Source organism: Drosophila serrata, unplaced genomic scaffold (genome assembly GCF_035046125.1).
Source record: "Drosophila serrata isolate PLE 108 unplaced genomic scaffold, ASM3504612v1 contig_306, whole genome shotgun sequence".
Taxonomy (NCBI): Eukaryota; Metazoa; Arthropoda; class Insecta; order Diptera; family Drosophilidae; genus Drosophila; species Drosophila serrata.
Window position 1 is genome coordinate 30,928 of NW_028257204.1, and position 68,350 is coordinate 99,277.

At 39.4% G+C, this 68,350-nt stretch overlaps 2 protein-coding genes and 1 long non-coding RNA gene across 4 annotated transcripts; 2 read left to right on the top strand and 1 right to left on the bottom strand.

Moving 5' to 3' along the window:
- Window positions 1–35,438: 35,438 nt before the first annotated feature.
- LOC110187959 (uncharacterized) lies at window positions 35,439–36,784 on the top strand. The gene has a single exon (XM_020957477.2). It carries the CDS (start codon window positions 35,534–35,536, stop codon window positions 35,792–35,794), a length of 261 nt encoding a protein of 86 aa, XP_020813136.2. The 5' UTR covers window positions 35,439–35,533; the 3' UTR covers window positions 35,795–36,784.
- Window positions 36,785–39,149: 2,365 nt separating this feature from the next.
- On the top strand, window positions 39,150–46,130 carry LOC147642998 (uncharacterized). Its single transcript, XR_015272691.1, has 2 exons — window positions 39,150–39,361; window positions 45,098–46,130. It is a non-coding gene; the product is annotated as an uncharacterized LOC147642998 (long non-coding RNA).
- A 19,193-nt stretch (window positions 46,131–65,323) lies between these two features.
- SdhCL (Succinate dehydrogenase, subunit C-like) lies at window positions 65,324–66,414 on the bottom strand. 2 transcript variants are annotated; one of them, XM_020957410.2, is made up of 2 exons: window positions 66,287–66,414; window positions 65,324–66,233 (listed from the first exon to the last, which is right to left on the bottom strand). In XM_020957410.2, the coding sequence occupies exons 1-2, from the start codon at window positions 66,295–66,297 to the stop codon at window positions 65,435–65,437; spliced, it is 810 nt and encodes a 269-aa protein (XP_020813069.2). In that variant the 5' UTR covers window positions 66,298–66,414; the 3' UTR covers window positions 65,324–65,434. The 2 variants fall into 2 exon arrangements, with proteins under 2 accessions (XP_020813069.2, XP_086693533.1); XM_086837407.1 differs by having other exon boundaries at window positions 66,296–66,413.
- Window positions 66,415–68,350: the final 1,936 nt, after the last annotated feature.

Sequence of the window (68,350 nt, forward strand, 5' to 3'; positions counted from 1 at the left end):
ACAAACACCGTTCGATGGCAACCAGGTCAGCTTATCCTGGCCAAAGGATAGGGTAGGCAGCTCGGAGAGCCGGGAGTGCCGGGGGCAGGATGAGATTTGTTGGACGCCCATTCATCAGAATCGGGACGCATAATGCAGGCATATTTATAACATTTGACAGAGCATCCACAAAGCAAACGAAACGCATAGAGGCGACCCTTAATCCCACTCACAGGCCCGCACTCCCGAGCACTATTTATAATTATTGCACTCGAGGATTGCGGCCCGGGGCACATGTGAACGGCATATCGGCAATGCGAGTGCAGGCAAAACAATCTCATTACCATTACTTTTTAGATCCTTCAAACTTTCAATCAATTTCCCTAGCAATATCCGTCGGGGAAGTCGGCACAACTTGGGGACCTACAGAAAGTCTCAAGCACCAGCTCCTTCGCTTCAAACTCGAAGCCATTGTTGCAGCCTCTATGCACCCATTAAATTGTGAATTGAAAGTTGTATTCACTATGGATATGGTATGATATATATGATAAATATTTGTATCAGTAAGTTTAACAAGTCTCATACCTACATTTTGAATTCAATTTAATTATATATGTATATATCCATGAAAATAATTAATCCGAAACTAAAGGGTCCCACCTTAACATTTACAATTCATAGAACTAACATTAGTTGCCTCTCTTGAGATACAATAATTGCATTGTAATATTTAAATATGTTATTGCTGTTCAAGATCAGGCTTTCAAGGATATTAAATCAATATTTGAAATTTTAAATAATTGATATGGAATATCATTAAGATTTCTATATATTTACGGGGAATCTGTTAGTCTCAACATTGGGCTACAGTGCTCCCTTTGCTGCGATGGAAGCGAGTTGACAGCATTGTTTTGCGCCATGACGCAGCTGATGCTACAGGAATTGCTTGCTTTGAAGTAAACAAGCAATTTTGCAAAAGAAAGCAACCCCCGGCTGCTGCACCACTCCATCCCCTTGGCCTCGGCGCTTTCTTGTCGCTGCAGCCTCCCCCCGATGCCGAAACGTATGCATAACTTGGAGCTTGCTCAGCCTCTTTGCTGTCAGCTGTCAATGCACTCGACGCGTCTGCTCCCCATTTCCCAGACCCATTTCCCATCACCATTTCCCCGTCATTTTGCTCCCATTCTCAGCCCCTGCGTTGCAACCCAATGCTGTATTTTTTATGCTGCAGTGCACTTTGACTTGGCGGAGCTTTGTTTGCTCGTTCGATACTCGTAGACAGCCTTATCACGGACGAGTGTTATGTTTTTCGCCTCCCCCCCGCCAAGAACATTGTCATCAACATTATCACCAGCGAGTGGAGTTTTGGCATCCTCCCCAGGCCCCATAATATTAAAATGTCTTTGAAGTCAGCGGAGTTTGTTGTTCCCTCGGTAGATGGTATAATTAACAAATATTTCACATACAGAAGAGAACAACACCGAAATCTCTTGCAGCTCGTATGACAAATGTTGGCCAATAAATTATGGCTGCGCCTGCAATAAATATTCAAATAGCTTGGACCCAGAGAGGCATCCCCAAAAATGGTCACAGCAGCACAACTGCTAACTAATGATCTATTAGCCAAGGACTTGTGTCCTGCTCGCAGGACATTCCTCTGTGGCATCTCGTGAGCGAGTGCGAGTGCGTTCGGGTTTCTCATATCCGTTGCTCGTCTTATTAGTTCACAAAAGCGACCACGTTTGACTTTTATTACACTCGCTGTATGTCAGTCCCTGCAGAAGCAGAAGCAGTTTTCCGACACAGAAAACATTTATCTTGCTTTGCCCGGTTTTCTGGTTTCCACCGGATGTTGGCCAACTTACAAATGAGCTGGGTATTCAATTTGTCTAAACTGATGCAAATATGATTGAACACATTTGTTTGCGCCAGAAATGGAAAAGAATCCCCTAGCGGATGGCAACCAATTTTCGGAAGGGTGGATAAGGGTCAGCAAAGAGCTGTGTGCTTATTATAGCAAAAAAAAAACGGGGAAATCCTAATCCCTAAAAATAGCTTGCTATAGAAGATTATTTATTTTTAGCGAGCGTACTAGTTTAGCATACGCAGTAAATATTTTATTTAATATCGATTAGTTATAAAGTCAAATTTTCTTTTTGAAATTATTTGTATTAATCTTGTGTGTGATTATTACATTCTTAAAGATATGAGTGAAATAAAGCAAAAGGTAAGTGAGTGCAATTCAAATCTCTCTAGTTCTTCTTTTTTTAATTAAATCAGAACATTCTTTAATACAAAATTCTTTAGATAAAATATTGCATTTCTTATACCCCGATTTGCAATAGAATCCTGGCACAGCTTTATAGACTAAGGCCCCCTAAACTTTCAAGTGAATCAATTGTGCTTCCCTCATCATCAAAATCTTTCAAACAGCAATTGCTTTTGCAGCAGAGCGAGTTTGCCACCTTAGTCAAACTTCGCAAACCCGAAAACTTTAACAGCCATCTGGCTGCCATTTATCGCAGTGGCATTGGCGATGCCGGGAAAAGTGTCTAATGCGCGCTTTGGCGACACTCTTCTGTATTTTTTCCATTTCTTCTTTTTTTTTTTTCGTTTTTTTATTGTTCAGTTGGACAATGGCAATAGGAAGCGGCGACCAGGGCGAAACAAAACTGCAAATCCCACTAAAAACTCGGCGGCAGCACAAAAGTATTTGCCGAAAAAGAGTTTTGCCTTGCAGACGAAGCTGAAACAAAAGTTTTGCGAGCGCAAAACATTTTATTGCACTCTTAAGGAGCTGCACAACACATTACGTATACGCCATGCAGTGCGACGGGGAGAGCCCGTAACTCCCCAAGCCCGAGTAAAATATGAAATATATTTCAACTTTTGCACACACCGAAATATGTGCGGCATTGTGGGGCGGGCTTTGGGCGTTGGGCGTTGGGCGTAGGGTTTTGGGCTTTGGGAGTTCAGGGGCTGAGTTTTGGTGGGTGCAGCTGCAAATATGCGGCCAAGTCGCTGCCTGGAACAAGCCTTAAGCATCTGGGGCATGCTACAAACGAGAGAAAAGAATGCCAAGCAAAAAAAAAAGGAAAATTGGGAAAATTTTGCTCTGCAGCTTGGAAAATATTCCATGACACAAATACGCGCCGCATGACCCAACGAGGTGGAAAAGTTTGCGACGAAACCCGGCGGCTGGTTGGGCGGAACTGGAATCCAAAATCCAAGTCCGAGCCCAGGTGAAAACTATGCGGTGGAGTGAGAGGAGGTGCAAGTACCGAGGTGCGATTGCATTTCAAGGCCATTCCGGCCAAATGGAAAATTATTTGCTCCCCTGTCATTATTTCTCCTCAGCTCAGCTTGGCTTAGTCTGAGTGCATTCCGTGCCGATGCCAGGAAACTGTTGAAGGTTCCACGAATTACGATTATTTATTTAACTCGACACATTTTCCCAGTATTCTTTTATGCATTGCTACTTTGTGCTGGCCAGGAGTTTTCCAAAGTATATTCTAAATAACATTTGTTGCATTGAAACGAATACCTAATCTATAAACTAACAAGAATGGAGACTAACAACGGGAAGACGAAGAGTCTATACAGAAATCAGAAATCCTTCCTTACTGAGTATAAATTTTTCGTATTCTTTTAAACGATATTTATAGTTATTTTTATATGAAAATTTATTCTCTTTTATAACTAAAATACCCTGCAAAGGTGCTAAAATCTTTAAATTTTGATTCAGTGATGTTCCGTAAACATTTTTAATACAAATTTATAATATGTTTAAAATTATTTATGATAAGTGCTGATAGTTTGCAAGCACCATTTACTTAAATTAAAGAAAACAAAGAAAAAATTGCCGAAATCAAAGTATCAATAACACAATTTTGCACTTTGCAAAGAAACTTATTTTGCTTTTAACTCATACACAATTTTGTCGTTGAGACCAATCAGTAGATTATTACCCGCACTTTGGTCATCTTGTTCGGAATTCATGTTTAACATTTATGAGCTGTCACGCCTCCTTTTGTGGAGAGCTTGCATATATGTTCATACATATACTGGTATTATTCGAGAGTATGTTATGTGCTGGCAACAGTGCGTATGCGTGAAGGAGCGCGGCATGGGATCGGGCAGAAAATGCACTATTAGCCGCAGGTCTCGCCGTTTTGCGCAATGTTTAATTAATTATCAATTAATGTGTTACAAACCGCAATGGCATTAATTTCATACGCCGCCCTGCACATCCGCAATAAAGCAGACCGGACCTTTGGATTGGGGCATCGCCATCATCATCGCCGCCGTCATAATCGTCGGAGCACCGCATGTAAAGCTGTCATGGCATTGATTACTATCGATTTCTTATTAAGCTTAACGGGTCTGCGAGGAAGGTAGTAGTTCCTGTTGGTTGGTGGTCGACCTGCACATATTATTATTGCGTCTGTGTGCGGGCTGCACTTAGGCCATCAGCAAATAGGCAAATTGGTGGGTTCGCGCATAAATATTTGGGTCAAGCTATAGCTCTAGTGGCCCAAAGCAAACATGGCCAGCAATCTAAGGCACATTAGCGGGGTAAACAATGGGGTTAATTCCGTTGTTATCTGGTTAGAAGCTTGTGTTCTGACGCAGATTAGGATATGTATGCTTAATATTAGCACAGGCACTGGAAGCACATAATAAGAAATTGTCAATCGTTTAAAGATCAATAAATAATTAACTTATTTTGAATTGCAAGGAGAAAGATATTTTCCATGGTTATATATTCAGCAATTTAAATATTACGTATACGCCTCATTGCCACTCTGTGACCTATCTCAACATAAAACACTTTGAACACGACCCAGCAGATAGGCATCGCAGCCAAGTCGATTCTCCGTCTCTATTTACTATGTTAGATCTAGATATATTTATGAATGGCCCAAATGTCCAGAGCTGTGTTTCCAGCTCGACTCGAAGGGACTGCTCCTTCGCCTTGGTCCTTGCCACTGCCGATGCTCCCTCGGTGTTGTTGCTGCTGCTGTTCTCACTCAAAGTCAACTCATTTTTTCTCATCTAATGCACGCTGGGGATCAATTTGCCATGTAAACAATTTATTGACTGTTTTGTTTAGTGCGCTTTTGGGATACTTTCGCAAAGTTTCGCTTCTGCGCAAGCTGGAAAAGTAAACAGAAAAGCTACAATGAGGAGGAGCGGCAGCGGTAATTTCCTTTAAGTCCGGTTGCTCTTTTGCTCTGGGCCTCCGGAGTTTTAAAGCGTGAAAATTCATTAGCAAATTTCGAGCAAAAGGCGTGTTAATTAAGGTGCTCTGCTTAGACTGGTTCAGCCTGACCACTGCCAAAGCCTCCAATTAATTTTAATTACAGTTTGGCAGCAGGGTGCCGGGCAAAAAGGAGCAAAGAGGAAGAAGAAGGCCAAGATGCAGAAAACAGCAACAAACTGTTTGTGTTTTCACACCTTTTGGCCAGCAAATGCGCTGTGAAGCAGCAGCGCTGGGAGACATCATCCTGACCTGGCCGCAACTTTGTGCGCAGTTTGCGATTTTCTCCAATTTTTCTTATACCTTTCACACCGCGTAATTGAGGGGTATTTTGTTTGGGTTAAAAGGGAATATATATACAAAAAAAAATCAGAATATTTATGGTACAGAAAACTAAAATAGCTAAAGAGGACCTTTTGATTTTACCTATAATAAGGCATTGATATATTCCACATATTTTAACAAGCACTTATATTGCATATACATTAATTACGAATAGGGATTGTTTATATTGTTCATATCAGGTATCCAATAGCCTCAATTATTTACTTAGACAATCACATTTTATACCACTTTCTTTTGCCTTTTTGCTTTGTTCTTTGGGTTTTTCTTGTTAACTTGCCTATTTCCCCTTGGCCTCTGTCTAAGATTTCTTTTCTCCATTTGCTTACACTAATTATGACCCCAGGTGAGTTGGCGTACGGCTCAGAAGGCTATACCGGCTGACATTGCATGTAATTAGTGGTTAAATTGCCGCCCAGAGGTCAGCGGTGGTTGGGTAGTGCAGGCGCGCCCTCGGCGTCAAGGTGTCATGCTCATTATCAAGTGGTTTACATTCGCTAGGGGCAGCTCAAAGTGCTTCGACACGAGGCCATGTCAGAAGAACCTTCCTCGCCTTGGGTGGATTAATTCACCTTTGAGATGTCAAAAAAGTTACGAATATATATCGTATTCATACATAAATATCGAAAGTTTAAATTGAATAGATAATTGTGATTAAAATTAATTCATATTCAAATTTATTATTTAAAATCTGTACAGAGAGCATCAGAACTTAATCATTTTTAATTTTAATTTAAAATTCTATATTTGAATTGCTCGTCACTAAAAAGCTACATATATTTTCAACTCGATATCTAGGCTGATATTTCATAGCTAGTATTCTATGAGTTCATCCCTAGTTCACCTCCTTTTGTGCTAATTAAAATGCGAATTCGTATCGCTTGCCAATGGCTAAATCCAGTGAAATAAGATCAGGCACAATTATCTGCTGGATTATATACACAGAGAACGCTCTGGTAGACAAATAGAACAGATTGCGCGCAAAACAAAGAGACTTTTGCGGGGGAAACAAAATCAGCATCATGAGGCATTTTAATTCATAAGCTGACATTTGTCTCGCTGGCCAACGTTGACTGGCTGACTGCCTGACTGGCTGGCTGGCTGACTGAAAATGGAAAAGATATTTCATGCTCATTTACATGAAATTTTCATTATGCGCCGCACGCTGAAACGCTGGAACTTATGCAATGCCAGCGCGTGGAGCAGAGCGGAGCGGAGCAGACGGATTTGGCCAGAAACGAGGGGAACCTCCGGCTCCTTCCCGGGCAGGACTCACTGACTGCAAAGACAGAAAGCCGGCAACAAAATCACGTTCGTTTATCATCGCCGGCGAGGCGACATCGTCCCGACTATGATGTTGATGCTGATGTTGATGAGCGCACAGACAGCCAAGGACATGGAAAGGAACGCGAACGGAAAGTGGGATTGGTTGGATGATGATGCCAAGGAGCGGACGACAAAGCGTGTGACAGCATTTTGCATACGCTGATGAATCCATCATCTTTACTCAACGTCACATCATCAAATCCGCAGCGCTTAGTTATACTTTGTGAGCAGTGGCAGCGGTGACTGCACTCCTGCATCCTGAATCCTGAATCCAGAGTCCCGTGTATCCCTCCATCCTGCGCATTCCATCCCCTCCCCGCCCAGCATCCGAGCATCCTTTGGCACCCTGCACCTGCAGATCCCACGTATGCAAATATATGCGGGCCGGGGCAATGGGAACTGGAAGTACGACACATCAAACACTTATCATCAGACAATGCATTCGCATCGGCTGTCCGCTGCTGTTACCTATGCACCTTTGATTTAACTACACTGGGGAAAAAGAGCTATGTCTATATAAGTATACCGTTCTAAAATCAATATATTGACAAATTTTTAATTGGTTTTTATTCCATTTTAAATAGTAGTAGCACCAACTGTCCTCTGTATTTTAACTTCTTTAGAAAGCACAACATTTATTACTGTGCTCTAATAACGGATATGATAGATTTATGTTTGCTTGGATTTGTTTTAATTTTAATTACATAGTTTAGTTTGCACCAGAGTTAGTATTTGTATAATTTTTCTTTAGGTGCACCTCAGTGTACCCTAGCAATTGGAGTGCTTTGTTTACGCGGCGTATACGTAATGACCCTTTTTTCAAGTGCATTCCTTTAATTGTTTAACGCAAAGATCCCAGACTCAGTCTGTGTTGACAAAGTGGCCCCAATGCAGCAGCACCTCGCATCCCCTCCCATAGAATATAAACACCATCCAATGCACGTACACTCGTTGGCACTTAAGGGGATTTGTTTAATTGAAATGAATGCAGGGCCAAAAGCGAGGGCGGCAAGCAAAACAGAAAGAACCAACCGAAACGAACTGAAAGAAAGACGCTGGTAAAATGAAAAGCGTAAGACAAACTGATGTTGGCCAAAAACGCGTTGGATAGGGAAGGCTGGTAGCAAGGGTTTGAGTTAAGATGTGACGGCAGCTTAGTCTAACAAAAAAACAAAAATGCACTTGGCTTTCGGTGGGTGGAAGGCGACTGTCCAATGCCAAATGCTGGCACTGAGGCGAGGCAGAACAGCTGTAACAATAAATGCCCATTTGGCTAATTAGAAAACACTTTCGTCATCAGCTGGCCAAGGTCAAGTGGTGGGGACTGATCTCGTTCTTAGAAAAGAAAGTCCCATCTCGGCTATTTTACCCACTCGAAGGGCAATTGGCCACGTCAAAAGGTCACAAAGCTTAGCTGTGCTGAAAATAAGCCCACAAATAATTTCCAAAGGGACAGCATAAGCCAGACAACACTGAGAAAAATGCTATTTTATAAATATAAATAAAATATTCTTATATTAATTATACAACTGATTTGTATATGTAGAACATTGACAATATATGTCATTAGCAATAAGACCCACCTAACCACCAAGTTAAATAAAATCACATCCCTAATAAATCCCCATTTCTCAGTGACCTTTCCAGGGGCTGATCTTTCATTTCATTGGGCCTAATTCAATGTAAATTAAAATGTCAACGAAACCATCTCCGAGCCGGGGCACTTATTGCCAATTGGAGAATATCACAGAACTGTCGAAGGGGCTATAGAAATACGGACGAAATAAACAGTCCACTTGATGACTGAAAATTGAAATTGAAACTGAGACTTGGGGGGAAAAAGTGGAAGGAATCGGGCAAATGGCCAGTTTAGTCACTTGGTCAGCGGTAAGGAGAATTTCGAGTGAGCCCAAAGCCTTAAGAAGAGGCAAGGGGCATGACAAAGGGAACGGTCTTTAATTAAATTAGGACCAGTCAAAAGCAACTTTGATCCCTTTTAGCATTTTTTCTCTCTCTATCTCTTTCTTTACTACTATCTATCTCTTTTTGTTGCAGATTCCTCTCCCTGTCTGTCAGTTCCCCTGCTGACTCGCTATTGCCCTATTGAAAAACTTGACTTGTGTTTGTAATTGCGTTTCTTTTCAGTTGCCAACCAAGCTGATTTCCCAGTTTTGACCTGTCCTATAAACACTTCAAAAAAGGATTTACTCTTTTGATTTCTCAATCCTTTCCGGAGATGCTTATAACATTTGATATAAACTGATCTGCCTTAAAATATTTTATATTTATGAATTCATTTTCTGTTCGACATGGCAACTATATGATCTCTTATTCGAAGAAAAATAAATTTGCGAAATAATAATCAAACTCTTTCGTACTTAGAGTATTTAGGGTTAAATGATTAAAATAATATTGTAGCTTAGTTCCGTGTTTATTCATGAGTATCCAAAAAACTGCAAGAGTATCTCAAACTTTGTTGTTTCAAGCGGCTTCGGCTTATATTTTTTCTTGGGTTTCGTTTACTTGGGATGCCTTTTCATTACTTTTGCGTTCGTCAGTTTGTTGTTGCTTCTGGTGCTCTTGTTTTTCTTGCTGCTAAATTTTTTTTTTGCCTTATTTTTGTTTTAACTTTGGCCCACGAAGCATTCGTTTATGACAAACAAAACTTTTGCGGGCCGAGCCTGACGTGTGCAGCCTTCAAGAAAAGTGGCAGGACGAAGTCAAATTTTCTCCTGTCCCCGGAAAAGGGAAAGTCAAACGGCATAAGTAAACACAGAGGCATAGAGGAGAAGAGGAGGAGGAGGATTGCTCAAATGGAAAGTGTCGCTTGGCCGGAGCCAATTAAACTTGCAATGCTAATTAATAACCTGCAATCGTGTGCAAGCCACCTAAAACAAGAAGACGACTGACAGCAGTCATTTGCATAATTTTTCGTCTCGTTTTGCTATTTTTGGAAAAATATTCCCTTGGCGCTTGTGCATATAATTAAAATATTTTTTCACAGCAATTAAACAGAGCATAAATACAAAGGCGGAAAAGTTTCGTGTTGTGGGGGGGGGCAAGGAGATGAAAATTTACTGAGGAAAGCGCTCACCTCCTGACGAAGTAAAAGCAAAAGTAAAACGATTAAAAAGCTTTCAATTTAATTGTGGCAATTCTTGTCGCTCTCAGTCTGCCCCTCCGTTCCATCCTAAGGTTTTAATTGGCCCCAAAAAAACTTTGAGCAATTTCACATTAATGCAACGCAGGAGAGCGTTAATTGCTCAAGTTTGGCACATGCGAGCAATCCCCCATCAATGATATACGATAGATTGAGCCCGTTCGATATGGCAAAAGTTATTTTTACGACGTCCGCCTTTGACGTGGTCATGAATATGCCGAGTCGCAGTGCCCCGGAGGCATATGGCCATGCCACTGCAGCAGGCGGTGCCACAGGGCGTATGATTAACATAAAGCCAAGCACAGACAGTGCAAAGTAGCGGCGGGCTCAAAAAGCAAAGCTGATTGCAGCATTAAATGGGATTGGGGCAGCTGCTGCAATACACTGACCATGCCACTCGTACATATATATATGTGGCGTACACCAGACCGTAGGCCGGCAGAAGGCCAGATTTTCCGGATAACAGGCAGACATGGACAGCAAAAGAAGTGCAAATCGAAGTGCAGATGGCCGGGCAGCAAAAAGGATGCCAAATGGACATTAACCACATGCACAACTCATTGAACTTTCCTCTGTATTGGCCGGGTCCTTATCATCTCGAAGCCGTTACCCTCTCTTTCCCCCTACCAATTTCGGTTCGATTTCTTTCCCAGAAACTCTCGTTATTGCATTCCTCTCTCAACTTGGCATAGATAGCCCAATAAACAACTTTTTACATTCTTAAACAGCTTCTTGCCTCGCATGAGCACAAGAGTATAAGCTGTTACCATGAAAATTACATGCTAGAGTCCTTTGATAAAGGTTTCACTCTATTTTAGACATGTTAACAATTAGTTCACTCAATCATTTAATTAAATAAAATTACAAAATAATATTTTCAAATACTAGTAGAGCAGGTTCTGATTCGGCAAGGATATGTTTTTCCTGCCGGACATGTTTTAATTTGTCAATTTTTTCAATTGCAGCTCACTGCTTATTGTCCTGTCTGCCGGCTGTCTCCCATCCCATCCTTTAAGGTAAGCACTTAAAGTTAAGAAGGGGAGGTGGACAGGAGAAATGCCTGCGGTAACAGGACAGGCAGGGAAATTTAAATAAAGCAGGAGCGGAAAAAGAGAGAGGACACTGCACACATATACAAACACACACAAAAGGCACATAAATCGAAATCTGTCACAAAGAACATGCGCAGCCAATAAATTTCCTTATCTCAATAGCAGCGACAAGTGGCAAGGATCTGGAGAGGGCGGTACAGTGGGGCCTCGAATGGCTCGAAGGCGTGTCTGTTGCAAGGCATTCGAACAAGTTGCATATGCAATGCGGACACTACGCTTTTTTCCCCGACTCCCGACTGCCGCTTATGTTTGCCTTTTCGTGTGAGAGTGTCTGTGTGCCGAGGGTCCTTTCGCCTTTCATCTACCGCGCTGTTTGTTGGCTCTTGTTGTTGGCGCCTGTCACATTGCAACGCAAATTGAAATTATTGCCGCAGCATCAGCATCCTCAGAAACATTGTGATTAATATTTCCCTTTTTTACACATTTAATTTGTGCCAATTTTATTTTGTTTTTAAGGGGATCTGAACCTTAATTTGACTTGATATTAACTATATTGTACGTAAGCTAACGAATATGAAAAACCAAAGAAAAACATCCGAAAATCCATCCAATTAAGCCAACTTTACTTGCAGTTGGCAAGAGCTAGCAAATTAGACAAACCCCGCCACGCTCGGATAATATATAAGCGAGGGGCCCTGAAGAGGGTTGTATTAAGTATACAGTTTTAAATCCATAAATCACACATATAATTATGCAAATTACAAAAATATGGCCGGAGCAAGTTGTAGTAGACCCCGGTCAAAAAAATAGGAGGCCAAAACCAAACCCAAAACTAAACTAAGCCAGCGTCAACTTGCTCAGACAAAAATAGAAACCGAAAACTGAAAACGAAACTCAAGTTGGATGCGGGCACGTGTTTGGCTTGCTGAAATCTACATAAGCTGGCTGGCAGCCAATTTGGTAAGGGACTAACTATCCGAGTTAGGGAGTCACTCTGCCAGCCAGCCAGCTGGCCAAGAAATCTTTCCCGGAAACGGGCGGCCAAAAAAATACAAAAAAAAAAAGGTGGTTAAAAATCTGTTTTGCCAACATTTGCATGGAATGCGTTGCCGCTACCCCTGCTCAGTAGTTTCTCGGCTGCCATTTTGCATAACTTGGCCCGAAAAACACACACTGATCCGCATTTGGAGCATTTCGAATGGTCATATATATGTTTTTTTTGGGTATATATCAACTTTATTCTTTTGCTTCGTTGGCCTTCCGAGATTTTGACAGGCGGCCTAACGAAACGAAAAGCGAATCTCCACCGTAAAAATATGCATACATTTTAATAGGTGAGTAAGAGAGGAACAAAATAAATAAATAGAAAGCCTGCTGCTCCACCGCATGTCAAGTTTTCAATATTTTCTTTTTCCCCGTCTATTTTAAAATCCCGAAGCACTCAGCCCCGGCCATTGTAATGTGGTCAAGTGTGCTTAAGAATTCATTCAACAGTACGCCCAACGCTCTTCGCCATCATCATCATCTCTTTGTTTATTACATTTGCATATTATTTATTATTTATACACAGACATATATTTATGTAAGTTCTTTTATGACTTCCCAGCGACACGGCACCCAACAAAAAATAAAAAATAAAAATAAAGAAGGAAAAGCAATTTCCATTCGGTGTCCTTGCAGCGGGTGTCTATATTTTGGCTCGCGGTCCAATTGACATTGCGCTGCTTATTTCATTAGCAATTCTTTTGAATAAAAAGCGAAATATACAATATATTTTTCAAAGCAAGAAAAGAAGAAGATGACTGGAGATGGGAGGGGGACTCAAGAGAATATGCTGAGAAAGCTGAGAAATCGTTGGCAGCGCTTTAACTACCGGAAATTCCTTTGTGCTGCCGGCGCTCATTTGTAGGCGACCACGCCCACGTACAGGACCCGCCGCTCACTTTTTGGAAGCACCTCCAGCAACGAACTCACGCCCGCACAATTTTTCGCTGTTGACAATTTTGGCGGTTGTTGTGGCAACACGTGACTTGCAAGCCAAGCGAGAAAAGCGGGGTGGCGCAAGAGAGCGGTCGGGAAAGTCGGGGAAAAGTTACTGGAGATGCGAAAGAATGTTTGCTCCTGTGCAGGAGATACTTTAAACTGGCTGTCGCTTCCATACCCGCTCGCATCTCACGCCCTTGACCCTCCCCAGTGATCACATTGAAATCAGTTTCAAAATAATTTGCTGTTGAAATTCAATTTGTTATTTCCACTTGCCAGTCTCCTCATCCTCAGCCTCGCTCTCCTTTTCTGTGCCGCATTAATGCCTCAATGGCTTTATTGGCAACAACATTTTTATTTAGCTTAAAAAGTAAATTATGTCATTAGGGCTCAATTTGCCCGTGAATGCAAGTCCTCTGGCAGAGAGGAAAAGCTTTGCAGCAAATGTTCCCGGATGAGATTTCGAATCCAAGTGCCCCCGGCACACATGTCGAATACGCAATTGTCTTGAGTGGCCTCTCAGGAAATAGTGGCAAGCTGGAGTGAAGTGCATCCAGAGAGAGGCAGAAATAAGCCAGTTGAGCTATTCAGCACTGAGATGAAAGGATTTCAAACTTCACTCAAGGACACTCGGGCAGAAAACTAGCAAGAATCCAATGTCACTAATTTCGTCCTTCCGTTTGGATTTACTTTTTTCGGATTTCGTCTAAAAACGCTTATTGGCGTGTAGTTTTTCATTATTAAAAGGAAATTATAAATAAATACACATTTGAAACAAATTAAAAAAAATATCTCGTATTGCTTGTTGACTTGTAAGTTTAAAGCAAACTCTGACGTCTTGGGTATACGTTTATAGAAAGCCAATGTCAATGTGACTTATTATCTCTTGCCGCATTAAAAACTCGTAATAACATTCTACGAGGTTACAAAGATACCTTGAACTCTTGTATTTATATGCAATTTTTCATTGCCACCTGCTGTGATTTTTGCGTTGAAGGCGATGAAACACACGTACCATCTTCATCAGCCTTTTTTTTGAACTTAATCATTGGCAACCACATTGGTTCTGTCTAGACGGGCCTTAGACTTTGTACCTTCCTTTCTGCTAATATTTTCGTATATTTATTATATCGAGACATTTGAATTTTGAAAGTCAGGTCTGTGCATTGAACCAGGAGCCTTGAGGTTCGAAACGAATGGCAAATCGTTTATCATCTCGCGGGTGAGCTGTTTGCCTCAAAGTTTCGCCGAGCTAAGCGAATCAAATGCTTTTGCTGGACTAGGCCACTAACAAATCGGGCTTAGACGAGATGTCCGGCTTTATTAGAGTGGAGAACAGAGGGCGAATCTCGATGTGCGCATAATTTATGGTTGCTATTGTCTATCCCCCCTCTGTTTTCGGGACAGAGCAGATAACGAGCCACGTCAATGTTCGCTAATAAACTCAAGAAGGATTAATTTTGTGATTTATGATATGCACTGGAACCAGAAAGAGGGGACTGACCAGCAGAGCAGGCTGAAGGAAAGCTTAGAAGCTTCCCAAATGAAATCCCTAGGATACTTTTCAGCTGTCGCTGAGTTTAACGGCGATGTATTAATTAATTGCGCAGCTGTAAGCTTAGTGAATATAAATGCAATATAAACCTGTAAGTAGCTTTAATGGGGATATTTCAATTGTTCGAAATTATTAGAAAACAAATATAATTGGTCTAATTTATTCTAAATGAATCTAATAATATAGAGATAAGAAAGATAGCTTATATAAACTGAATATCAGATTTCAGATATATTATATAACATTACTCTCTCTCTCCTGCCAACTGCAATTTCCAACCTGTCAGCAAAGATCAGGTTAAAAATGTTGGCCCAGATGCGTAAAGTTGGAGCGTCCCGTTGGCTTATTTATTTACCAGGAGTATCTTGATGTTTTCTTTTCCGCCCCAGCCATTTTGAAGTCAATAACTTGCAGGACTGGAGCCGAACCGTCGGAATTGCGGCTGCTTGAAAGGGTCCTGGTCCTGGTCCTGGCGCTGGTGCCTCGGTGGGGCTCCTTTTGCCAGACAACTTTGCATTGAGCCATTTATGCTATCATGTATGAAATGGGCGCCCACATAAAATGTACGAGTCTACCATGTATGTATATGCATGTATGAACCAGTATTTGTGTTATGAAGGAGGCCACAAAACAAGCTGTTAAAACAGCTGCCAGCAGCTCAGAACTCTGACTGCAGCCAAGTCCTCTGACAGTTTTGCCCCGACTATAAAAATTGTTTGCTGAGGCATTAAATTGAATGAAAATTTATGATCTTTTCATATTTGCCTATGGGCCCCAGTCCCACTCCCAGTCCCAGTCCCAGCCTTAGACGGAGAAGAAGAAGGAGCTCGGCTGCCAGCGGCTAAAAACCTGTACGAGGTTCCATGCCATGTGTGTGGGCCATTTAAACACGGTGCGGCTTTAAAGCCTCAGCCAGCTCCAGTTGCAAATCAAACAAATTCAGCCAAAGTCAACAGACCATCAATCAAAATGAGCAGCGCGCATATTTGCAATATATCCAATAACTGACCTATGACCTGCAGCAGCCGCAGCCTCCGGCGATTTATCATCACAAATGGCAAACAAAATGGGCCGTGTGACAAAGAGGAGCCGAAGGCAAAGCCCCCTGCTCTGGCCATCACTTGGTGGCCGCGCTAATCATGGCTAACAACTGACGAGAAGAAAGATTCCTTTGTTCTTTTTTTGTTCCCAGGCACAATGCTCCCCCCTTGGCCAGGTGACAAGAGCTGTTGGAATGCAGAAAAGAATTTTCGGGCAGGTCGCGAGCCCTAAAGAACACCGGGCACGTGCTCCCACTTCCGACTCCATTTCCAGCTAAGAAAGATTAATGATCCCGAGATGGTGATGGCAGCAGCAAGGAGCATTAATATTTACACAATATGCAAAAATGTAAAGACAATACAGTACCACCGGGGTCAATTTGTAGTTTGTCTTCTGTTGGCATTTTAAAACAAGTCGAAGTCTATTAATATTTAAGGTGGAAAAGGGAAATGGTTCGGTATGACGTACGAAGTCCTGGATATAAATTCGAGAGCTGTTTGTGTTTCCTAGCAATATAAAATATATAGGACTAGTTATTAATTCCTCTTAAATATAGTTCTTGAAATACAAGTTATTTCCAGGAAGCATTCTAGGAATTAATAAGTATTCCGTTATTATTACGTCCCTTGGCAATGTTTCAACTAAAAATAAGACAGCATTTTCCTGGAACTAAAACTGATTCTGTGCTTGAAGGATATTATGATTTTAGTCAGAAGTTTGTAATGCTGTGAAGAAGTCGCTTTCAACTGTATAAATCATATATATTCTTGATCAGCATAAGCAGCAATGCAGTATGCAAGGATATATGAATTTCGCTTTGCCAAAGTTAGTTTCCTTTCTCGTTTTCTGGCACTGCCTGCCTGTCCAAGTCTTTTGATAGGATTTCCGGCTAACTGTTGCTTTTGATTATGCAAAGCAATATTGATTTGTGCTAGCAGGAAGAAAATGAGTCTTCCTACCCTGTTTCCCGCATGACATGAAATTGACTTTTAGCCAAGGCGCTGGCTGCTGTTTACGAGGAGGAGAAACGTGGAAGGCCTGGGCCAAGAATTCATTTGGTAGGCGTTCTTTGAGGGCGGCAGAGCCGGGTACATGCATAAATTTTGAGTAATTTAAGCAGCAGCAAATGTCTCAAGCTAGCCCAGCCCCCCGACAAGCGAATGGCCCCATAACTCTCCCGGTCCTTCAGCTTATGCTCCATGTGTGTCATGTTGGACATGTCGGTGGAATCGGCTCGGTCGCCCGCATATTGCATGAATGGCTGACTCCGGTCCTAGCCCTCTTCTGTCTGTCTCTTGGCCCTGTGCATGTTCACTTGTCAAAATACGTTTGTTGCATGTAACTCAATGTCGGTTTAGAGCAGTGCCAGTAGCGCCAGCCAGCTGCCTTATGTGCTCGCTGACACAAATGCACTGGGACTAGGACTGCGACTGGGACTGGGTCCTGAGACTCTAGCTGAAACTGGTGCCGGGACATGGAAGACAAGCGCAATGTCAAGCGAAATAATAGCGAAAGACATGAGCCAGAGCTGCTGCAAAAGCTAAAGAAATGCCCCACAGTGATTTATTGTAGCACTCAGCCAGCTTGCGGAGGAGCAGCTGCCTCGCCAACCAAATGTACGAGCTCGTAACCCGATCATCATCAGCTGCAGGAGCAAGTGTCCACCTCATCATTGTTAATTGTAACTATCCACAGGGAAAGGGATTGATACCTTTAAGCTTAAACTTTAATCTATTTCATAATTGGTATAAAAAGTGAAAACGCCAGAGAAATGTCGTTTAGCTATTATGTAAACCGGAGAACATTGCCCAAAAAAATTTAAATAATGAAATATAATCTCCTATTTAGTTGTTATTAAGAAATGAAAATTAAAAAATTGTAAATATTCTAAAGCGAATTGGTTAAATTTATATTTTTATATGTATTACCTGAATTTCTACTGTAAGCTAGATTTTCTCTTATGAAAGGTTGAGATATTTGTGACAGCCCAAGGCAGAGCTTAGTCCTTACTTTTTGCCAGAATCCTCTCATGGCTTGGGGATTCTGCTTAGTTGCATGCCAATACTTTTTAAATTTATATTTTTTTGGCTCTGCCACAAGTCCAGCCATATTGTGCAGCTATGGGACATTTTTTAAAAAGTTCGATTTGCATATGACATATGGAAAAGATTTCTTTGCCATTTGCGCCGTCAGCAGCTCTTGGTAATAAGAGTAAAACATGAAAACTAAATTTTTATGGCCACTTCAGATGGTATTTTATGGTTGCCAAAGAAGAAATTCAACAGATTTAGATTTAATGTGAGTGGTGCATGTACAACTACTCTTTCAATTAAATTTTTTTGTTTTTTTTTCGTTTCGATTGGGATTTAACCTTTAGAACCCTAAAATAGGAATACAAGTTATTCTAGTTCCTATTTTTTAATTTTGTTAATGTTATATTAATTCAAACATATTTATTCTTTCTTTTGGGTAAAAGAGCTGGCTAAAATGTAAAAAAAAACGAACATTTTGCCTTCAGATTACTCTTCCCTTTCGCCTGTTTTCATTCGCTTCGTCTGGCAGCTTCTTTTAAGTCTAATCAACGGCATTTCATCAGCGTAAATTTTAATTAATATAAATTACAACAACTGACGGCTGGAGAGGAAGAAAAAAAATGTATTTCGGACGCCTCGAAAAAGGGTTTCTGCGAAGGCAGGTGGCAAATGCCGGCTAATCATATTTCAAGGCTTTTGGCCAAGACGAAATTCGGCAGCAGCAACAACAAAGAACTGAGTAATACTTGGCCACGTCGGCAGGCGCTGTTATTAGCAATGTCATAATTTCATTACTGTCAACGACCGCGACATGGCTGCCATAGCCGTCTCACTCCTTTTTAACTGATCCACGATGTCCTGGGATCCTGGGATCTCCCCCCCTGTCCCCTGAGCTCTGTCCCGTCTAAATTACACACGCGTGGCAGGTCTATTTATTACCGTTAGCGGTAATCCTAAGCCATGTCGGCGGCATCAAAAGACAAAAGGCAACAAAATATTGGTATGATAAATGGCAAAGACTAGCTTGATACTCTTTAAAATTATAGAATTTAGGAACTCAGTAAATGGAAAAAGATATTGTCAAGTTGTCAAACGAATATTTTAATAGAAGGAAAAGATTAAGTCATAATTCTATATTATTTAATATATAATTAACCAAAAGAAATGTTAATAATATTAGAGTTTCTAAGGAGACATGCTTATTCTCTTTATAGTAATTAGCTTTTTAAATACACCAATATAACAAATTTAATTAAATAAATGAACAAATATTGATTCCTCACATTTTCTAGCAAACTAAATTAATTTTGAAGAAATGCATAAATCTCATAGTTATCATCTAGACCATTTCCAAATGAATCCCATTTGTCACCGAAGACTAACAATCTGTAACCTGCCCCCAGCTTGGACCAATATGCCTGAGATATCCATCTTTTCTTGGCCTGGCTAAGCGGTAAGTTCTGCCTGAAAAGTTTCCTTGCAGCCATTCTCGTTTTTTTTTCGGGAGGGTAGCTTCTGTCGCGCAAATTTTTCACAGCCAATATATCATTATAATTTGCATATCCGGCGCTGTTGGAAAATTGAGTATCCTGCCGGAGGATGAGAGCAGACTGGAACCGAAGTTGGACGGAAAATGGGACTGAGAGCGTAGCTGGGTCTGGGAAAGGGACTGGGACCGAGACCGGGAGTGGAAAAGAGGCGGAGACTGAGACCGAGACCGAGAGGAATCCCTTTCGCTGGCAGCTGTTGCCACACAAATGTCTCAAGTGGCAATCAAGGCGCTTCCATTCAAATTTACGTCGCAACAAATTACCGCTCATTTGTCAACTTACCACGCCTCCGTTTCCCGTACCTCCATTTGTTGAAGCCCATACCATTGGCACTCTGGAAATACCCCCTATATGGTAGTGTGAAAAATCTATGCTTGGCAGCAAATGTTCCGCGAAATGTGATCAGAAATCCAGAATCCAGAAAGAAAGCTTCAACCCAAGGCTAATTTCCGACTTTTCTCACAATACCCAAACGATGTGATATATTTTTTATGAAATGCCTCAGCCAAAGAGTGTTGACAGACAACAAATGCCGCCTTTGACTAGCATTTTTTCTTTCTCTCCGCTTAAATTTTTCTAATTAGGCGGAAAAAGTAAGAAATTAAACATTTTTCTAATTAAGTCAATCATTAAATACTCCCTCAGTACTTACTGTTTAAAATGTTTTATATAGAGACCTTACCCCAATGGACTATATTTTCTTTGATCAAATATTTTTGACGTCTTGGAGTAATTTTAGCAGAATAATTATGTTTGAAAGTGCAGTAATAAGAGTCTTAAAGATCGCTCAAACTAAAATGTACTTACTTATAATTGAATTAGTTTCCTGCTCGATAACTTTGTGTTTAAACCAACGATGACAAGGAAAAAGCCAACATTGTAAAGCAAGAATTTTGGCGAAAGGTAAAGTATTTCATCATTTGCGGCCAGTTTTAAGTATCTCAAAGAGAGAGCCAAGGAATATTAAGGAAAACTGAGTGAGGCAACAAAATTGTAGCAAAAGATGAAACTCAAAGAAAAGTTGCTGCTACGTCGACTAAAGCTGAAAAACAAACACCGTAATTTCTCACCTATTTATGGGCGTAATAAACGTTTATGATGATACCCCGGCCAGGATCCGCTCTTGGCCCTCTCTAAATGTTAGATTATGGGAACAACAATGTTGTCGAGGGCCAAACTTTAAGCATTTCAGTCCACTTCTCAGGCAACATATGTTGGTCCAAACCTGACTTTTATTAACCTTCGACATCCAATTCTTTGAACTTTTTTTCGTTTCACTTGAACCCTTTAGAAGGTCATTGTTTTGTGCTTACATTTTGAAGTGCTCCTAAAACACCAGATTAAGGTGTTGAGCCTTGTAAGTTATAGATTGATTTACTGAGAAACTTAAGAAAGAAATTAAATAACGATGCTTTATACAATTATAACGCAATTACCTAGCCATAACCGCAGTCTCGGGCTAGTGCCACACAACAAGCTCATCAAGTGAATGTTAGCCAGTTTCTTGCGATATTTCATATGAAATATATATTTCCCAGAAACCAATATTAGGGAATGTTGCAAAATCAAAATATGCCCAACTGCTGTTGCACAAATATTTGGTCAGGGTTTCTGTCCCCAAACCTTAGGGCAATCAAGTGTTTGCAAGGGGCAACCCGCCAGATAGCAAGTAGTCCGACATTGTGGTTAAATCACATTACGTGAGAGTTGGACACAAACAATCTTTAATTAATTAAAATTCATTGCAGTCTGTCTGGGCCAGCTCAAAATCACAACATTCAAATGGCATATTAACTTACTTAGGCAAGCATGAGGCAAGGCGAAGGAATCCTTGTGCTCAGTGTTTGGTTATTATTATTATTATTATTACTGTAGTTGCTGTTGCTCTTGGTCCTGGCCACTGTCAAATTGCTTGAAACAATGTTGATGTCCCTGCATAATATTTGGCAAGCCTGTGACTCAGGGCCCTGCATTAGATTATTATTTGATTTGCCTTAAATTGCACGAGTTAAGCTGCAGGACACGAAGTCTCCTGAATTGAAATGTCTCCCAACGAAATAAGTACGTGTATGTAGTTATGGGGATCATGACAAATGCAGACTGCCATTGGAGGGGAGACTACGGACAGTATTTCAATATGAACTCCATTCAACTAAATGGGAAATCTATCAAAATTGGAAAGTTAAAGAACAAGAGCGGCGGTGCGAACGGGTAGTTATTCATGAATCAAATGCAGAAGAGAAGCTGTTTGAGTTTCAAGTTGCCCGCCAGTCACAAAGATTTATGGGCTTGCTGCCCATGTGTGTTAGAGCGAAAGGGAAGGAAACACCAAGAGAGAGAAGGGAACTATGAAAGGACGAGGAGCAGGACCAACATAGGAAAGTATGCAAATTCCTGGTTTCGGTATTGGTTCTGCTTCTGCCACTAAATGGTTGAAATATTACTTGTACCTATATTTTATGCACAGATTTATATAAAGAGGAATTAGAATAAGATGAGAAAGCTTTCAGGAAATGTAGCGACTACCATAAACCCCATCGTTGCAAAATGGAGCAGAAGAAGGATCCTAATTTTGAGTTTTCAATTAAGTTATGAGATTAATGGTTTAACGTATTAGGCAATCTCTTTGTATTGTCAGATTTTTCTCGCTATAGCATATAGTTGTTCGATTTGGCAGCATCTGTGCGACTTACCTGAAAAAGAAAGGAAAATAATAATAGCATATTTTTACTCAGACAATCGAATACTAAAAGAATTATTCGAGTGGAAACAAACAGACATACAAGTCTAGATCATAAATCATAAATCAAGAAATCTTAAGTTAAAATTCTTAATTAACCTAATTTAAATGAACAGTGACGCAGTCCAATATACCCAACACCAAAAACAGACCAATTACAGGAAAGGAAATTCGCCATGGAACAGGGTAAAAGTAGTCAAAGGAGAGCTAAATAAAAACCGAAATTATTTGGCCTAAATACGGTGACGGTATTGTGCGCTTCGTAAGTGCTTTTCAATGTTCCTCGAACTCTGATCGATTTATGTGTACTTATTATACAACCAGAAATAAAAGTGAATCATTTTCAAGCAATGAAAAACTGCATTATTGATTACCTTAAAAAGGGAGACCCATTACCGAATATCACACAGTACCAGAAAATACTTTCGATTTTGGTTTGCCGTTTATGTAATCAGAGACTCTTTGGATCTTTATTCAATCACAACATTTGCCAAGCCGAAATTGTTATCCCAACAATGCCAAATAACCAAATCTGAATACAACCAAGGGGGAAAACACAATTTTCGGGCCCACAACATAAAATTGATCAATCAAAATGTAAACATTATTTACGGTTTCTCGCCTAGAGAAACGGTTAAATGGGAGGCACAGGACATGCAGGCGGGGATTTCCCTGCTGAAATAGGTTTCAACAATAATTAAAATTGAATATGCTAATCAATTGCCAGTGTGGGTGTGTATGAATATATATGTACATACATATATATAAATTTGAATATGTATGGGAGGGCTGAAAGTAAACACAATTTTCCATTTGCGGTTTTCAACGCAATTTGTTACATCGAACATTTTGACAACTCAAGGCCCGCATACGCCCCTTCGCATACCGAAAAGGTAATTTTATTAAAATACAAAAACAATGGTAACAATAACAGGCAACATTCATTTCAATAATATCAGCAGCAACAGGAGTAACAAAAACAATAAAGAACATTAGAGATACCCTGTTCTAACCCTTGGCATTTATTGTGATTGCGCTCAACCGTAAAATGACCCAAAAAATAAAAACCAAATAAAACCAAACAAAAACAAAACTCCAACAAAAACAGAACCGAGGGCTAAAATGAAAACAAAAACAGACTAGCAAAAAAAAGAAGAGAATGAAATGAAAACCAAAACTAAATATCGACAGGGCGTAAAGCAAATAGGCCAAAAATTGTTTTATTTCAACTCTAATTTGGGCCAAAATTTTAATGATGATTGGCCGCCCTCAACGCCCTCAACATTCGCAGACAAATAGAACCCTTAACCCTTTTTGCGGTGCGTTGTGTTGATTATCCTTGAACGGGAAAAGGGGCACGCACAAATCAAACCGATTTTCTGTGTGATTTTTAAGTGGAAAATTTTAATTATTTATGCAGCTGTTTTGTCAGCACACTCTCATCGGCCAGGCAATTAATAACTTGCTAAGCAAATCGCTCGGCATCACAGTTTCGGGATGTTGTGTGTAAGGACTGTACGGATCTCCAGGATACCTCAACCAGTTGATTGCGACACTCTTCTTCTAAAATGGGGCTCGGGGAATGTGTGTCCCGCACATAAATTGTGACAGGGGAAAGTTTTGCAGCATGCGGCTGCGGTTAACCAAAAGTGAAAGGAGCAGGGACCAAAGGAGCAAGGCATAAGAGCTGCTGCTCCCGAGTATTCAACATTTATGAGCAATATGTGGCCACTGTGGAAAATGCCACAGCCGAAGACGTGCCTCAAACCCTCAATCTTCCGACACATCACACACATCGCACCCAAGTCAAGTCGGCGTTTGACATGTGATTGAAAACTTTGACTTTGTTGCATGTGGTTGAGCAGAACAAAGGCGCCGGGAACACGAAAATAAAACGAGAAGTAAAGCATAATATGAGGATGCCTGATGCCTGGTGACAGGCAGGGAAAAAAGTAACAAGTTTAAAGGTTATTTACAGTGCTGATCGACGGCTTAATACCTTCTAATTTATGGGAATTCAAAATATATCAAATAAACTCGGATATTGACTTTTAAGCCGCAGTTCGAGTTCATTAACTTGGATACTTGGATACATTTTTTCTTACAAAATTACAAATTAAACATTAAAGTCTGAAATCTATATTTTCTTATGCCATCCTTAAACTATAGATATTTTAAAAATTATTTTTGACAAGATTAAATATAAATTTGCATGTCTAAACTATATAAAATATAGAATGAGCTTACTATATCCAATTTTTCACCTAAAAACTTATGTAGCATACTTCATGGTACAAAAAGGATAGCAAAGGAGACCGTGGGAAAAAGTGGAAAGCTGAGAGGTTCACAAGTTGGCAAGTTTTTAATAAAAAACACGCTCGTTCGCTGGCTTGTCTTATGACAAATTCCAGGTTAGCTGCTGCCACACAAAGGAAGCACAAAGTTACGAGTATTGAGAGCCAACCACTAGTGCCACTAGTACCACCTGCAGCAAAGTGTAATAAAGGAAATACAGGAGTCTTTTAAATATTTCAACCCTTTGAGCTGTTCCAGAAAGGTGTAATAGAAAACTAAAGCAATTAGTGACGGAAGGCTAAAGATATAACGTTCCTTTTTTAAAACAAAAAAATCCTTTTCAGTAATTTGTCCTAGTTCAATCTGACTTTAAATCGGATTCTGTTGCGGCAATTTGTCAGAATGTTGTTGTCAATGGTTCGTAAATCCCACTTTCGGAAAAGATTAATCAATTAATTACAATATAAAGCACATAAAACAAAAGCCGATCAGAGCTCATGTCAACGACTTTAGTAAGGCGGATTTAAGCGAAACTGTTATCCTGGCAGAGTGAACAAAACAGTGTTTATTAATTCTCATTAAAACCTTATGCTTTTAAAGTTTAAAAATATAATATATTATAAATATTTGTTTTAATAGTACAGATTCCCCCAGCTGTAAAAACATATAGGAAAGAAAGCCGGCCTCGAGAATCCGACGTGTGTATACCCTTTTAGTTACCTTAGGAATCATGGATTTGGTCGGAGGGCAATTACGATCACTTTCACAATTACAATAGATGTAAACATTGGGGAGGCCACGAACAGACTGAGGTCAATGCAACGGCAGTGCCTGAATTTATAGACTTCGAGTAAAGAGAACAGAGAAAGTGAGACCAAGAGAGAAAGAGATATCTCTAGAGGTAGTCCGAGAGAGATAGAGAGCAGATGATATCTCTATAAAAATAGGAATATATAGAGAGAGAGAGAAAGAGAGGGAAAGTAATAGTGAGGGAGAAAGAGAAAAAGATAGAGAGGGAGAGAGACACAGATAAGGAGAGTAATAGAGAGGGAGAGAGGGAAAAAGATAGAGAGGGAAAGAGCCACAGATAGGGACTGAGAAAAATCTAGAGGCTAGACGGTAGAGAGATAATTGTCTTTACAATATTATATTATTACAATAATGGAAGCTGTTCCGTTAATGCTGATCAAGAATATACATATATACTTTATATAGTCGAAAATGACTTTTTCACTGCGTTGCAAACTTCTGACTAAAATTGTAATACCCTGCAAGTATATAAATATTTACAAAGTTTTAAATACGTTTCAAAATACCAGTATTAAAATAAGGTTTTGTTAGTATTTCACCCCATTTCGTGCCACCTCAGAGCTCATAAGCTCGTGTTTTTCTTAAAATTCAATGTACCCCGCTGTCGGAACACACAAAGTCAAATGAGTTTTCACGCATATCAAAAATGATTACAATAAAAAACAGGCTCGACAGCAAAAAGCGAGATCAGAGTCGTGTAATTACAATAAATGCGACATTTAAATGCCTTGCTTATCGGACGCGCAATTATATTGACAACGATGCTGCTGACCGAGAACGGAAGCGAAACGGAGTGAAACAAAGAGGAAGGACCGAACCTGACCAAACCAAACCAAACCGATTCACATTAATGCGCATAAATATGAAATCATGCGTTAAGATCAACATTTCAACAATTAAAACTTAATTGCATTAACATGAAATGTGCATCATCAACAATGCGACCGAATGGATGAATGGCGGCGAAGGATGCAAAAGGACGTGGCCGCTGGCCATGTGACACTTTTCAGTTTTCGGTTTTTGGTTTTTCAGTTTTTTTTCCAGTCTTCCGTTGAAAAGTCCGATAATCCGGAAACGGAAATGCTGCCAGGATCTGTTATCCTTTGCGCGTCTTCGTTGGGGGTTCAATTTATGGAAAATTGTTTTGAAGTAATGGGAATGTTTGCTTTTTATATTTTCGGTGTGTAACCTGCATTAAAAAGGGATCAGCCGAGAACACACACACACACACACGCACACACAGAGCTCTCCCCTGGAGTGTGGAGCCATTAAATGGTTAGGTCCCCTCACCCTCCAAATCCCCCTTTCTCCTCCTTCCACTCTTGTGCTCGCCGCCAACCTCAAAATGCTTAAATGGCTTTTTTGTTACACGTAGGAAAATACTTTGTTGTCTGTGCGAGGACAGAGAGGGACGCGAGGGTACGGAATTGCGAAGTCTGCTGAGAAAAGAGGATGCTGCCTTTTGTGCGTTTTGGCGCTGGCATGCTGGTGTGAATTTATATTACAAACTATTACTGTCAAAAAACACGTTTACATAGCACAAATATACCAAAAGCCACATACACACACACATAGCCATACATACACTGGCATATGAAGGTTTTCCCCTGCCTTAACCTTCTGCTGCCCCCTGGGATGTCCACCCACCCAAAATATCTTAGCCTTCCCCACATATAAGAATATATGTATGTATAGTTCTACATCTGTGGGTGTGTGCGTGGGGTTTAAGGGTAGGTGGAAACATCTTGCTCCGGGGTCACACTCCTACACTGCATAGCTGAAGGTCACAAGTGAACTAGGAAATACCTCGTTGATAATAGAAATTATAATATTCTATATGCAACTATAATATGTTTGAAAATAAAGTTCAGAAAGAAAATTAATATATTAAAGATGAGTCGAAGAAGAAGGCTGAATAAATTGTACAATACAAACTTATATAGAATTATAGAAATGTATGACAGGGCGTATGTGGTTATCAGTAAATATTTTAATTATTTTGTTCTTTTTTCAATATACTTCTTCCTCTGCTGCTCTAAATTAAGAAGTTAAGTTAAAAGAACTATTGACATCACTTCGATAATTATTCACACATTTTGTAACATGTTAGAAGTTTGCCTAATATTCTCCACTTTCTAGAAATGCCAAAGGGTACTAAAAAGTGCTTTGCTGACACAGTTTGTGGAAATGGCTCTGAGCTTTGGCATTAGGCAACTTGGACGTGGCTGCTGCTACAAGGTGTTAACGGTCGGCCTTATGGACTCGTCCATAAGCTCGTGTCTAAGACAGTCTGTCTGCCCTTCTCACCATCCCGCCCGTCACTCGCCCCACCGAGTTACACTCTTGCCTTCGAGACGCCGCATCAGCATTAGTTTTAAATTAAAACTTTTAATGCGTCGCCCCGACGGTCGAGAGCAACAAACTGCTGCCAAGTGCACCTCCATTGCCTACCAGGACCATGCCCAGGACTAGGCTCAGCCAGCAGCAACAGCCACGCCCTCTTTTTAGGCGGCAATTATTTACACAAATTTCATTAGCACAGCTGGCAGCCAAAAATGTTGGAATGGCAGCAGTGGCACCATTCGGCCCATATGCCGAGTATGAAATGAAATTTCATTTAATTTGCAAGTTGCTTAATTTATTGCATGTTTACAATTTGCAATTTGTACAATTCGATTTATCAAAAACCAAGAACCCGCCATAGGGATGAGCAGGGGCAGGGGAAAAACGCACGAGTTGCCAAATTAAATTAAATGCTGAAGCATTGAAAGAGCCCATTGCAAAGGGAGAAAAACAAAAAATACAAAAATGGAGCGGCTCAACTTTGTTCTCGTTGCGTGTCAATGATCAACGCTTTCACTAGAATGTCTGTGTCGGTTTGGGGTCACGCCCCCATTACCCATTTTTCTGCCTATCATACCATTGGCTGCACCACCCAACCACCATCTCCAAGTAATCCACTGCTGTCCCCACTTGACTCTCCTTTTCGTTTTGTCCTTAGCTATGGCCTTTGGCCTGTCTGCCAAACAAAAACAGAACAACTACAAATAATATAGTTGCAGGCCTCGACAATGAAATACCCAACACTCTGTTTTCAAAAATGAAAAAAACTACCTATAAGAAATACTCTTTAAATTCTGAAATTAATTTCGAATTATTTAGGTCAAGCCCAAGGCCTTGACCTGCGATCACATAGCCACATAGACACCATTTTCCTGTTATATCTATTAATCATTTTAATGTGCCAACTAATTCTTTTTAATATGTTTAGAAAATAGCGTACAATTCATCATACCCCATAATCAAAGATTACTGGGTATAAAAACAGAGTCAGAGCCCGAACCAACAGGCAACACACTTTAACTAGTTTGTCTGTTGGTCCCCTTGTTTGTCGCCACCATCATCTCTCCTCTGTCCATGTCTCTGTGTATGTCGCCTGCAATTTTTGTGCATGTCCTCTTTTATGGTAGCAGCACAACAGAAACGTATTTACCTCATATTTAATTAAATTGCCAACGCAACTGAAATTTCAATGGTTTATTTGCAGAGTTAAGTATTTTTGTGTAGATGCGATGCCAAGCGGCACGCTACGGTTTATGTGAACAGGATACTTTTGACTTCCGACGGTTTATTAATTAATTATTAAATCAAATTTTGTTTTGTAGCATAAGTAAATCAATATTTTTTATTGCTTTGCAAGGGGTATAATATATTTTTATTGATCATTAATACATATTTGATGCGTTATTTAATTTCAAAAGTTGTAAAAGATTAGAGTTACATCATCAAAATTTCCTGGAAATGTATAACCAATTTAACTGTAAAAATCTTTTAATTCAGTAAGCAAAATTATTTAACTAATATATTCATTATATATATTGTAGTTAAAACCTTAAATGAATAAACAAAATTTGTTCAAAGAAGATTACTTAAAGTATAATACATTTGAAAACAATAATTTACAAAATTAATAAGAATGCAAACTTAAAGTATAAATTTCTTGAGAAAGTTTATATTTTTAATAGTTTTGCATTCATTTAACACAGTCTCTTTTCCCATGTCCATCCTCTTTGTTCCCCATGAGTCTCGTTACAAATTGGCTTCAATTTATAAATTATAAAACAAAGGAAACTGTTTGGTCCTTGTGGCCTTGTTGTTTTCTAGTTGGGATTAAAAATATCTCCAAGAGAATTATTCAAGTACAAAAGGCAGAGGGACATTTCGACGCATTTAAACATTCATGGATCTCTCTTTGGCGCACCATCCTGCCTCCTTCCGTGTTACACCTGGTAATTTGGCTAATTTAATGGAACATTCGGCACACGAAATAGATGCCAATCACCAAATTCCACATTCACTTCTATAAAGCTAAAGCACACACTCCCGCACTTAATTATGACCCCGAAAAGGCGGCTGTCTTCTTGAGCTTTGAACTTTTGGCCCCTGACTCCTTGGATTTATGTGCACGTATACGTAATTTATTTATTAACCCCTTGAACGGTGCGTGCAAAGCGGCCCAAAAATGTTTCCTCTTGAAATAAATTTAAATTAGTTTTAACACATTAAGCGTAAAAAGGCAAGCCCCAAAAGTCTGCAATCGACATTATTGTTGTCCATACTTCGGCAACTGTGCGGAGGCTAGGCAAACATAAACTTTAATGAATTTCGCCAAATCCAAATATGCGTGGGTGAACACATGAAGTTATTTTGCTAACCCTTTGCCGCCGTTTTGTCGGTTGCCATAGGAGAGCCCCGAAGTCAACCCAAATATTTGCATGAGTGCGCGGGTAAAAACTCAGAGGATCCTGCTGCGACCGATGCTGTGCCACCATAAACATTTTAGTTTGGTGAGAAAATTAAAGGCACACACTAAGGAACACAGACATATACGTAGTTTATGCGTATACCCTAATTAAGAACGGCGCTTAATATGTGTAGTATCTAAATTTTAAACGATTATATTTTTTTATGACATAAAAGTGGTACAAGAAGCACTTGCTAAAAACCATTACTTTAAATAATTAGAGTCCAATATCTTGATTAATTAACTTGGAAAACTGGACTGAAACTGAAACTGAACTGGAAAAAGATTTGCATAAATATCTTATATTAAACCTCTAAATATTTACTTTTATTTGTTAATTTTTCGCTAATCAAATTAAGTGACAATTATATATTTTCGAACTAAACAAAATATTACATTTTGTCTGAATAAATTGCTATTTCATTATTTATAATGTTTTCTTAGAATTTTAAAACTACAAATTCGAGTTATGGCAAACGTATAAACATAGTAATAGATGGTAATACATAGATACGCGCACCCACCTTCAGACTAGACAGTTATATTTTTCGGTTACCGGCCTTAAATTGCAACTTTTCGCACTTGAATATGCCAAAAACTTCACACCCAACATCTGCGTGGAACTGGAATAGTGAGACTGCGGGACAGAGATGGCAAGAGAGCGCCAGAGAGAGACAGACAGAGAGAGAGAGAGAGAGAGAAGGAGAGAGATGAAAACAGAGAGATCCCGAGACCTCTTGAAACTTGGAAGTCACAGAGAAAGGGGGTCGTCCTGGTAACGCCCTCACATTACGCATAAATTTTGCACTTTACAAATTTGCCACGCGCACGTTTGCGGCATTTTGTATAACATTTACACAGCTAGACAGGGACGGTGACAGAGAGCAAGTGGGCGAGATAGAGAGGGGTGGAGGAGGAAAATTAGGAGGGTTCGGGGTAAGTACATATGTAAAACGTGCGCCATTTGTCAGGCAGACAGGCGGCGCAAGGTGACAGTGCTCAAGGGCCTCAGAAAACTATTACTAAGCCTCCTGCTATTAAAGCCAGCTTTAAATACTCTTTTTTAATTAAAAATTTTTCTAACAGAGACTAGTTCTGAAAGTTGAAAATAAGTCTTATTAGATATGTTAAAAGTGAAAAGTAAATAAAACATTTATAAATTTATAAAAAATTAGAAACTAAAAATAATAAAAAGTAATGCAAGTTGAATAATTATAACAATAAAGAAACTCATATTTTATTGTTTTAATAGAAGCAACATAAGCAATACATTCATGAATAATACCACTGGAAATAAAAAAATAATAATAAAATATTTATTATATTTTAATTTAAGCAAATTATTAATATACCCTCTTTTATTATTTAATATTAAGAAAGAACAAAGTCCTTTACAGTGAACAACTTTTCTATATGCCCTTCAAGGCGTAAAAAGCACGAACATATCTCCTATGGGAGCTAGGCCAGAATGCTAGAAGCGCTGAAAACTCCGCACGTTATAACATCACTTATACGGTTTTCTATCTAACCCAAATGCCCCCTTCCCCCTCCCCACACACACATACACATACATACACATACAGTTACATAACAAATTAGAATTGGATCCCACACACACTCACTCGCACCGCTATCAGCCTGGCAACGCGGCGTATGCGTAATGCGTTACCCATGTGCAGATGTTGTTGCTGCTGCCAATGTTTCCCCTTGTACGACGTAGCCTGTGGTGCTTGTAAACTTGTAGTCCTGTCAAAATGTCAAAAATTTTCGAGGATAGTCCTGGCCCCACCTGCCCCGCCAGCCGACAACATCTTGGCACACTCTGAGCGATGAAAACGCGTAAAAAAAAAAGTAAAAACGGTAGCCGAAAGTGTAATTGGGCGTCGCTCGGGTTAATAGAGGTTACGGCATGGGCGCGATATTTTCGACGATGTCCCGCCCCCGCCACTTAGTTTTAATTAGTGGCTTACATTTCATGCAAAAGATATGACGAAATTGGTAACCCAAAATGGAGCAGCCTCAAGTGAGGAGATGCGGAGCGAAGTGTTATAGGTGCTTAGACCTTGCTCAAATTATGTGCCCCAATTTAGAGGACGGTCTTATCTGGCGCTTAAGCTGTATAATTACAATAACACTATCGTGTGAGGAGTGAACTTTAAAATGGTTATGTTTTGTAAACCTGGTATTGTAATTTAAGATGGAAAATTCAGTTTTTCTGTTGCCAAGGGCACACGGATTTTTTGATGAATTTAATGTTATGTGTTATTGTTTGTATATTTCGTAAAATAAATTAAAAATTAATATGGTGTCCATTGCAATTTTGTAATAAAATCCTATCCGATTTCAATGTATGGATCGGATATTTCTTTAGGCAAGTGCAAAATCTATCAGTTACAATGCAATTTTAAACCATTAATAGTTTCTCACCATTTATTTAATTTCCAAAGACTCGGAATATATTTAATGTTCTTTTTTTAAGCCTCTTAGCTTTAACAATGTCCGAATCATCCAGTTTCCCTTCATTCAAAGCTCAATCACAATAGCAATGTTTCCCTTGCTTCGTTTCCTTGTGCTCCTCCACTCGACATATTCCACTTTTTCATATATTTAAAAGGGACACCCACAGCGAACATTGCGGATCCCGCGACTACAACGTGTACATTTGTAATTACATGCAATTTATTAAAGTGTAAATACAACAGAAAAAAAACTTGTTTATTAACAATTATAAAGACAGTAAAAAACTCGACTCAGTGATGACCCGCGAAGCAAAAATAAATAGTTAAAAAGCGGTAAACTAGTTAGATATGCGAGGAAAATAGGCACTTTGAATAAAAACCATTTATATTAAAAATTAATTGCAGAAACTCCAGTTTAAAAATGAAAACATTACATTTACAACTATGCTGGAATTTTAACATTTTTAAAAGGAGGTCTGAGAGAAGTCAATCCAAATTTAAATATATTTAATTTCCTTACTTTTATATTTCACGAGGCCTTATTGGACTAACATTTAATTTATTGAAATACATTTTTAAACTTCTAAGACTTTAACATAAGGCAGGTGCTTTCCATGTTATTTAAGATCCAGATTTTGATGGTCCCGAGCACTCTCGCTGATACCCTTGAAAAGTTGGAAAATGATTCTCAAGGAACCGCAGCTAGAAGCGGCTATTACTTTCTCCTCAACCACCCAGAGCCTCATCCCTTTTAGCAACAGGCATTTAAATTGTCATGGCAAGCAGACTACAAGGACACCCAGAAAGGCTTGTCTCTGGTCCAAGAGGAGGAGTTGGATGGCGGCAGTATCAGGCTCAGGCAGGACGAAGGACGGAGGAGGCGTGCCCGCTTGGCTGTGCTTTTTGTGGGAGCTGGGACAAAAAAAATAAAAATATTACAACCTGACGGAGCACTGGAAAACATATTTACACCTTGTTGCCATATGCTTAATGAGCAAAAAAGGCAAGATAAGGGACAAAAGGTGGGTAGGGAAGGGGCCAGGCCGAGGAATGGGATCCTTCCTGGAGCTGCCTTGCAATTGTAATTTTTGTTAAATTAACACGTTGCCAACTGTTGCCAGACGGAGCAGGGCTGTGTCCCCTCCTCGCTTGTTGCCGGAAGTTGTCAAGTGGCGTCGGCATAAATTCAATTAGCAAAGTGGCGTCGAGTGGCGATGGCTTTAAGTAGCACACCAGAAACAGGTCCAGTTCCAGCTCTGAATCCACATAAATACCCATCTCCAGCTTCAGCTCCAGTTCTTTGTAGCCCAAAGTATTAGCTCTGTGCATGGCCATTCGCATTTCGTTAGCCTTTTTCGACTCACAATCAGCGCAGTGAAGCGCACATCCTGTCAGCCTGAATGATTGTCCGGGGCCGAGTCCCGTTCTTGATTTAAACCGAAACTGAAATGCACACAAATGGATTCCGAACTTGACCTCCTCAGCCCAGGCGCCTTCTATATGGGGTTTATCCAAGCCTGTTTCTATTATATTGTGAGTTTTATTTATACCCAGCAAAAGAAGAGGGTGAAATGTTCACTGGGGGAAAATCTAACAAAAATTCGTTGATTATCTCTTAATTCAAATGTAAAATTTAAGAGATTTTCTATCTAGTTTGGAGTAAACTAAGAATCAACAATAAAAATGGAATGTAATTATATTTAAACTTAAGAACAATCTATCAATTAAAAGTTTTATCTTCAAAGAATAAGCTTACAATATTTAAATTGTAAAGAAAACGGAATCTAATGAATTTAAATTACTTTTATTTATTCCAATTCTTAAATTCCGTGATAAATGTTTTTCCTGTCAGAGTTAGTTTCTTTTTCCATTTTACTGAAGTCAATTTTGGTTTTTCTTGCCGTGATTTGATATATGGGGAAGTGGCCTTCAGTGGGTGGCCTTTGGGTTAGCGGGAACTGGGGGTCGTGGTGATGATGGTTGAGATTGGGGTTCTGGGGCACTAGCCATTTATGCGCGGCCCGTTCGCCTGGCGACAACATCTTTTGATTTGCACCTGCAATTTGCTTGCGGCAACCACTAAAATGTGTCACTAAATGCTCAGCACGCGAAGCAACTCTGCACCCTGAATACGGTTCAAGCCAGCTTCCAAGCAGCCAGCAATCAACCGAACAAAACTCAACAATGCCGCGGGGTCGCCATGGTATAGAGTATTGATGATGGACAAGCTAGGCTAATACAAACACTTTGTTTAGTTAATAATATAATTACATATTATTCAATTTATGTTATTCGGCATAAACTACTTTAAAAAGTGTTTAATAGTCAATTTGAATAAGAATTTTATTCCTAAATTATGTTATGTTGTTTTAATAATATATTATTTTTTCCCTAGAGTAATAAATCAACAAACACTTATAATCATTCCCTTTTTAAGGGTATTTGCTAAACAGCATATTGCAGCAGCTGCTGCTCGGCACTCTTGTACTTCGTAGTTGGTTATGCATTTGTTAAGCTCGCGAAAAGAAACTAGAAATTGCAACTCTCGCTCTCGCTTTCCCCCATCTCTGGGCTTCAGCTTGAGCTCTGGCTTATGACGCTACAGCTACACGCCCAGTAATTGCCCCTGCACTTTGGTTGTAGTTGCTGTTCTTGGCCAACGTTTGCCGCATTCCGCGCGCTCCTCCGCCCCTCCGCCCCCTCAGAAAACTAGCTTGGCCCCATGGAGCCACTAAAAACAACCGCAACACAAAACTATTTTGTTCACGCAATGCGAAAATGCATTGTTGTTGGCGCTCCTGCCGCTGGCATTTGGCGTTACGTATACGCAACGTATGCCGGGGTGCAATTTGCATTTGTATGCACATTGTTGTTAAGTGGGCGGTGAGCGGTGGAATGGGTGTGGACTTTTGTTGGTTTCGCTTGTAATTGCTTTAAACGTCATCATCACAGCCTCTTGCTCTTGCTTCGCAGCTGAATGCATTTATTGGCCTTATTGTTGGACCTGCACTTGCCAGCTTGCCCCTTTGTTTGGCCCGTTGTTGAAGTTTATTAAATTTCGCTTTGATTTAGCAATCAATATTCAATTCAGTTTGGGCATTGTTACAAAATTGTTGTGGAAAGCTTATTAGACAATCTAATGTAATGAATAATCCGTGGCGAGAAATGGGCTTTATTGCCAAGCGAAGGCCGAAAGTTCATTTGAAAATCGTGCAGATCAAGAAGCGCCTAAACAAAGCAACACAAAAGTTTAAAGAGAATCGAGAGAAACTAATCGAGCTGAAATTAAGAAATCGCATTAAGAAATTGGTAATCGAAGAGCTGGAAAACAAAGTGAATCAAATAAAACTCTGGAGAAGGGGGAAACAATTAAAAAATAGAAATTCATCAAAAACAATCCAATAATTCATATTTGAAATCGCATAATACGTATCGCATAATAGGTAAATGTAAGGAAATTTATATAAAATATAAATTCACAAATAAGACATAACCAATATCAATTTTTAAGGAAAATTTGAGAAGCCAAATTAAAGCAACTTTACAACTTTAAGCAAAGCCAAAATCCCTGGAAAGCCAAATCAATTTCCTTTCATTTTTTCCTTTTGCCACTGCACTCTGACTATGAACATTTTCAAATAAACTTTCGTAGGGCAGCCGCCGCCACAAAATCATATTCAAACTGCGCTCAATAAAAATCAAAGCCACTGAAGAATCATCGCATTGGAAACACACAAACGCAATATTCGTCGAAATCCAGGGCAAATGGAAACTTGCACAGCATTAATAAATATTTACAGGCACGTCGCGTCCTCGTCGACGAAATGGCCTACTGGGCAGTTCCAGTCTCGGTCTCAGTTCTGGCAATGAAATCAAATCAAATATGCGCGCTGACGCTTTATATATCGCGCCGAGGCGGCAGCAGGATGGCTCGCTTTGGTGTGCTCACAAGAATTTAAATCATCCGACTTACATGCTACTTACAAGCCAAAGCGCCTATATGTATGCCCCATAAAATGTGAGCAAGACTGAGGGCAAGAGTGGGCAAAAGTGCAAAAGATGAGACGAGACACTGAACAAAAAAGCAGTTTCAGAAGTTATACAGTAGGATGCAAGTATAATGTACTGGTTAGTGTAAAAATTAACCACAATAACCGAAGAAAAGTAAACTTTATGTTACTCATTTAGTTAGTGTAACAAAAAAAAATAATATGAACCAAGAATAGAAAGCTATTTGCTTACTTATTTAAAAATTATTTGTTGCATATATTGGACTAAAGAAAATATAGAAACTAAAAAACAAGCGGCTTTCTATACTTTAAAATTATACTTTATACTTTAAAATTAATAATTACACAAAGACTTCAATAAATTAAAGTTGTGTAAAAAGGAAAAGCAGACAATAAAAATAATGGAAAAATAAACAAAAATAGGTCCTATTCATCTAAAAATGTACATATTAATACACATTAAATGTCTATAAAAGCGCAGAACATCCTTATAGCAAATAATTATTTAAGTATCTATATTTTGCTTTATTTCACCTTTTTTTCAATGCTTTTTTAAGACTTTTTCATTCGCTCAGTGATCGAAAAGTGGAAGAGCTGGAGCTGAAGCTTTAGCTGGAGCTGGAGTGGAGTGGCGAATGGTCTCTGGCGGGCAGTTTTTGGACAACGCAGCAGCCTGAGACTGACACACCGCCCCGGATAGACAGATAGATAGATGGCCGCCCACTTCTCCTCCTTTGGCGGTGTGCAACAAAAACAAGGTTATTATTTCGGGTTCCGGACGGATGGTGGTGGGTCTTCGCTATTGCCATTGCCATCGCCATTGCCCTTTTATGCACACGGAATTTTTATGAGTTAATTTAATTTATAGTTTTATTATTATGTCCAGTGCATAATAATGGGCAATGGTATCGGAGGTACTTCGCCATCTCCTTCGAATAGTCGTTAAGCTAGGCCTTTCATGCACTTTTCAAGTGTGAACCGCCGCCCAAGGGTGGCCATTCTTGGCCATTTTCTAGCTCCGCGTTGTCTTTCGTTTTTGGGGGGCCAGAACAACTTGTAAACAAGTCGGAATGGCGCATAAATTTAATTTAAACGCCAGGATGCCGGAGAGTATGCTACGATTTTTGCACTGTTGATTTATACGCTAATAAAAGCAATTTCACTGAATGCCAAATGAAAGGAGCTTCAGAATCGGAGTAGCTGACAGACAGACCCAAAAGGGGGAGAAATGGAGATGGGTTGGGGATGGAGAAAGTCGGGAGAAAGCCTGGGCCTGCCTTTGACATTGTAGACAAGCGGTTCAAGTGGTTGCTTCCCAGCTTCCCGGCCATTTTGGCGGCCACTCCAAGTTTTATGTACGCAGCAAATTTAATTATTTACTCTGGCTTTTCGACTTGAGTTTTGCGGGCCAAACTAATGGATTGACCGACTCGACTGCTCCCCCGTTAGCTCCTAGCTCTTTTAAAATTATGATTAACTTTGACCTCAGCCAACTGAACTGGCGACCTTAAAGCAGAGCTCTGTTTAAATTCGCTTTGCAGCATTTATTATTATTAATACAATGGCATTGAACAAGTTTGGGACCACCATCGTTACGCTTCGTTATTTTGCCCCCTAATATTGTTTACATTTTAATAACATGAATACTTAACATGCATTTTACATGCGCGATTTCAGTGCCATTTTATTCAATGTACGCCCGGCAATAAAACATTTAAATTACAAATGTATTAATTTTGCAACAATGCAATGCATACCGACGCGCCACAACAAAGCAGCAGCAGCATCACAAAATATCGAAACTAAACTAAACGAACATGCCAGGAGCACACATTTTGACTAATGCTGGATGACTTTCAAATGTTTTAAAGCCGACAAAAAGCACACACATGGCCAAAACAATGTTAAGCCAAAAAGAAAGTAACGAAAAACAGGAGCAAAAAAAAAGATGAGCGAGCCAGATCCTGAATATTTCACCTGATACATGAATAAAGAGAAGCGAAACGCACACTCATGCCGTTGGGTATTAAGCTTTAATGAAGCAATAAATTTAAAATCCGCCTTTTTTATTATGACAAAAAGAGATGCGCACATTGTACCAGAGAGAGAGAGAGAGGTAGAGAAACAGGAGAGAGAGTGAGGGAAAATGACAGATAAAGCCGAGCGAAAGAGAGGACTATCAGTTTGGCGTGTTCGTTAGTATAAATACATAAACCTTTTTAAGCTGTCAAGTGATATGTCAAAATTGATATCCGAGTAATTTAAAATGCATGCAAATATGGCGCATCGACAAAAAACCGAATCGAAATAAGGAGTCGCGGCTAGTTGTTGGCGGCCAGGGAGCAAAGTGCGGCGGCAGGATCCAAACACGTAGGACGCAGGACTCGCAGCCCATTTGCATAAATACGTTTATGTAATGTGAAATGTCAGCGACAGCGTCAAGAACCTCACATGCCCCAAAAATATACACAGGAATGCCACGGAGCTGCCTTCCTCTTTGCAAAAACGCACTCCACTCAACTGAGTCCACTTCTTTTTTTTTTGAGCACTTTTTCAGTTCGAAGTTGGTCTTTATATTGCTTTTTTTTCCTTTGCACCCTGCACTGCATTGAAATTCATAACACATCTGATGCATAAACGCCCCCAAGCTGGCTATGGAAATTTCACGCATTTTATTAACACTGCAGGGGGCATGGCCATGCCTCTCCTGTCACTGACATTGCAAATGAAAACAACAAGGACTAAAAACAATCGAGCAACAGCGGGTGCGAAATGATGGATTTATTAATTATAATTTTTACTTTCATGTCGCAATTTCAAATTATTATCGATTATTTTCCACCCATTCTGCAACGCGGCATATTGTCAACAGATGATATTAATTTTTTTGTCTTATTTAAATTTTGGATTAACACAAACAAAAGCCTTATTATTCGAAGTTGATCTTTCAAGGCCGGAGAGTGTAAGTTTTATTCACAAAAGTAGGTTGGAAAGTCAACAAAGAAATTGTAGATAATAATTAATAATAGATACCAAGAATCATATTTTAGTTCTTTAAAAAAATAAATATAAAAACAAATTATAAGCAACCAAGTTCTCAATATCCTTAATATATATTTAAGGAAATATTGCTATCAAATTATTTGAAGTATGGCTTCAGTTCAAAAACACCTTTCGCTACTTAATCCAAAGATCAGTGGCAAACCCCTTAAAGTCACTGTCTCGCAAAACATTTTCATGTCTTCAGTTCGCACCTCACTTCATTTTCCGCGGCTGCACTTGGCTTCCGTTTCCACATCCGCTGCTGCAACCTCATTTGCTCCTTCATCTTTCAAAGGCTTTGGTGGCCTTATCCAGTTGCCTATGTTCACTCCATCCTTGTCAGTCTGTCTGAAGGCAACATATGGAGGCGCACACACACTCCTCATTGTTGCTGTTGTTCATATTACACTAGTTTGCACACAAACAAATTGTATACAAAGGATAAGACTTTAACCTTCAAATTGTTATGAAATTACTAAAAGTATCCTTAGATAGTAATAACAAATAGATGGAAAAATTCTATAACCAAAACATTGAAAGCAAACAATCACCTAAGATGATTAAACTCTATATTGAAGGTTAAGGCAATACAGATCAATATTTTAAAATTATTTTATTATAATCCAAATCCAATTTCTTATGGGAAAAGGATTTTCGGGTAAGATAGTGTTGTTACTGGCTGCATTTTTGGGGCGCGCGCAAAACGTTGATGCATTACTTTCAACTTAACGCGTTTATTGTGCAATATAACGCGCCACACACCATACGGCACACACACACACTCTGTTGGTAGAGCTCCACTGCCATTGCAAAATGTTGCTTATGAATTATTATGAGCCCCATGCACGCATTTTGCATTTGGCTACATTTTATGGCAGCGAAATTTGTTGGTGCCGTTGTCTGCCATCTATTTGCCAGCTAGCCGAAAACTTTCACAGTTGTTCGGCGGAAAATGCAGGCCGCGGTTGCAAGTTGCAAGTGGCAAGTAGCTGCACGCTGCACGCTGCAACCATGACAAGAGAGCCCCAGTTTTTGGGCCATTTATGAGTGATTTGCCAACTGGTTTTTGTTGGCCACCGCATCGTCGCGCGTCCAATTTGGCCGCTGCGAGCTCCAAACTTATTTCCAAGTGCATAATTCATTGTTTCGCCCACATTATTTTCATGTCATAAGTTGGGCAGCTGTTCGCTCCGTCACTACCCGCTATCTGCCAGCAAATTGGCTACGAGGCATATGGAATTAGTTCTATTTTAGTTGGCAACCGGGACTGTCACTGGCAAATATTCTCAGAAACTTCTCGCGGCTTGCAGTTGAAATATAATTTCGTTGAGCATTTAATTGAATTGTTAAGCATTTACATAAAAATAAAAACTAAAAGCTGCAAGAGTTCACAGAAGACAACTGACATTATACCATTAAAAAAGAGTGCTGTAAGCCAATGACAATGACAGCTGGAGAAAAGGTAAAAAGTTGAGAACAACACAAACTTTTTGTAAACTATTTCCACAGAGCATTAATAGTATGAATGTTATGTGTGCATAACATTAAAAGCAGTCAGTCAGAAAACCATAATAACTTGGATTCTTTAATATTTTATTTTTGAATATTTTTCCAAGTCTTCTAATGGCACATCTTTATATTATTACTACTATTCAAATCTAGTCAACATATGACAGAATTTGTGATTTTTCTGGCATTCCAAATAAACCACTCTCTTTTATGCGGCTCTTAAAAAGAGCACCTTTCCTCGACCCAAGTCAAATATGTATTTTTTTTCGTAGGAAAAGCTCACGCTTAATGCATTTGGCAAATCTAGTTAGTTTCTACCGCTGCGGATGCTGTGGATGCTGCTGGCACTGCTCTCTTGCTCCATTTCCTCGGCACTGGAGTCCCAGGACCAGACGCTGTGCACCTTTAAGCAAATTCAAACTCGATTTGCACTCAAACTAAATGTGTTTACTCTTCACTCGCAGGCAAAAACTATTTACGAGAGGTACACGGCAACCTTGCCGGCGGCTTAGTTATTTACATTTGGCTTGGGAGCAACACCTGGCCACGACCACCTTTTTGCCGCTAAAAACACCCACAGTTCTACCTGGGAATGTAAGCCATTTCGTGCACCTTTCAACGCTGCGAGGCAAAGATGCTTCATCAGCCACTGAACGCGCTCCCACTTTTCCACCCATCGGAGAGCTTCAACTTCTCCCCCCCTCGGACAGCATCAATTGCACCCAAAATAACTGGCAGCCGATTGTTTCTTGTTTCTTAACACACAGAGAAAAATGATCAGGTAGTTTTTAAAAAATCAAAGCACCAATATATGATGAAATTGAGTCTTTTAATAGTATAGAAATAAGTGGATACTTGCATTTAATGTGACTTATGATATTTATTATTGTGGCTGCCACAATCTTACAATGCCATCATCAACATTTTTCGTCTGTGTATAAATCTATCTCCTCTGGGAGAATTTCAATTTTAAATCAACTGAAATATCGTGGCAGACTCGAGAACAACTTTTTCGTACTTCCCTTTGCAGTCTTCAATTAAATCGATTAATTTGGGAAACAAAAAGGCAAAAGGATGGAGAACAAGAGGAAAACTTTGGCATTGCACCGCCCCCGAAAGAAGCCTGAGATAAATGGCAGCCGTTTGGGTCTCTGGTCGTTGATTAGCTGTTCAGTCTGAAGAGAGAAGAAGCCCTGGCGTGGCCGAGAACATTTTAAATGTTGTTCTTCCACAGGAGGAACTGGAGAAGAAGAACTGCAGCAGGAGCTCTGAACATTTTGCCATTGTCCGTCCGCCTGTCACTTTGTTTGTCTTGTGCAAAGTTTGTTTATTTAGTTAAATTGGAAGTTCCAATGCATAGTGAAGGAGTTGTTTAATTGCCATTAAGCTGTGACAAGGCATCTCTGCTCTGATATCAAGACTACCCTGCATCAGAGTGCTCTGATCAAGCAGGTGTAAGAAATGGACATAGGGTAGAGTAAAATACTGATAAATAAATAAATACAAGTTCCGTTGAAAATAATAACAATAAAATAGAAGAAAGCAATAGAAAAGCATTTCGAAGCCTAAATATTTTACCAACTAGTATATTTAATAGTTCAGCTTTAATACAAGTTAATTTTATTCAAAATAATATTACCCTAAAAACTAATATTGTTCATTCCATCCACTTTATAGCCTTTAATGTATATATTCAATTAAATTGCCTATTTGATTTCATTTCATCTCCCCCAATTTCATTGTCAGTTTTTGGCCAAAAATCGAAGTGAAAAACGAGGAAAGGAGGAGGCTGCTGATGGCCAATGTGGATCTCTCTACCGGATTGGTTGCTATTGGCAATCGTTCGTTTATGTTTGTGCCTGGTCAGGCAATAAATATTTTATGCATTGACACTTTTTTGGCACTAAGCCAATAATACGCACACGACAATGACTCATTGTTGTTGCCGTTCTGTTGCCCCGTTGCACTGCAAATAAATTAAATGCAGTGTGGACCTTTGTGTTGCAAGGCCATTGTTGTTGCCGTTGTAACAAATGACACTGTTGCAATTTGTAAAAGCTAATCAGAGATGGAATGGGGCGGCCATCGAGAGGATATGCCCACTATACTGTATAGTATAGTACAGTGCATATACGGAGAGATTCGAGTCTCATGATGGCGCCCATAATCAAAAGCTTTCATGCGCATTACCAATACAATTAGCCGCATTCGTCCTGTGCGCCTCTGACCGTGTCTGTATTTATACTGGGGGCCAAGGGGTTAAGTGGTGGGAAAGTTTTAAGTGGCGCACGCTGCTCGCATTTCGCATTTTCAGATAGGGTCAAATATCCCCAACACACACGCGCTGCAACACTGGAAATGCAGTTAATTTTGCATTTTGTTTGCCACAAATTGTTGTTTCGAACGAGCGCTTCGAAGGGGCGGCCAGATAGCCCCATTTCGACTGTTAATCTGTTGGGGCACTTGCAAATTTATGGCAATTGCTTTGATAAATGCCCCCGAGCAGCGACAAAAATTGTCACAGAGTTAGATGGGGCCATGGAGCGCCAAGTGAAAGCAATATAAATTGACAAATGTGCCGAGGACACGACAGCGGCTTTGCAGGACAACTTGGGCAGGACCTCAAACAGATAGATTACCCCACGCACACAAACACACACATAGAGCCTTTGATTTCTTGGCGAAATTTTTAATTAAAATGAAACACACATTCTGTGGGCCATGCTAAAATGCTTTTACCCTAAGCATTTAATTAAAACGCTCATAATTATAAGATGAAATAGAAAATGAGGAAAGCCCCGACGGGGGGCGGGACTATGTAAAAAGTGAAAACCTTTGACCAAAATACACAAATGAAGCTGCCTGCATTTCAATTTACTTAAATGGCATATATACATCTGCTCAACAAATGCGACCCCCAAAAGCGAACCGAAATAAAATGAAAATTTGTAGCTCATGTGAAAACCCAAAGCAAAAAAAAAAAAATGAAACAAGAGAAACATATAAAAAGGTAAATAGATGGCAACCAAAAAATCATGTAGGCAAGCATAATTTAGCTTCAAGTTCAAGGGATCGTTTGTGAATTTCGGCGAACAAGCACTAATCTCATCTTTATCCCACAAATGAATGAGAAATTGAGTTAGAGCTGGAAAAATATGGGAGGATTACAAGGACTTCAAGATGAGCTACGACATAAATAAGAGAATATTAGTAGTAGTAACTAAGTTTATTTAGAAGTAACTTGAACAGTAGGCAGTATTTTTATCAAGTAAATTGAAGAGTAAATTTAACAATTACACAAGTTTTTGTTTTTAAATTAGAATTAGATATTATATTTCCAGGACATTTTAATGAATATAAAATATAAATTAAATATTATTTTCCATAGATTTAAAACCACTTTTCACTTTGGACTTCTTTTCCATCAACTAACCAATAAGCCCTACCAAATTGAATTGTTATAGCGTGCACACACATCGACGTACAAATACATGCATAGTAGTATATAAAATTTATGAAATAAGACCCATTAAAGCACCTCAGTCGAAATAACAACAAGTATGGGGAGTCCGTACGGACGCATATCCTTCGGACAAGCTTGTTTGTCAGACACATACTGGCCAGGAAAAAGTATGCTAACATAAAAATCAACAAGGAGAAATCAGAGAGAAATATACACATACACAAGTAAACATATGACCAGCACACAGATACAAATCACTTGGCCACACATACCAGACGTGCCACGCCCCCCATCTATAGCATTATACGCCCAAAGTAAAAGGACACTGGAAGAACATACATAAGTCTAGAAAGATTTAAGATTTGTCAAGTGCTTAAATCAAATTAAATTTTAATAATTTTAGTCCAATTCGAATTTTTTATCAAATTTTATAAACTACTGCTAAATATAGATAAAATAAAAAGACTTAGAGAGGCTTATTGCATTTAAAAACTAAATAATAGGGTTAGGATATAATCACAGAAAAGTATGTTATTCTGTAAATAAGAAATTTGAAGAGAACATGGAGCAACTAACCAAGCAGAAAAATCTATTAAAATTGTATTTGTGAATATTATTATTATCAGTTTTATATATACTTCTTCAAATTAAAAAATAACATTACCCCAATATTTATTTTCACAGTGTAGCAGCAACAGCAGCTGAGAAGTGAAAGCAGAAAAGGAAAATCTTTGGGCACACACACTCTCCGGCTCAGAAAATAAAACTAACTTGACCCGAAACTACAATGAACAAATAGCAAGGCCGGAACTCAAGGCAACTCGGACACCCTGGATATCCTTTCGATCCTTTCTGGTTGTGGGTGGTGGAGTGGCTGGATACAAAAAATATATATAAGTAAAGCAAAAGCTAAGAGAAAGCTGAACGGGAGAGGTTGAGTTCATATTTTATGCGCATAGCGGCACATGTTTAAATTAACATAAAGCGAAATTGAGCTGCTGCCAGGGCGGTGCCCAAAAGTTGACATTAGGCGCACATCCACACTCACACCCATATACAGAGCGACCTTCACCACCCACCAGATGGACTCAAAAATTCCACACAAAAGTTGAATTTTATATGTCAAATTCGGGCTAGGGTATAACGCAAGTAAAGGGGATACAAAAAAAAAAGAAAATGGAAAAGGATTTTTGCGCGGCCTTTTTACATATATCTCCGCTCGGGTCAGGCACATAACTGTGCATGGCATAATAATGATGCCCCACTCAACCGCAGAGTGGCTGGAATGGGAAAGGGAATGGGTGGGTCGGTAGGCGGTGGTCAGAAGCCGGAGGCGTGGCACCTATGAAACACGATGCCAACTGTCTGGTCAGTCAGACATCGACTGGAATCGCTCAAATAAAGTGGAAAGTCGATAAATGTGAAATCAAGGCGTGCGACAAAGCCAACGGAAATCCGATTCGAAATGCATTTTCCGAAGCAAAAGCACAAACTTTTCCGAGAATTACTGATAATAAGCGGCCTTAATCATAATAAAAAGGTTACAATTTAATCGAAAATGCATTAATTTATTAGTCATTTTACTGCAGAAATTAAAATATATTAATAATAGTAATGAAAACACACAGTAAGTCAAATTAAATCTTTAATCTAGGTAAATAAAATGCAAAAGATATAAAAGCATAATAAAGCGCTCAAAAATAGTATAAAGTGTAAATCCTTAAATTTTTTCTTTAACAAAAAAATTATATTATTCAATATCTAGTGTTATAACAACCATTATCTTCTCGCACATTTGCCAGTCCAATGTCAATCTATAAAATTTTCATTATGCAAACGCCTCCAACACTCCACGTTCTTTGACCAATCTAATACCACTTGGCTCGTGATTTATTCACTGGGTCAATCATCGCTATGCTCGCATCCGATTCCGGAGACCAAAGGAGGTTTATCTGTGCGCAATGCCATAGACAGATGATGCGGCCAACGTCTTATTACATTGCCAACCGCCAGGCATCATTTGAAAATAGCCAAACGCAAATACTCGCACATGACCTAGGCCGGAATCAGACTTTGGCTATATACATTTATATATGTATATATAAGTTTGTGTATCGCTTGTGGAATTTCTTTTTTGATTAGAAGCGCTTCAATGGTACTCAACTGAATGTTCCAACACTGAACAAGTTTCCTTATTCAAATAAACAAACTCTATTTGTATTTTGAGTTGTGTTAAGTTGAAATTTTAGAACATTAAATTTCATAAATATTTGCATTATTTAATATTCTTTACAATTAAATAAATTTCCCATATTATTATAATTATTTAATGATTGATAGAAGATCATTGGTATTTCAGTTGTTATGTTTTTTTCCAGTGAATCATCCTTGACTTGAGTTTTGTGGGTTTGGACAATTTCCTGGTCAAAACGAAAAAAGGGACAGCCCATAAATTTATGTGCCGCCCTTCTGGCCTCAATAATGAGTAAAAATTTTCGATAATTCGGGGTTTCTTGGCCGCTTTGGTGTCCCTTTTTTTGGCTGCGCTTCGCTGGACACGACTCATTTGTAATTCACTTTCACTGCCTATTTATTTCCAATTTATTATGGATCGTTTGAGTGGGAGAGAGACCGTCAAGGAGAAACGGAATGAAATGTCGGCTCATTGGATTATCGAGCCGACTTTGATTTTGGGCCTGGGGAGCTAAAACCCTGCAGTGGGTGTGGGGATCCAAAGGGGAGAGACTTCTAAAAAATCCCATAAATGTTAATTGCATTGTTGGCTTCATTCTCTGCCATCAGCAGCAGTAGCCGGATAAGGGGACTGACAATTATGTGTCCCCACACACACACACAGGAACAAAGAATTTTTCGGCCAGGACATCAAATTCATTAGAAACGCTTCGCACCGAAAATGGAAAAGGAGATTCTTGGCAGCCCTCAGACTGCCGATGCTGCTTGTGTTCCTGCATGCAAAACGATGTTTTAATATGAAATTAGTTGAGTCCTTTGCTTTTTGGCTCCGGTGCGTGCAGCAGTCTCTGCCAAGCTGGCAAAGCTGGCAAGCTGGAGTACTGGACAGGACTCAGCACTTGGCAAAAGTAAAACAAATACAAATTGCTTGCCATGTACTTATTTGGTCAACAAGTGACAGGACATTCCCTCACACACACACATACTGTCAGGGAAAACGTATAGCCCACATTAACACAACATTGCGACTGTTGACTTACGCAACAAGAAACAGTTACGGCCAACTGCCAAAGTAGGAGGAACAGTGTTAGCCGCAAAGCAGGAATACCGAATAGCAGAACCCTGAGACGGAAGTAGTTAGCATTTAAGCCTGGGTAACGACAGTCGTGGTCCATTCAAGATGGAGAGCCAGCCTGTTGGCCAGAACAATTAAGACAAAGTGTAAATGCTTGTTCCATTGACTTTTTACTTGGAAATGCGTTAACTTGGCTAGAGTCTGAGTGTTTAGGGATAGGAAGTAGACAAGTCGATAAAAATATTGCTCTATTTTCAGATTTATTTACCAAACCTTATTCTGCCTAATCGTAATGTTTTAGGTCAAGACACACGTGCCTAAAATTAATAATCAAATTCCTTTTCGATCTTCTGTTTTATATATAGCAATTAAAATTAGGGTACACTTCATTTTATCTACCAACATTTTCGAAGCTTAATAAAAATACATTGAGCTCCACCACGACCTAGTAATTTGTTCAGCTCTTTCTCCTGCCAATTTGGAGTTTATTTCGCCGTAGCACTCTAATAGACTTGGCGTCCACAATTTCTCTCGCTCCTTTCAGCACTGCCGCATTCTTCCCCCTTTTTGATTTGACATGCGGCAGGCTGCCTGAACTTTTTCAACTGTCAATTAAAAGCGAAACTAATTAAACTTTGCAACACTGGCACAGACGAGACGCGTAATTAATCGACACATATACCAGCCGCAAAAAACGCCCACGAAACGCTCCGACTACAGGAGAACGTAGCAATGAAAGAGAGGCCAGGGAGTGAAGGGAAGGCAATGCTAATGCAACAAACGCTTAAAGTTTAATTAAACTTTGATATAAACACAGAGTCATGGACGCCAATGACGATGACGACAATTATTAATCAATTTGGTGATTTAGTTAAGCAAAAAAGGATTTAAGCGAGAGCAACAAGAGCAACGAACAACAAAAAACTTCCGTGTGCAAACAAAATTATGTCCGCTTTTGCTTTTGTTAACTCCAACAGGCAGGAGAACCACCAACGAGAAGGTCACGAGGAAGAAAGCACATTGTCATCATTGAGAAACGCCCGGCAGTAATGACAAAAGAAAAAAATATATATGACTGGAAACATAGAAAGTATGGATTGAAACTACCGATACCCTGGCACCACGAATTTGTAATAATAGTTGTTATTTGTAATTAATAGAAAGTGATGATATAATTTAAATTTTGAAAATGTTTTATAGGTTAACATAATGTTAATATGAAAAATACCTTGAAAACTACAAAGTATTTTCCCTGCCTGATGGTCTAAAAGTAAGATGGACAAACCCAAGCAAGGGTATAAAAAGGCGGTAGTAAAAACAATATGGCGTCACTTCCGGTTGCGTATTAGCAACATGGCGGCACAAGGGGAACAATGCATTGTCATGAAGCGTGCCTCAGCTTAGCGGGTGTCATTGTGGTTGCTTGCGGCCCGTTTGTCCCATTGTCTGGGCGTCATCATCATTAGCAGTGGGACGGGCTCCAGGCTTTGATCAATATACACCTTGGCCTGAAGTCGGGCGGGAAATCATTTTAAATTTGCCGACGCCCGTAGGCGCAGACCTGAGACATCAAATTAGATTAATGACTGGGGCGGGCACTGCAAAGTGGGGTAACCTACGGCCAGGGCCAGGACTACAACTCCAACCCCGGCCTCGACCGGGAGCAAAACCAATCCTAGGTGAACTGAGCTGAGCACTCATTATGCGCCGCACGAGTTCGATTTGATGCTCATTTACTTGTTTGTCTGCCCATGATTTTTCTTTCAGCCGGGATTCCCTTTTTTCTTTATTTTCCCCACCCGCCGTTGTCTCTGACCCGCTGTGACTTCGTCTCTCCACCTCGCTCACCCCTCTCTCTCTCCCTCTTCCGTCGTTCGGCTCACCGCAATAATTGGAAAAGTTTTCATTTGAGCGCCATCAACGACAGCGGCAACAGCAGCAGCAACAACAAGAACAATGGGGCGTGTTACTACAACAAGAAAATTGCGGTTCCACCAACAAACATCAACAGTGGCAGTAGCAGTGGCATCAGCAGCAACACCAACATCAACACCAACAACAAAAACACCAACAAGACGAGCAAAAAGTCATCAAAAGGCTACTAAAGGTTGACGCAGGCAATGGCCAGTGTCCCCGATCTCCATTATCCCATCCCATTTCTCAATCCCATACCCATCATCATCACTTTGGCACTTGAAGAATATTCTAAAATAGTTGTTAATATTCAATCTTTATGTTTATATTAAGTAAGATAAATCCATCTGCTGTTAAGAACAACTACCCCACATTTTAAATATTTCGAAAGTAAAAGAATCTGGTGATAACTATATGTTAATATTAATATTTTCGTACTGTGTACGCCCATCTTCAGCCAGGCATCCTCATTCTGTCCAGCAACTTTTTGCGGCCATCGCACGCTCTCATAGATTTGGCACGCAACGGACCACGAAAACGAAACGAAAACACTTTGCAGCTGGATGGGGGATAAAAGTCTGGAGACGGAGTCCGGGGACCACCAGGTCATGCTGTTTTCTGCCCGCCAGATGACTCGCCTGCATTGCCCGATGCACTGCCACATAAAAGGAGTTTGACTGGAGATCCAAATGATGCGATTGCAAAAGATTTCCCATGTCGAGCAGGACAATGAAGGATTATTAATGGTTTGTTCTTAGAGAGATTTCTATGAAAATATCTGGTTTCAGTAGTATTGATGTTGATATTGTTGGTGAATTTAAATTGATAAATAAATTTATCTCTTTGTACAAAAACAAATTGATTTGTATTAATTACATCTAAAAGTGATAACTTATCTCGTACACTATTTAATAAAATTCAATGTAGCTTGCAGCTCTGTGTTTCTGTAATTTAAATCCGAAATCCCTCTTCAGATTTCGTAAGGATATTGCGCATTCGCCATGTTGCCGGTGTGGCACTGACCGACCTGGCATTGCAGCTTGCCTACAATGATTCAAGTTTTCATTATCAGCCCCGGCACTTCACACTCTTCACTGGCCAAGTTTGACTGCTACCCAAAATCCCCTGACCAACTTTTCCTTTTTACCAAATTTTCGACTCCCCCCTCTTAGCAGAGAAGCTGGAGCAGCAGTAGCAGTTAAATGTGAAAAGTTCCATTTCGTGTGGATTACGTCGTTTATCCTGGCAAACAGGCGCAGGGACACACACACAGAGACGCCCACACACTGGCTCCCAGGAGCACCTCTACCCATACAGAAGGCACAAACACTTACACAGGATAATCATCCAGGCAGGCAACCGCTTTCGATCGCTCGCTGGGCAAATGCATTTTCGACGCGCTTCAAATGCGCCGCCAACCCGTCCAGAAAGGAAACCAATGAAAATGTTTACCCCACTCCGCAATGCTCTCGCCAGGCTCCCAGGACTCTGCAGGACTCCATTCGTGAGATTCAGAGATGGAGCGTGTGCGTGTGGGCGTGGGCGTGGCATTTTTGGGATGGTAGTTGCCGGAATTTGTTATAGCAAATGCTAATGAAAAGTTGCTCGTTACCAGTTGCAATCTGCTGCGGCTGCGGTTCGGGTTTTGGTATTAGTTTTTTGGCTTCATTTTCGGTTACAAAAAAAAAAAATAAAAATAATAAGAGTGGAAAACGCACAGCTTCCGTTTTGAAATGCTAACTCTGTGCTAATTTTAATCGGATTTCTAAATAAATCAGTGCTTAAAGTTAAATACAGATCGAGGTATATTTTCTTTACTGTGTTTCCATTACATTGAGGTGAAGCAATTGAAGGCGAACTCTATTTTTCACTTTTGTTGAGCCTCTCCAAGGATGAAAACAATTGCCGAAAAGGTTTTAATCAGCTAAAGTAAAGCCTTTGTAGTGTTCTCATTTCTTCTCTTCACAATATCCTGCTGGCTTCGACCAAAAATCAAATGGGAGCCCAGAGCAAGGCGCTGTGTCCTTACATCCTTGCAATGCCCGTTTCTAATTCCCTTCCAACTCATTTGTTTCCGCTCGCTACCGCTGCCAGTTATCTTTCAGCACTCCACATGCACTTGCACCACCTACACATCCTGCAGCGGCGCCACACACATTGCTGGGAATGTTGTACCAATAAACCAGCTACACTCCTGAATGGATGAGAATGAGGATGTGGATTAGGATGAGGACTGTGGTGCGGAGGTTCGGAGGCGCGATGGTGATGCAGCAGCTGCGAGAGAGGAAGGAAGGAGGTGGAGCTCCTGTAGATTTGCTTACAGCTGCAATGCCATGCAATTTAGTTGAATTACCAAGTGAAACAATGGCGTCTGTTAATTGGTTTCCTTTGTCCTCGGCCCTCGGTAATGGGGTTGCATCCGCTGCGGACCCAAATCCTGTCCTGCTGCCCTTGGGCTCTACTTGCTGTGGCTCTGGCTGCTGTTTGCCAATTGCTAGAAGAATTTAAAATTGTCTTTGCCGAGGCAAATTTATTAAACAAACAAAAAGCCAAAGTCAAGAACTTTCTGCCGGCTAAAGAGAGGGTACCAGTAGTGGATCGAGCCTTCAAGCTAGTGAAGTGCAGCCATGAAAATTTGCATTTTGCACTAACTAACCTAAGGACAGGAGCCTGGACGATGGGCGACAGCTGACAGCTCGACCAGTGCTAATGAATGCCAAGTCTCAGCTCCTTTTCATGCACTTGGAGAAACTTTCTCGATGCAAATTAAATGATTTTCATTTGAATTTTTAGAACCAACTGGCTCTTTGTAGTGTTTGTTTATACCTAAAGGAATCCAGCTAACCTGACATTAGAGTTTACCAGATGTCATTATAAGAGTTTCATGAGTTTAATTTGTTTTTTAATAGTATAAAGTTTTACCAATATGATCTTTTAATCTATTCTATTTCCCAAAACCTAATTTTCAAGTGTGGCTTCTTTTCGTGGTCCTTATGCTGGGGTCATTTTCCCCCAGACTTATCCGAATGTGACTTGGACCAGCTTGCTTATCTTTATGACGACGCATAACTAAATGGCCAATCAGTGGAGGAGCTGCAGCTGACAAATGATTGTCTTGGCTGGGGTCCACTGTCTTTTTAACCGGTCGCCCTGGTAGCCTTGATTTCGGCATCTCGGCCATTTACGGTTTTGTGTTTTCCGAAATTTAACTGAGACATTCAGCAGGAATTAGTCCGTTGTTTGGATTGCCCCTCAAGCTGCCGTTCATTTAATTGTTCTCGCATTTCGGATCGTTGTTAAAATACTTTGGGGATCTGTTGAACATTTTGTGCTTAGCACTCTTCTCCATAGAAACTACAACCATCAGTTTTAATATAATACAAGTTTAACATGCTTTTGCATTTTAAATTTCCTAACTCTAAGGCTAATTGTTTTATTTTGTTTATTTCCCAAGCTATAAATTGATAAAAATAGGTAAAGAAAACGTTAAATCGGCATTAGTAGAGATGTTTAACCTTCTTTCTGTTTGTATTTACTATCTATTCATTTTTTTTATTCTTCGTACTTGAAGAGATTTAAGTTCTTAGGGTTATAGCTTTATTAATTAATTATCGAAAATAAAAATCAGCTTAGCTGTCATAGCTTTATAATCTTTAAATCTTATACTTTTTTCGTTGTCAGCTTTAACAGTTTAGGCCAAGTTAAAGACGCTTTTGGCCAAGACACAGCTTCCTTTGAAGCCATCTAAATCTATCACAAAATCCGATGAGGGTATATCAATATTGCAATTGATTTTCAACAGTTGTTAAATGCACACAACTCTGGGAAATGCAGGGAAAACCAAGTGCTTCCATTGTAAAACTTTGCCCTATCTGAAAGTATTTGCATACAGTCGCGGAGAAAATGAAAGGAGAAATTGGAGGAGCGTAAAACCCGAAAACTTTTAGCTTTTGTGGCAGGCATCGACTTCTTTTTTTGTGTGTTTTTTTGCTTTTGGCTTTTAGCCGGGCTGTAAGTCAATAAGCGAGTGTTGAGCTGCAAAGCGGCGCAACTTTTGGCCGCTTGAAAAATGAACTCAACACAGTCGAGGCAAGGCGACTGTCGTCATAATTTGTCTGGCAAGTTTATTGCAGGGCATAAATCGCGTGGCATTGATGACAGCCAGCCGGGTTCACACACTAAATCAATTATGATTAAAGCTCATTACACTTGCAGCACACGACTTGGGGGCCGCGATGGCCGCAAACTGGTGCGGAAACTGCATGGAAGGCTTCGGCCTGGGGTTTTGCGGATTTTACGCTATGGGTATTGGATTTTGGGGGAATTGGGCTTACGGTTACGGGTTTGCTTGTGGGTGTGGTTAAGCACCCTGCTATAACAATGATTTGCCCTTCCATCGATGGCTTGAGCGTTCCAGTTCCAGTAATGCCTGCGCCATGTCACTAATTTCCAATGCGCCGGCCAGCCACACACAAAGGACGAGGAGGCCGAAGGACGTGGTAAATGGAAACTCGGTTTATAATTGAGAGAATAATTAGATGAGTGTCATGAGTCTAGGGGACAGCAGAGTCCAGGGCTATTGGCTGCAATAATCTGAAATCCTCAAAGGGTTCTTGTTCGTCATAGTAAAGGCGAAAGAGAAGTTAAACTGTTTAAACTGAATTTATGGCGTTTCAGAAATATATAGATAAATATTTTTAAAATACTTGAAATGGAATACATAAACTAGTACATTTCTAGGAATTGGATAGGATAGGAAAGTCCAATATAGCCATATTAATTTTCAATGATAAGAACAGAGAATTAATCGATTAATGTTCGATTAAAATATATCGAAACATTAAAATATTGATCTTATATTGAATATTGATATTATTATTTTGACATTCGTATCCGTCAGTTTTAAAATATTTTATTATTTTCAATTCCGAATATAGAAAACTCTTGGTAATACTATAGTTACAAATCTTTCATTAAATACATTAAAGTATTATTATTTATTAAGCATTGTAACCAAATTCTGGAACAATTCCTTAGGAAATTGCTGCGCTATCAGCTACCTAAGGAAACAAAACAAATTGCGACGCTGGGCAAGGAGGAACAATTGTGGGAGACTTCGGGGGAAGAGATAAAAGTCTATCGAAGTTAATGACAGCGTCAGCTTTCTTTAGAATCGACTTACTGCCCCGACTGGCAAAGGCGAGGAATGCGAAGGAGAATATTCTGTATTATTTAGCTTGCGTTTATTTCTCATTCAATATTTGTTTTGTGTGTTGAAAGACAAACTCCCACATATATACGCACACGCACACTTCCTCCCCTCCCTCCTACATGGCTGATGTGGCACTGGGAAATGCCTTTACATGCGTGTGAGTGTTTCGCTTCCATATAGAGGCCGCCTTACTCCGCTCTGTATATAAATGCCTACTTATAACGACATTTAATTTCAAAGCACGCACGCACAGAACGAGCCTGCAATATTGAATATTGAAGCGACTTTCACGGATACTCACTCAACGGGCAAGGGCGTAGTTGGGCTTCAAGAGAAAAGGGTATGTCTAAGGGGGGTCCAAGAAGACATGATTAAACTTATTAAAGTCTATATAAATTATTAGATTCATGTTCGAGAAATTATTACAATAAAAGCTTCAGCTTGCGCATATAAGGTTAATAAACATTATCAATTGAATATTAAAAACTCCAAACTTCTAATTAAAAAAAAAACAATATCTGTTAAGCTTTAGTTTTTTACTTTTTATATTAATCTGTTCTAATCCAAAGCCTTTTAAAACTTAACCTTAACCGAAACCCTAAAAACACGAGTTGCCCAACTGCAAAGCATCCTTCATCAGTCAATGAATGCAAAATCATGGTAACCCCCTCGAAGGACTGCCCTTGGCACGCATACCAAATATCCTCGCAAACTCACACACACTCGGCGAGCCATTTGCACCTACACGATCCTGCTTATTTAGTGGCCATGGTCCGTGGACAGGAGCTGGTCATGGGCCGGGATTGGGCTCTCTGGACCTAGTCCGCTTTGTTTGCCCATCGCCACAGACAGTCAATTTATTTGCAGCAACACATGCAGCGGCGGTGGTGGCGACGGCAACGGCAACGGCAACGGCTGTGGCACAAATGGAAGCATCCGAAAATGGCGTCTTTGCACCTTCTAATCCTGGACGGGTTTACGTTTTTGGCCCCGACCTTCTATGTGTTTTTCGGCCCCCAGGGGAGGGGCAGCTGAGCATAAATCTCTCACGCACAACATAATTATCCAGCCAACAATCGCTGAATGGGGCAATGCGAATGAATGCGTTCGTTCACAGGACCCCCTTTTGCTAACGGCCACTGAGTAAGTTAGTGGCGCCCAGTGGCAGCGAGTACTTAGTGGCCAGTCTACGCTACTAATGCCACATTTAAGCCCACAACCGAAGCCAATGAAGGCTTAAAGTTGCCAAAAACTAGGCTGCGTCAGCAGATGATTCGATGTATCCAGCAGGGCGTGAGTAAGTTCTCATTCGCATAAAGTCCTGATAAGTTATAAGCGTTTACTTTATTTGCTTACAACTTTGTTAAGACAAACAAATTTATTTCTAATATTTATATTTTCTTTATGTAATATGTACCAATAGCAAGTTGAAAATATTAGTTACATAATAAATTCACCTTCAAGTCAAGCCTTTATTACGTATACGCAATAATATTGTGAATACACACGAATATTACGTATACGTATTAAAGTAATTATAAATTCTTAAAATTTTAAGGGTAGAAAAAGAAAAATAAATAAATCAAGTCAATTTTCAGTCTTGATTACACTCCATTTATATTCATTAATATCGTATATATTAAACTTAAAAAAGTCAAAATTTGATAATTTTGCCATGTAAATACTTGACATTGGCCCAGGACCTTGCACAAATCCAAGTAAACATATTCTCAACCTCCTCTTGGCCCTTACACATACCTAATTAACATAAAAATTAAAGCTGCAAACAGGCCAATGAAAAAGCTCACGAGAAAGTGGTCAGAAGTGGCTTTTGGGGTTGGCGTTGGGTTGGTTGAATGAGAATTGTCGACAGAGAGTTTAATTCTGTTTTTTTTTTTCTTTTTCATTATTATTATTATTATTCTGTAGTTTTTTTTTCTCCTGTATTGTCGGGTAAGCCTTTCTCTCTACTTAAAGTTATTAGAGCAGAAAATCACATAAACGCAAATGAAGTAAGTTTCATGCCCGCGCAATGCTTAAAAGCGTGCAAAAAGCAGGAAAACAACTGTGTAAAGTACAGTAACAACAACTACAACTGAAACTAACAACTCTTAACACAAAAAAAAAATATATATATATATAAAACAAAACAGAAATAACATGTAAGAAAGATAATCCCAAAAAGTCCTGACGAAAGAATACCCTTTGTTTTTGAGAGAACTACGCTTCGATGACAATTGAAAGAATTTCTTTTGCTTGAAATTATAAATAAAACACTGAATATTTAGTTAGTTAAATAAGATATTTTTAGTAGCAATAAATAATCATCAATTACTGTGTTAATATATTTTCTACCTAAGATGTTAATCTTGGTTTTTCTTTTTGTAAAATCATAGAAAACCATAATTGATGTGATAATCTATATTACTTATATTTTAATCATGGGATAGTGTTTCTTTTGCAACTCCAGACCAACTCCAGATCATGATATTTCGGATACCCTTGAATTCCCTCTGATTACTTGGTGTGGCAAGTAGGGATTCTGCGAGAGGAGGAACAATGGGAAGTGCGCACAAGGTGCAGAAAAGAGAGAGAGGCTTGGGCGAGAGTTTTTGCCGTTGCCAAAGCAAATATGCAAATTGTTGATTACAAACTTTTGTTGCTGCAGCATCACAGCCACTCCCTCCCTCCCCCAGAAGATACTCCTTTTCCCCGCCCCAAAAAGCACTACCGGCGGCACCCTTAAGTCCCTTCGGTTATATAAATATTTAAGTATCTGCGCATTGTTGCTGCTGCCATTCGCTGTACGTCCGCTGTTCTCCTTCCCGGATGGCATTGAGAATTGTCTAAATTAGACTTTTGAGTATTTTGCATATTTAATTGAAATTGCATTTCTTAAATAACTCACTGTCATTTGCACAACTCACACACAGTCGTACATGTTCCATTTATTTGTGCATTTAACTACAGTTTGCTTTCTCCTCCCTGCTCCTCCCCTCTCTCTTTTTCACTGCTGCGTGTATTTGTTTAGTTTTATAAGAGTTTGTTCAAGTGCATGTCTTACCCAATTCTTTGTTTATTTACTTTTGCCCAGAACAAAACGGAAACTACAAGAGCACCAGAAAAAATCCGAAACTCATTTGCAATTTGTTTAATCAACACTCGACGCACAACCAGCTGCTACACCCACATTCAACACACACACACAGACAGAAGCACACATTACACATACGGCACGTGTGCCAAGAAGGACGAGGTTCAGGCTGTAGTCCCCTAGAAAACTTTCCGCTTGCCAGCAAAGTCAAATAAACATGCTAATTAAAAGGCGTCCACATGAGGAAGAAAAAGGGAAACAAGCCCAGGAGTGATAGTGGTGGAAACATGGAGAGATGTTTGACCCAATTTAATTGGATATCCACAGAAAGTAGTTCAAGCCTAGTCAATCAAGCGAGAGAGACCAAGGAGAAAGACCAGGTCCGTAACTATTGAACCAACGCAAAATGTTACATCCTCAAAAATGTGTGTTCCTTTTTTTTCGAAAAGGTGATTAGTAAGCCAGGGAATTATTGTGAGAATTGCATAAAACGAATAATATTTATATCTAGTTACATGCATTTCTACAGATTTCGATTACAGTTGCAACATATTTTTCATAAGCAATATTTTTTTTAGGTTTCAAAGTCACTCCTTAGTAGTAATAACTTTCATGACCAGTTTGTTGATTTTGCAAAAGTATTTTCTATAGACATGAGAAACCAAATACTGCCAAACAATTTTCTTTAAATGAAGAAATCCAGAAATTTACCCAAAATTGCAATTGCATTCGTATATTTTCACTTGGCTTAGCTTTCCCTTTCATTTTCATTTTCGTTTCGTATTTCGCTTTGATGGCTATCTAAATGCGGCTAATGAATGCCATTAATTCGCTGAAGCAAACTGCAATGTCCCACCGCTGGGTGTTTTGGGGATTTCTGTGCCGATTGAAATCGGATTAATAAATGAGCGTTGCGCAGAAAAAATTCAATTAGACAGTGGCTGCAGCCGGCAATCGTGTCCTGTCCTGGCTTAACTACCTGTAATTTTTCTACCTTTAATACAATTATTCGGCCCGGACCCAGACCCGGACCCGACGGGCGCCTTAATGGGCAACGGAAGTCGCAGCTGGACCGGATCATTTTTAAGGCTGACATTTTGTGGTTTCCCCGGCACAGAAGCGGCAGCTGCTGCAGTTCCTGCTGCAGAAGCCTGTGGCCATCTGATTTATGTCTGCAGTAGTTCAATTGGCAATGACAAAGTTGGCAATCATTGCTGCCGAAATCAATGAAGGGACAGAGGAAGGGAAAAGGATACCTACAGAAATATCTCTGTCTAAAACTCATCTAATTAGTTGCTCTGTCGTCTTTGAATTCATTTTGTAAAGGCTTACAGGAACTTAATAGTCTTGCTTCCTATGCATAACCTCTTTAAATTTCTAAGAAAATTAATCAAATATGCTGCGAATGCATATGCATATTAAAATAAAATAATATATTATTTTTAGTAAATGTAAATCTCTAAAAATCCTATAATATATATTCTTACATAGTTTTCAGCCCTATTATTGCAACTAGTTCATTACTTGATATATCAATAAAGGCTTTTAATCTGCAATCTATCATTTGAAAGCAACACCCCGAATTCTCTCACGTTTACAATTGTATTTTAAAGTAAATATAAAATATATATGCATTTCTGCTAGAGTATTTATTTCAAAATACAGACAACGCAAACACATCGTTAATCCTTGACTGCTATAAATCACACATGAGTATAAGAACAAAACCCATCCACCCGCACGGTCCGAACTTATCGTTTATTCTGGCTTTTAATTAAAATTTAAAAAACCAATTACAACTGCGACAAGATTTAATAACAGCAGCAGCAGTAGCAGCAGCATGGCATGGGTGCGAAAAAATGGGTTAAAATTACATAAATTTTGCAGAAAATATGAAGGAGCAACCAAAAAAAAAAAAAAAAAACACACACACACACACACAACAAGCTTCGAAAAAGTGAAAAGAGTGTCAGAGCTGAAGGATAAAAGAGAGCGACGCGACAGAGAGTTGGAAAGAACGAGACAGCGACAAGGAGACACGAAGTGGACATGGTTGTGAACGCGAAAGGGGTAAAAGGACAAGTCCAGCTCTCACACACACACACTCGGAAATGTATGAAGGATGAAATTTTTGCGGTTACGCACACTCACAACACAGACACACACTCGCAAAAAACATGCACATCAATGTCAGCGAGAGACCAGAATAGGAAATGGTTCCTGGGGATGCCAAGATTGGGCTGTTGCTGGTTGCTTCTAGGACCGACGCTTGTCAGATCCTGGCACCGGTTTTGAGCTTTTCGCTTTGGCGCTTTCCTGCAGTCACTAGACTGATTTAAAATGTTACCGTTATTTATACACGTAGACCAGGCTATATAAACAGCAGGAACAGGAACAGGAACAGGAACAGCAGGACCAGCTCCCTTTTCCCCATTTTCCTCGAAGGACCAAAGAAGCGCGTATATTTTCGCTTTTGCACATTTTTCATCGTTTACAGCATGAGTGTGTATGTGTGTGTTTTGTGATGTGTTTTGTACACCGAAAAGAAAAAAACGATAAGCAAAAAAATTAAATAGATTATTTACAGAAAAGAAAGAAAATTTGAGTATATGTTTTGTGTTTTAATTGCAAAGTTTTAACTGCATTACTTTGAAATAGTTCCACTTATGTAAATAAAATTTTTGCTATTGCTTTTAATGAAAAGTATACAAAAGAACTGCCAGAAAATAGTAATTTATATAGTCAAGCAAATATTGCAGTAAATTCTAAAGTTCCGAATAGTATACAACTTTTATTAGGGACTTGCGTAATAAGGATAATTCGTTAGACTTTCGTAAGCCTATTTAAATTAAGTTCAGTTTGTATGAAAAGTAACTCTTCTACATTTTATTTGAAGAATATTATTTATGTATATTATTTTCAGTGTACTGGCATGTAGCTGCAGGTCGACAGCATCCTGCAAGTGACTGACTTGCGACTCGGGACCAAAAGCAGCAGGGGCAGCAAAATAGAACCAAGGAGGAAGGAGCTGTAACAACACCTCGCATCCTTGGCTGTTGCTGTTCCCTGTCAAAAGAGATTTTTTCAAATTAACTTTTCATATATTTATGTACGTTTAAATTTTCAGCTCAACTCCCCATTTTCGATGAGAAATCGGATACATACCTATATGCTACACAAAATATGTAAAGATATAGTAGAGGATAGAAGCAAAGAATCACATAAGAAATTAGAAAATGAAATGATTTTCAAAGTTTACAATTTCAATAAGAGTAATTATATCATTTATAATGTCAATATTAAAAATATCTATAATGAAACAATGCAATTCAATGCCTTAAATTTATCTGATAAAAGTGCTGTCATTTTGTTTTATTTTAAAACATTTTTATTTTTGGTTGATCGATTTTTCCCAGAGCTGACTGTGCTTGAATTTTTTAGAACTTTCCTGTAACCAATATGTTTCCATGTTCTTTTCGCCTTCTAGCTCCTGAATGAATGTGTCATAAATGGTTGAGTAATAAAAAAAAAAAATGTAAAAAAATAGGAGTAAAGCGGGGAAGTCAAAAAGAATATAATTTTCCACATATTGTTGATACTTTGTGAAGGTTCGGAAAATGCTCAAACTAGAACTGAAACTAAAGCTGACATTTTGGCGTTGTATAAAGTCAACATTTTGATTTTCATTTTGCAAATGGTAAACAAACGCATGTTCAATGAATACTTGATATGGTATCAAAAATAATTTAAGCTAAACAGAACAAATTAAAATAATATATAATAGAAGCTACTTTCCCTTTGCGTATTATGGAAAATAATAATTTACTGTGAAATCATTCAGTAAAATTCTATTCGTAATTAAAAACACATAAAAGTTGCGTTAATAATGAAACTCTAGAACACATTATCACATTTAAATATTTGGTTTATTTATTAATTAAGAACAAACTGGAAATATCGCATTATTTTTTTAATTTTTGTTGGTCTGTCGTTAATATTCTTCTCGTGTTTGAAATACCCTTGACAAGGACATTAGATGTCTCTCTGCCAAGCCTCACCTCATTTAATACAAATGCAAAATTATTAAGAAAATTACAAAAAAAAAAAAAAATAAAGAAAAGTAAAGTAAAAAGTAAAAACGAGGGAACAAAAGCATTAGCAAAGCAGTAGAAAGAAGAATAAGTGTGGCTATAAATAGGGAAAAGAGCTCGCAGCTCATTGGACCCTTGGCCACTGTCTTTTGCGAAATCCATTAACTTTATTAAGGAGCTTTAATTAGTTACTCTCAACTGTCCCGATGCCTACTTTTCATTAATTACCGTGATGACCCGCTCCGCGCTGAGAGCCCCTCTCTAATCCCCAGGATGAGCCCAAATGATGCGAGTCGCGGGCCAAGGCAACCACTTAAAGACACTTCTTACCTTTTGATGGCCGCCTGCGGCCAAATAAATTACAAACTGGGCCAACAATGGTGGTCCGGGGGATGACTGGCACTCCAGGGTTTTGATTGAACACTCGCATCCTAAGTTTTGACGTTAATCTTTGATTGGAGAGGGCGACGGGTGGTGCGTGGCGAGTGGGGGAAAGCACAACGATGGCAATGGAGCTCTTCGTTTTCGCTGACACTTCATTATGTGATTTTAATATGAATATACATACAACAATGGCCCCATTCCGAGGGTAGTTTGGCCCTTCTTGGCGATAGAATCTCATTTGGACCCCCGAAACGTTTGATCTTAATTAGTGTACTTGAGCGTTCTTCGCTCCTCTTCCGCCAAGTTGGAGTGTCGGCTTTGCATCAGCGAAAATGACAAAATGTCGCAAATCACTCGGGTTGGCGGCACGCGGTGTGTGGGAGGTCCTTGATTGGCATCATTTTCCTCCCGATTTCGCTCCTGCCATCGTCTTTTGTTTAAGCGGATTTCATTCGCATATTAATTGAAGTTTACACAGTAGCAAAAAAGTAACCAACCCGCCGAAGACTAATTAAACTTGAATTCACACTGGACAAATAATAGATTTCCGTTTTGAGTTATAAAGATTAAAGCCAAAGTAATTTAAACTAATGTTGTTTAAGCAACTCATTTGGGCTTTGTTTTTGTTGTGGGTATTTTAAAAATACTTTAAAAGAAATAGTAATTTCTTTTACTGAAAATTACGACTTTCATTGATAGCTATCAAAGTATAAAACCCATTGTATTACATTAAATTCATCGGGGAATTTTTATTTAAAAGTAACTATTCTAATCTTTAAATAAGTTGTAAAATCTGGTTTCCCTATAAAGATATGCTTTATGCTCTCAGTGCATGGAATTACCTAACTGAATGCAGGGTGGGGTCATTGAGTTCCGCGTCAAAATGTCAAGCATGCTGGCGAACTTAGTGTGGGTAAATATTTTTCAATTAAAATCGCTGCCTGGCTATTTGCTCAGCACTTTAGCGACACGCATAAAAATTTAGTAGACTCATAGACGAAGGTATTTCGATTGCCAAAACGAAGAGGGAGGCAGGTTTGGGTAAAACTCATTGAGTTGTGAACGAGGAAACATGAATAAGGGCTTCGTTCGAGCTTTTAACAAAGGTAATTAAAGAATGCGAGGACATTTAATTAAATTTTATATATATAAACGATACTCAGAATGCGTTGGATATTTAAGTCAATTATAATTTAGTAAGTACAATTCAGTAATTACTGATTAGTTTCTTGAAATCATTTTATCAGAAGTATATAATAAAACAGAATACATATTCATCGTACTTTGAGTAATATAAAGCCATTCAAAGAGTTTAAAGCAATTAAATGCCACTATTTTTTACATGCGCACACCAAGTCAACTTTTAATCATAACCTCTGGGAACAGAAGACTGTGGTCCAAAACTAAACTTTCCATAACTCATTTAACAGTTGAGTGAGCTCAAGTGGTCTGCTTTCCCTGTGGACACAATATCAAGCATACGCCATGTTAGCAACGCTTTATGCTCATTTTTGGCACACACTTAATTACCCGAAAAGCCAAGTCAGAAAAAGCTGAAACTGTTGTGCCATATCTTCTGCAAATTGGTAAAGGACCCTGCTCCTTCCCATCCCCGAATGCGGTGCTTAACTTTTCAACTGCAGCGCCAAATGGAAACCTCAGTGGCAACAACAACAACTAGAACAAGAACAAGAACAAGAACAACGATCAAGCAGCAAATGCCTTGCAAAGTGTTGATAATTACCTGTAAAAGTTTGAGCCAAACCATTAGCAGCATAATGAGGCCTGTCTAGCATAGATTTCCCAGCTCGACCCAAGCAGCGCATTCGTTCAAGTCCCACTATCCCTCTGTCCCTCAACTTAAATGAAACAAAAACGGACGGCAGAGCTTACTAAACAGGGGGCGCAACAACAGCAACAGCAACAAAAAAAGAAATAGAGTGAAACACCACAACTAAAACTTTCACCCATTTGAACTCAAGGGCAAGTGAGGGGGCAGCGGCAACAGCAGCTGGAGAAATGCTGGAGCCAGAGCAAAAATAATGGCAACAGCCACACTTGACTGGCGTTGAGTGGTTCATAATTAAAGGGGAAAACCCCAAAAAAGCCTTGAACTCATTCAACCGGCTGTGGCTGCATTGCGTGCAGTTTGGCCTGAAAGTTGGCCAAGTTGCACAGGCCGCACAATTGTTGCACGCACACAGGCCAACCACAGTCAAGTGGAGTAGAAAAATACCTATGGGCGTGTCCCCACTAGAAGGCCAACTGCACGGGAAATATAATCTACTTTCTTTAATTTTAAAATTATATTACAACAAACAAATGTTACAAAATGTTTATAGTTATGTAATGCCTCCCAATCGTTTATTTTCAAAAAGAAACTCAAGGGTTCACTGAATTAAATCCTGTTTTTTTTTTATAAAGATAACATATTTAAATTAAATTAAACTCGTAAGCTTTTTTTATATTAAACCAGAAAAAATAAGATCAGTAACTGCTTCTAAAAGCCGATTGAATAGAAAATGGATTGTAAAAAAATTTCAGCATTATTTTGAGTTCAAATCTTTAACACGAATTACGAATTTATTTAAAATTAAACATACTTTAGTTAATAACACTGAGCCCTTAAATTTCAAGTGTAATAATTTGTTGATTGCAAATGCACGCATATAGACATATATATCAACATATATTCATATTTTCCCTGAGGCCTGACCAAGTTTTCCTTGGACCCTAATTACCATCTTTGACTTGAAGTTGGCGTGGTCGAAACAACTTTCTGCCTGGCTTAATTTCTTAATACTGCACTCGATTGCTTCAGCTTGGTTTTGAATGAAACTTTAAAGCAAAACAATGTTTTTGGCGTTGACACTTGGCACTTGAAAGTGTCAAGTGACCCCATTATCTATTATTATCCATTGTTTATTTATATATAACCCTTATCTCGTTTAAATTCAACTATATATAGCCTGATTTATTTAATACAATTAAATTTTGAAATGTTTAAACATATGTGTTTTTTTTACGTACTTTGTCCTATTACTTAAATCCGTGGAGATTAATGTTCTTTCTTATATTTAGCTTTCGGATCATCCTTGGCATTCTTCTTCTCGTCCTTTTTAGAAGGTTCTTGCTTTCCCTTCTTACCTTTTTTCGGCTTCTTGGATAGATCCACCTGTTCCTTGGGCTTCTGCTCAACATCCATGACCATTAGGCCAACAGCCAATGCAATAGATAGGGCCACAGCCACATAGCCGGTGGCATAGATCTCTGGGATTGTCAAAAACATGTTTAGAAACCAGATCATGTGTCGTGTGGCAGCGACCGTGTGGTAAGCAAATGGCGCCACCACCATGATCTTCGAGGCGGTTATAACTCCGGGACAATCACAATCTTCCGCCTTCTTCACAAATCCCTCCATGTCTCCCTCCATAAAGAGTCCGGAAATTCCCAGGGCCCAAACGAAAATAGCAAGGACAAAGCCGCTCATTCGGAGGCAGATTGAAAGCAACGAAGTAACCTGTATCTTGTATATGGACAGGTGGGGCGACAGTTCCCGTCCCAGTATCATATTGCGATCGTCATAGGATAAATTTGGGGACGGCCGGGCGGGTACAATCTTTAGGATGACCGGCGGTATCAGCACATTTCCGTCCGGCCCTATTGTCGTGGGTCCGCTCGCTTTCACATCCTTGGTATCCTTGACATCCTTGACATCCTTAACGTCTTTGGTAGCAAACCAACGAGCCGTCGTCACCTCCAGCTGAAGGCAAGCTGGCATCCGTGCCAGCGGCTTCTGGCTGATCAATTGCCTCAGTATCGGACTTCTTTGGCTTAAACTTCTAGCCAATAGGCGGCTGTCCGGAAAAGGAACAACTTCAGAAGAGCTTTCAACACACTATTCACTTACCTTGCGTACATCTTTAAAAGAAAATTCTCACAATCTAAGAGTTCAGTGTTTGAGTTGATTAATTGTTGAGGAAAAGCACTTTTGATCTATTTAAGTTAACAAATCTTTCAGATAGAAGTAAAGAAATGTATGCCAGCTTAAAGATAAAATCAAATTTCGTATTCATTATAGCGCAAGGATTTCAGTGATTCCTTTACAAGTGAAGTGGGAAATGCGATTGGCACCTAATGATATTACCTGACCAGTTCTGGAAGGCAAAATCCGCATCCTGTGCATATGCCATAAATTTATGCGACGATTGGATGAGCTACAATTCAATTTACTGATGGCCAGGCAGGTTTATTGAATTTCTTTGGATTTACCTTCCACTCGCAGTTAATATACCGCCGGTTATTTTCCTTCCTCCCCGCTTCCTAGTTTGACTCGCTGTCAATTGAAGATGGAAATGAGAGGGAACATTAAAAGCATTTCTTCAAACCACTGAAATTTCATTTGCAGCTCTTTGCAATCATTTGCCTAAATAAATACGTCGCACACAACAAAGCAACCCACACACTCCCACCCCCACTCACACTCACACCCACACCCGGGTGGTATTCAGGCATTCAGGAAAACCTATACACACTCTGTGAAAATCATTTCAATTTAATAAAATTCATTTGAGTTTTGCGTGGCTGCTGCTTTGCTTTCCTTTGCCTTTGCCCGCTTGACACATTTCATGTTCATTTACGGAGTCTGCTCGCATGAATTTCTGAGTCCAGAAAGCTGGCAAAACTTCACGCTCAATTAGCATCTGTTATCGTTGCTTTCGTCCCAAGCCGAAATTTATTCTTTGCCACACACACATCAAAGACATGCACTCAGTCACTCTTTTGCCCATCGATCAATCAATCAATCAATCATTTGCTGGGAAAACATTTCATAAATCAAACGCATACACAAGCCGAAATAAATATCGTCAAAGCACAGAAGCGAACGCGGTCAGAGGGCAGGTTGATGAAATTAAAAATAATCGAATCAGTAGAATTGTAAAATAAATTATGGCTTAAAAGAAGCTGAATAAAGTTGGCCTTGGCCACTGCCAGTAGAAGTTTCTATAGCTGTTTCGAGTACGGAAAAGTTGGCGTTTCTGTGTGTGTGTACAGAGCATGCCAAGGAGTCATTAAGCCTATATATGTATTACTCAATGTAATGATAAAGCACAGGCGACTAAGGTTTTACATGTCACTTATTATAAGACTTCATATAATATGTAAGAAATAATGCTATTTAAATAAACTAAAGCTTATGCAGTGCAAAGTATTCTATATGAAAATAAAAATTTTCCTTGAAGTTATAACAATCCTTTTCTAATTTGTTGAATTACATTTTTAATTTATTATGCAGCACTTTAATAGAATTAATAGTAGCCTCAATTAAATCAATATGTAAACTTTATCAAGACCTTTATATTCGAATTTATGTCACCTGACATTATTTCTCGATTTTATGAATATGCCGGGCGTACTTTGTTCATGTATGAGTGAAAAGAGTGAGTGTTTTCGTCTGAAAGGGAAAATCGTAAAAGCGAAGCGTCCCCCTTTTTCACTCACACAGACAGAAAAGTCAGGCGATTGCTTTTGCCTTTCAAGGAACTCAATATGCGTATCCGTGTTTAATTAAGATTCGAGATCGCGTCAGTATATGAGAGTGCTCCTGCCGGTGTGTGTGTGCGTCTGAGTCTCTGGCATATGAACACATGTATGAGCGCATGCATTTAATTTAATTTTCATTTCAATTGATTCGATGACTTTACGTTTCATTTCACGTCTCGATGCGATTTCAATTACAACACTCTCCTTGGAGAAAGCTCACACCTCTAGGTATGTATGTACGACAAGTCGGAATCTCAAACCGTTGACGGATTCGCAAATTTATTTGCATGTCACGCAATCTTAGCCAAGGACACACAACACAACGCCGGTGGAAATTTCATATGATTGCCAAGAAATATATGGTACAGGTGTTGTGTTATTCTTCTGGTTATCAACTCTCCACAATTGTGGGCTGAATAAATCCACAATT

Excerpts from the sequence above, each read along its gene's own strand:
- LOC110187959 (XM_020957477.2), top strand. The coding sequence starts at position 35,534 with ATGAATAATCCGTGGCGAGAAATGGGCTTTATTGCCAAGCGAAGGCCG.